This window comes from Orcinus orca, chromosome 4 (genome assembly GCF_937001465.1).
Source record: "Orcinus orca chromosome 4, mOrcOrc1.1, whole genome shotgun sequence".
Taxonomy (NCBI): Eukaryota; Metazoa; Chordata; class Mammalia; order Artiodactyla; family Delphinidae; genus Orcinus; species Orcinus orca.
Genome location: NC_064562.1, coordinates 151,681,024 through 151,750,629, shown reverse-complemented (window position 1 = coordinate 151,750,629; position 69,606 = coordinate 151,681,024). Strand labels below are relative to the sequence as shown.

The 69,606-nt window shown below is 58.1% G+C and overlaps 1 protein-coding gene across 3 annotated transcripts; it reads right to left on the bottom strand.

Annotated features, from left to right (window-relative positions):
- Positions 1-22,800: 22,800 nt before the first annotated feature.
- HTRA3 (HtrA serine peptidase 3) lies at positions 22,801-53,312 on the bottom strand. Of its 3 annotated transcripts, XM_004265154.4 has the most exons (9): positions 52,639-53,308; positions 41,911-42,010; positions 38,861-39,083; positions 35,682-35,876; positions 34,937-34,969; positions 33,101-33,215; positions 27,628-27,676; positions 25,963-26,058; positions 22,801-24,314 (listed from the first exon to the last, which is right to left on the bottom strand). In XM_004265154.4, exons 1-9 carry the CDS (start codon positions 53,021-53,023, stop codon positions 24,149-24,151), a joined length of 1,362 nt encoding a protein of 453 aa, XP_004265202.1. In that variant the 5' UTR covers positions 53,024-53,308; the 3' UTR covers positions 22,801-24,148. The 3 variants fall into 3 exon arrangements, with proteins under 3 accessions (XP_004265202.1, XP_049565241.1, XP_033275399.1); XM_049709284.1 differs by lacking the exons at positions 22,801-24,314; positions 25,963-26,058; positions 27,628-27,676 and adding an exon at positions 27,683-31,282 and having other exon boundaries at positions 52,639-53,312; XM_033419508.2 differs by lacking the exons at positions 22,801-24,314; positions 25,963-26,058; positions 27,628-27,676 and adding an exon at positions 31,142-31,802 and having other exon boundaries at positions 52,639-53,309.
- Positions 53,313-69,606: the final 16,294 nt, after the last annotated feature.

Sequence of the window (69,606 nt, the reverse complement as noted above, 5' to 3'; positions counted from 1 at the left end):
CCTGGAAATGGTCAATTTTAATTTTTTAAAAAATAGAATAAAAAGTGAAAATAATAATAAATACATAATAATGAATCTGGCCTGGATCACATTCATACTTGTACCAACACAGTTGTAAAATATAATGTTAATTTTTTTAATGAAGGAAGGAATCCACGAAAGCAAAAGTACTGAGCTGAGCACCCATGGAGGTCGTCGTACAGCCCTGGGCAAAGTAGGCACGTGGGCTAAGTGGGGTGCACGTGGGGTGCACCCCTGTGCTTCCTCGGGACACAGGCCTTCAAATGATGACTTTCCGCTTCAGAAGACATTTACTGGGTTCATCTGGACCCTCTTGGTCACAAGGTGCAGAAACACAGCTCAAACCAGCTTCAGCCACAGGGTGACTGATTGACTCAGTGACTGATACGTCTAGGTGCAGGTCAGGATTCAGGCACTGCTGGATCCAGGGCTCAGACTGTGTTGTCAGGGCCCAGGCCCCACCGTGCCTCTCAGACGGGCTCTCTTTTCTCTCAGCAGTCCCACAGTGCCAGCTCGGCTGCCCCGGTGGTGGAGACCAGTCCTGGGAGCCCCTGGTTAGCAGTGAGTCATAGTTTCTGTCTCGTGGGACAGGCGCTGGGCCTGGTGCATAAATGGTGCTCAAGCAGTGCTGCAGGGGCTGCAATGCGTTGATCTTACCTGTGGGCGGGCCAACCTGCTCCCTTCCTTCTATCTCCTCCTGCCAACCGCAGGCAAGGGGTCGTCTGAGGGCAATCTCCTTGGTTCCGGCAGCTTCTGGGTGGGAGGTGGCTGTGCGTGTCCTGAGCGGTGAGGACAGGTCCCAACGCCAGGCTGAAGTGGACGTGGTGTCCTCACTGGGCGGCGGAGGCTCAGATGTTGCGTGGGGGATACGGTGCCTGCTGGTGAGCTGAGAGGAGGGCCGCCCATGTCTTCCTGGGGCTTGGACTGCACGGGGTGTGCGTGTGTGTGAGCGTGAGTTCAGTGGGTGGGAACCTGTGAGTCCGCCTAGTGTGGTTGTGAGCTCAGTAGGGGTGTGTGTACTTGCTGGCTGGTGACCTCCTGGCTGCCCACCACTGCAGCCCCCAGACCTGGCCGCCTCCCACTCTCCCAGGGCTGCAGGGGAGGCCAGGCCACCTGGCACACTCCTGGTCACCCCTCACTACCGTTTAACATGCCTTAGTGGCTCCTGCTTTAAAACAGGAGGGGTTGGGAGTTCCCTGGCGTCCAGTGCTTAGGCCTCTGCGCTTCCACTGCTGGGGCGCAGGTTCAATCCCTGGTCGGGGAGCTAAGATCCTACGAGCTGCGCGGTGTGGCCAAAAAAACCAAAAACCAAAAACAACAACAACAAAAACAAAACAAAACAAAAAAAAACCCAGGAGTGGTTGATACGGCTGTGATCTGGTCCCCTAGGTGCCCTAGGGAGACCGAGGCCTGTGGTCCCTCTGAGGCCTTCGGGGTCTCTCTGTGTGTGGGTCCGAGGCCACCCAGGTTCGCCCTTGGGCCCCTTCCCCGTGCAAGTCTCCTGGCCGTGCCTGGGCCCCTCGGGTGGAGCCCAGCAGGGAGCCTTGTGCACGGCTCCTACTGGGCCACGTGGCTGAAGCCCTGACAGCCCGCTGCTTGCACGTGTCACCTCCTTGCTGTCCAGACATGCCAGCCGGCTGACGACGGAGGCCCCACCTGCCCAACCCTCTCCGTGCAGGGCTGTCTGTCCACAGGACTGCGTGTGTGTCTGCGTGGTGTCTCTGGCTATGGGTGTTTGACTGTAAACAAGTGACGCCCTCTGTCCCTGTGACCTCATCTTTCTGCCCACCTCCCTCAGTCCCCCGGGCAGGAGGCCAGCTCAGTTCTCTCTCCTGCCGCACAGGTGGGGGGTGGTCCCACGAGGGGAGGGGGGTGGTCCCACGAGGGGAAGGGGCTGGGGGGTGGCCCAGTGCCCTCCACCTGGGCCCCTGCCTGGGGGAGCCAGCTTGCTGTGCCCCGAGTCTCCCCAAAGGCCTGCGCTCTGCACCGCCAGCCCCCCACTCCTGCACCCTCATCGTGCGGGCACCAGAGCCGGGCCCGGCACAGACACTACCTCACCCGCCCAGGGCTGCCAGCCGCAGGACCACTGCCACAGCCAGCCGGCCAGCCTAAGAGAGGGGACAGAAGTTCCTGAGTCTGCTTCGAGCTGGGTGTGGGATCTGGGTGCGGTGGGTGTGTGTGTGGTTCATGCCTCAGACTCACCCTGCTGCTCACGTCACGAGGATGGGGGGGGCTCGCCCATGGGTGCTCTCGGAGACTCTTCATAGTGACACTGTGGGGCAGAGCCCATACCCATTTAACAGACGAGAAAACTGAGGTCTGAGAAGTAAACTGACCAATTCAGGGTCTCAGAGCCGTGGGTGGAGGGGCCGGGATGCGCTTCCCTGCCTTCTGATGACAGCAGGCCTAGTGACCTCCTGAAATGCCACCAACGGGCCTCAGGCTGAGTGTGGAGCCTGCTGGAGCCTTTCACTTGGTGAGGAGGTGACAGGTCGCTGTCTTCTGTGGTCCCGAAGTCAAGGTTGAGGCCTGAGCCCAGGGTGGGGCAGGCGAGGGGAGAGAGGCACCAGGGGCAACATTTAAGGAGGCCGGGCTCTCTCTCTCTCGGGTGTCGGCCTGGGAGCGGCACCTCCTCCAGGGCTGCTCTGGGTTCCTCGCTTTCCTTGCTGGTCCCCCCCAGGTAGGGGGTGGGCTGGGGGCTGGGAGGCATGGTTTGGGCAGCAAGGACCTGTTTAGAATGCGAGGACAGGGGACTCCCCTGGCGGTCCGGTGGTTAAGACTCTGCGCTTCCAGTGCAGGGGGCGCGGGTTCGATCCCTGGTCGGGGAACTAAGATCCCACATGCCGCACGGCACGGCCAAAAAATAAAAAGAATGCGAGGGCCAGCCGAGGCGTCCAGGACTCCAGGCCTTGATGTTCTGGAGTTGGTCTAATCTCACGCTGGGGAGTCTGATCTCTGGTTCCAGGAGCAGTTCTCCCCAGAGGGCTGTAGTGCTTAAACATTCTCAGACTTTAATTTTTGGTTAGATACAATTTGTTTCCTTCTGGTTTGAAGAATAACATAGTCTCATCAAATGTGCCACCTCCAGCGCCCTGAGAAGCAGCCTGCGGTCTGCACAGCAGCCCGGCTGACGGGAACAGGGGCCTGAAACCTGCCCTCCTCCAAACCCTCACCCCCCCCTTCTGCCCCCTGCCGGCTTCTGGGGAGACGCTGACACCCCGGAAGGTCCTGGGTGTCTCCACCACACGGCTCCCTCACGTGCCGGCTCCGTGCAGGGTGCCGTCCTCCTGGGTCTGGCGCTCAGGAGGTGAAGGGTGAGGCCCTACCCTTGTTCCCAGTGGCTCACGCAGGGCTGGACTAGGGTGGGTGCCCAGGGCACAGGTTAACGAGATGCCCGCTCTCGGGGATGTGCAAGTGCAGAGGCGTGATTTGGGCATCTTAGGTGCAGCCTGACTGGGGGGGGGGGTCCGGCTGCTCAGCTGCACCTGGGCTCGGGCAGCCTCCAGGCTCCCTTGTCCCCCACACCCTGTGTGCCTGCCCGCCCCCTGTTCCCAGCATCCAGATCCTGGGCCTGGCTTGTCCCCTCCCCCAGGACCATCGTCTAGCCTCCTGCTTTCCCGAGACCTCACGGCACCCCATCTCTCCTGGTCTCCCCAGTTCTCGCCTCCTCCCAGGTTGACACTCCTCCCGCTTCTCCATCTGCCTCTGCTGCTCCGCAGCCACTGGCCAGAGTCACTATCTTGCAGGTCTCCTGACTGCTTCCTGGTCGGGCTCGGCGCAGGGGCTCCTGGGGGGCACGGGCCTCCTGGGTCCATGTCTGGGTGCCCAGCGTGGGAGAGTCCCTGACCACCCCTCCTCCCTTGGGGTATCGCTGTTCCTCCCAGGGGCCTGGGGGCCTGCCTGGCGCTGGGGTCCTGCTCAGAGGTGGGACCCTGGTGCTCTGTCCCAGCCCTGGGGAGTATTCGCTTGATGGGACAGGCATCGTTCCTCCATTCACTCACTCCTGACCTCTAAGTCAGGCACCACTCCGAGTCTGGGCTGGGGAGACTTGACTCTCACTCAGGCAGGAGAGTCTGGACTCAGAGATCGGGGAGGATGGGAAGGAATGGATACCTGTGAACTGATTCTGGAAAGACCAAATTGAACCAGGTTTGGTTGTTGAATTAAGTGACAGACAGAACTAGTCTATGCAGTTAGAAGTCAGCATAGATGAGAGCAGCGTTTCCCAAACTCAGGGTTGTGGACACCTGGGGCTGAAAAGTCCTCCATTTGGGGATCAACCTGTGCAGAACAGAGTTTTGAGCAGCGTCCCTGGCCCCTGCCCACTCGATGCCAGCAGCGCCCTCTCAGTTGTGACAATCAAAAGCGTCTGCGTGGGGCTTCCCTGGTGGCGCAGTGGTTGAGAGTCCGCCTGCCGGTGCAGGGGACACGGGTTCGTGCCCCGGTCCGGGAAGATCCCACATGCCACGGAGCGGCTGGGCCCGTGAGCCACAACTGCTGAGCCTGCGTGTCCGGAGCCTGTGCTCTGCGACGGGAGAGGCCACAGAAGTGAGAGGCCCGCGTACTGCAAAAAAAAAAAAAAGTGTCTGCATTCCTTGCCAGACGTGCCCCGGGGTCAACACTGCCCCAGCCGAGAGCCCCTGGACTAGAGGTTACCCCTAGGCATTCCTGGTACTGTTCTCTTTCAGATCCGGGGCTGGGTGCATGGCATGGTCACCTTGTGAAAAGTCACCAGCTGTCCCCTTATGATTAGAGCTTCTCTGTATGTACGTTATAGCCGGGAAAAGGTTCATTAACAAAGGAATCACAGGAAAGTAGGATGAAGGACGTGTCGTAACGTTTCAGGGTCTTCGTCAACAGCGAGCTCTGAGGATGCCCATGGTGTGCAGAGTCTCAAAGAGCCCCCAAGGGAATCAATCTGAGGTGCTTTGGAAACAGAAAGATCTATACCCAGGGGGAGTTGAGTCCCGTGCCCTCAGGCTGGTCGAGCATCGTGAAGGGGTCTCCTGTCCTGACCCCATGCTTTTAGGACTTTTCTGTGCTCTGAGTGCCCCTGCTCACAGCAGGTCTCAGTGATCACACAGGGTGGGTGCAGGTTGCATGGTGAGAAGGACAGCTGACTGAGCGCGCGTGAGCTGTTTTCAGTGAACAGAAGACAAGCATTTCTTCATTATTGTTACTATAGTTCAAAACAAGTCTGGAAACAACCTAGAGGTACAATAATGGGGGATGATTAGTGCATTCTGGTGTCTCCACATATCGGAAAATTAGGCAGGAATTAGCATCTGTGCTTGAAGAAAGGCTTAACGTTACATAATATGAAGTGGGAAAGCAGGACTGAAATTTACCTACAGGGTGATCTCAATGCAACAAGATTCGGACATAGGAAAAAGATGAACATCAGAGAATAAACGGAGAGATATTTCAGGTTCGTGGACAGGAAGCCTCTATATCGTCAAGATGTCAGCTTCCCAACTTGATCTATAGATTCATAGCAAGCCAATTAAAATCTCAGCCTGTTCTTTTGTGGACGTCGATAAAAGACTTAGAAGGACATACCAAAGTCGGCAGATACTGCCGCTGCACCCTGACATTACGAGTGATTTAATTTTTTTACTTGTGCTTTTCTGATTTTTCTGCCATGAGCATATGCTGCTTTTAACATTAGAAAAGAGCAATGAAGTTATATATTTTTTAAAAGAAATAAATGCAGAAAGAAAGAAAGTAAGCAGAGAGGGGCCGGGCAGAAGAGTTTAGCAGCAGAGCCTTTTGGAGTTGGCTGGACGGGACCCAGGAGTGTCACTGGGGCCAGCTGTCATACGTCTCCTTCCCGGTGTCTGGGCACCCCGCCCCCAGCCTGCCCCATCCAAGGGCTTTGCTGGAGAGATAGTCCCACAGTGAAATTCAACTCAGACTGGCCTGGGGTCTGGGCCTCTCTGCATTTTACATCTGCGGAGATGGAACACCTGGGAAGCATCCATTTTCTATGGTCTGGATGGGCCGAGAGGGGATTATTTCTCCAGCTGGGGTCCTTTCTCTTAAAAGGCTTTTGAAATAGATGATGGAACAGATACTGTCGAAAAGCCCAACTGCAATTCCTCACGGTCAAGTCCCCTGTTCACAGAGCCTGCAGCGGAAAGGCCCCAAGGAGGCCCAAGGACTGTGAGGGCATTGCTCCTTGGACTCTGCTCTGGCTTTAAGGCCTTTCTCCGGTGCCACCTCCTCCAGGAAGCCCCCTCTGGTTTCCTGGGCCCACAGTGCTCACCCCTTTGCCTGGTATCCTAATGTGCTTGACCTGCCCTGTCTTGGGTCACTGAGCTTTTTCTCCTTGTGGAGGAAACTAGGGAAGGGGATGAGGCTGACCCCAGTGACCCCTGACAGGGGAGTGAGGAAGTGAGTGGGGGACGGAGGGTGCATCATGAATCATGGCTGCAGGCTCCTGGGGCTCAATCCCAGTGCGGCCCCCTGGGAGACTGTGGAGCACACCTTGAGTGGTCCCACCCAGGCATGAGGAAGCTGGCATCACCTGCAGGCGGCCATCCCTCACTGGCTGCGGGCCACTCCTGGGCATAGCCTCCCAGGCATGTCCGTCCTGCCTGGGCACCTGCTGGCACATTCGCAGGCTGGTCCTTTGGCCTGAAATGGCAGACAGAGGCAGCCTTTGGCTGGAGTGACGGGACCGTCAGCAGGTGGGCTGGCCTAGGGGTGGGGATGGGGCATCACCACGCCTCCTCCCGTGTCCTGGGGCGACCACGGGACCCCAGAGGCTGCGCCCCCCCATGCTAGTCCAGAGCAACATTTGATGAAGGCAGGCTGAGGACCCAGGTAGGCCACCTGCCACTTCCCCGAGCCCCTCTCTCCTTGGGCCCAGAGCAGGTATCCGGAGGTTTGGTGAAGAAAACACAGCTGGGAGAGTCCGTGCCAGCTCTGACCCATCCCGGGGAGGCGACCAGCTTTCATTCATCCAACAAATATTTATCCGCAGCCCCAGATCTGCCAGGGCCTGAACCTGAGGCTGTCACAGGGGCTGGTAGCAGCTCCAAGACTCTGAGTCAAAGCAGGACCCTTGGTGCCTGTAAAACAGGCTCGGGCCCGGGAGGGGTGCTGGCCCCGCAGGCAGTGCGCGCGGAGCTCGCGGCTTGACTTAGGAATCCCATTCCAGCTCCACCCACTCTGTGCTGTGTGGCCTGGGCACACCCTTAACCTCTCTGATCACGTCTCTCATCTGCAAAAGTGGGAAACAAACTCAGTTACAGGGTCATCAGAGGATTCCATGCCACCCAGACATCAAGTGCTCAGAGCACAGCCTTCCACCTGGTGAGTGGTCGCACAGCATCACAATGGTAACGGGCCATGAGCTGGGGCTCTCCCCACCCAGAATTGGTTTCTGAGAGCAAAGCAGGCTAATGCCCACCCTCTCTAAAGAAGGAGCCAGAACCTCTCTGAAAAGGTGACTAGGGGGTGACTAAGGGGTGCTGGGCATACCGACCCGGGCCGTCACTCGCTTCTGGTGATCGTGACTGGGAGGGACCTGAGGGAGGATGTTTGGGGCGAGCTGCCCGGGAGCCATGCGTCTCCATCCCCAGGTGAGAGGAGAGGCACCTGCAGGCCCCAAGCCGGGTGCAGGGCTTGGAGAGAACCCCTTGCCGGCAGAAAGATGTCTCTCCGAGCCGCACAGAGCTGGGCGCGGCCGTGGAAAATCCGAGGGTACCAGGCGAGCAGGGAGACGGCGGGAGCAGCAGCCCTTGCAGAGCGGAGGGGTTGAAGCCACGTTCCAGAGTGGCCTGCCCGGGAGTCCTCCTGTCAGGGCAAGTGGCCCCAGGGAGAGCAGCGGGGGGGTGGGGGGTGGCCTGTGGGAAGCAGGAGCCAGGGAAGTGACCACGGTTTTCCCGAGGGCAGCCCTGCGAGGCTCTCGTTAGCCGTGGAATAAGTGGACCAGCCAGGAGTGCACATACTTTTGCACAGACGTGTATTTTTCTGGTATGGATTTCTGGGTTGGAGCGATGAGCATTTAACCCTCTAATAGACACATGGGCCAAACTGCCTTGCAGGAAGGTCTCCTGCCCGCGGTGGGTGTGTGGCCTGTCTCTGCACCTGGGCCCGGATGGACCTAAGCGCCTCCAAGCTCCGCTGGTGATGGTAGGATGGCATCTCGTGGTGGCTGTCACTTCCCGTCCCCCATTCTTGGTGACACTGGCCCCTTCCCTTGTGCTTGCTGACATTCGTTTGTCCTCTGTGTGACGTGCCTGGCCCTGTCCTTGTGCAAGCAGGCAGGGGACACGTCCCCTCTCTGGGGCTGTGCTGGCACTCACAGGGGCTCTGGTGGCGGAGACCTTGTCCCCAGGAGCAGGGAGCCGGGATCGCAGCCTGCGGGACCGATGCTGAGGATGAGACAGACCAGCCCAGTACCTGAATGGTTGGCTTCCCAGAGGGTCAGAAGCCTGCAGGCAGGAGGGTGGAAGGTAACTCAGGCGCCCTGAGTCTACGGTAATTATTTAAGAACAGCGCTAGGAGAACTGAGGCAGAAAAACTGTCCCAGGTTTAGAAAGACTTCATTTTCTAGACTCCAGAAGTCTGAGCCCAGATGCCTCATTTCACAGATGGGGAAACTGAGGCTTTGGGGGGGGGGTGCTGGGGTCATCCGGCTGACTCTCCAGGGTGGCTGGGAAGAGGCACACTTGGATCCCGTGTAAATGCAGGAGGTAGGTGCAGAGGGAGGGCCGGGTGCTGGTACCTGTTTAACCATTGGTTCTGTGGGTAAAACAAAGACATAGCCCTGCTTGGTGGGCTCTGCCACTTGTCACGTGTAAGTTCTCCCACAGTGGCTGATTTTGAGCCACCAACATGATGCTGGTGAGCACTGGAGCTGGGAGGGGCACACAGTCCAGCCTGGTGGGGACAACCCAGGAAGGCTTTCCCCGCCGCAGCCTCCCGGGCCCAGCTGTTCCTGCTTCAAGGGGGATCAGAGAAGCAGCTGGGCAGGCGGCACCTTAATCCACAGGTGGGCTCCTCTGGGGCCAGAGCATTTGTCCCCCCAAACGAGGGGCTCTGCCTGTGTCAGGCACCCCTCTCTGTGTGTGGCAGCTCCCCCAATGGGCAGAGTTTGTCTCGGACACTTCTGGGCCTGCCCACTGCACTGTGTGACTGAGACCAGCCGTGACCACCCTTGGAGTTTCACAGAAAAACTTGCTGGGCCCACCTTCCTCAGAGGAGCCTCGTGGATGCCTTCTCCACCTGCCTGTGTCCGTCCTTCCAAAACCACAAGGACAGGTATTATTATCCCCATTTTACAGGTGAGGAAACTGAGGCCCACTCAGCCAGTTCCAGGCCCCACATTAGTTCCACTGAACTAATGGCACAGATGACATAACAGCTGACCCTGCTGGGCAGTGCTCCTGTGGGAACCACCACCTACAGCTGTGCCCTGAGTGTGCGTCCTCTGGCATCTCTGAGCTGTAGTTTCTTCTGGAAAGACTGGATGAGATGCTGCGCCCTGAATACTTAGCACGGGGCTGGGTGCATGTTCACTAACACCATGGAACGAGTGTGTGGAAGCCACCATGGATGTGCTTGAGTCAGGGAATGCCTCGTGGCGAGCCTGCCTGCTGGGAGGATACGCTGCAAACCAGGGCAGGGGACTTGCTGCTCCTTGGGAAGACCAGGGAGGGGAAGGGGGAGCGTGCAGAGAGCAGGTGGAGCGGGGTCAGAGCGGAAGGCGGTCCTTCAGTGAGGACTGGGGTTCCAGGGGAAGCAACCCTATAGTAGTTTGCAGGCATTTTTAAGTTGTTTGCTGTTAGGCTGTGATGTACCTTCCCTCCCTTGTTCCCCACGAAATCTTCAGTAGTCAATATTTCTCTCATATAGTTTGCAAGAGGATTCTTCTTGAGAAATACTGAAGAAGATGGTGATCACAATAGTGATGCTGCTGCTGCTGCTGATGATGATGGTGATGGTGATGATGATGGTGATGATGGTGATGATGGTGATGATGATGGTGATGATGGTGATGGTGATGATGATGGTGATGATGGTGATGATGGTGATGATGATGGTGATGATGGTGATGGTGATGATGATGGTGATGATGGTGACGATGATGATGGTGATGATGGTGATGGTGGTGATGATGATGATGGTGATGATGGTGATGGTGGTGATGGTGATGATGGTGATGGTGGTGATGATGGTGGTGATGATAGTGTTGATGATGGTGATCATGGTGATCATGGTGATGGTGATGATGGTGATGGTGGTGATGATGGTGATGATGATGGTGATGGTGATGATGATGATGGTGATGGTGATGATGGTGATGGTGATGATGATGATGGTGGTGATGATGATGGTGATGGTGATGATGATGGTGATGATGATGGTGATGATGGTGATGGTGATGATGGTGATGATGGTGATGATGATGGTGATGATGGTGATGGTGATGATGGTGGTGATGGTGATGATGGTGATGGTGATGATGATGGTGATGATGGTGATGGTGGTGATGGTGATGGTGATGGTGGTGATGATGGTGATGATGATAGTGTTGATGATGGTGATGATGGTGATAATGGTGATGGTGATCATGGTGATGGTGATGATGGTGATGATGATGGTGATGATGGTGATGATGATTATGGTGATGGTAATGATGGCGGTAATGATGGTGATGATGATGGTTATGATGGTGAAGGTGATGGTGATGGCAGTCATGATGGTGATGATGATGGTGATGATGATGGTGATGGTGATGATGATGGTGATGATGGTGATGATGATGGTGATGGTGATGATGATGGTGATGATGGTGATGATGATGGTGATGATGATGGTGATGGTGATGATGATGGTGATGATGATTATGATGGTGATGATGATGATGGTGATGATGATGGTGATGGTGATGGTTATGATGGTGAAGGTGATGGTGATGGTGATGGCGGTCATGATGGTGATGATGATGATGATGGTGATGATTATGATGGTGATGGTGATGATAGTGATGATGGTGATTGTGATGATGGCTCCTAATACTTGGGGACACCTACTAAGTCTCAGGCACAGTTTGTTTTTTTTTTAGTTGTGGCACATGGGCTCAGTAGTTGTGAGGCTACTCAGTAGTTGTGAGGCTCACAGGTCCAGAGCACAGGCTCAGCGGCCACGGCTCACGGGCTCAGTTGCTCCGCGGCATGTGGGATCTTCCCGGACCAGGGCACGAACCCGTGTCCCCTGCATTGGCAGGCGGACTCCCAACCACTGCACCACGAGGAAAGCCCTCAGGCACAGTTTTAATTTTATTTTACCTGATTTATCCCATTTATTCCTAATGAACCGTCTCTAAGTGTACACCATTATTGTGCCCAGCATGAGTTGCATGTCCCCATTGCTCCAGGTGAAAGAGCTTCTCCTGCAGGCGTAAGAGTCCACGGGCACCAAGGAAGGGGGTGCCTGGATATTCTGAGCCTCACAACCACCCCTATGAGGAGGGGTTGCTGTTCTGCCTCCTAGGTGCAGGAACCAAGGTCCAGAGAGGGAGAGCCTGTGCCTCAGGTCACAGAGCTGGGGACTCAGAGGCAAGATGAAAATTCATGTGGGCTTGACTCAGAGCTTTCACTAAGCATCTAGGCCAAGTGATAGAAAGGCAAAGAAGAAGCAGCCCTGCCTCAGGGAGCTCACAGTCTCATGGAGGAGACAGGCAGGTAAACTGACCACAGGGGAGGAACAAGAAGGGGTCGGGAAGGCTTCCTGGAAGAGGTGGCCTTTGGCCCTGGAGAGAAGGGGAGGCATGCTCAGATGGTGGCTTGGGGAGGCCAGCAGGCAGGGTCTTGTATTTGCTCTGCTCACATTCTCAGCCGGGGCTCCATCCTGAGCCCCCAAACCTGCCACTGGGCACTCAGAATGCCGGCCTCAGCAGCCATCTCTCCCAGACCTACTCTTAGACCCATTTCAGCTCTAAACGCAAACACATTGTCAAGATAGTGGCCAAATTGGATCCTGTCCACGAGCAGCCCACTCTGCGACACCAAAATAGAAAATGGCTCTATCTGTGGATGTCATGGCCTGCTGGCCAAGGCTTCGCCTTCAGCGGACAGATCCAGACAGCCCCGCCCTTGGATGACCCGGACACATCGATGCTTCCTGCCCAAATACAGTATAAAAATGCTTTGCAGAAGCATGTGGCAGTTAACCTCATTAAAAGGCACTTCTTCCTGGGGCAGATCTCCGTGTCAGGCATGTGGGAACAGGCAGACCTCAGGGAGACAGTGGGTCCTACTTGCTAAAGGAGTGTGCTCGATGTAGTTTATCGTTATCATGGCCTCCCTGAGTTAGAAAGCCACCGGATGTGGGAACTGGGAGCTTTGGACAATCTCAGGAACACAGAAATCATAATAGCCCCTAATTTTTCATTGCATTATCACTACGGGCTGGTGCTGTACTAATACTTCACCTGAATTCTCTCTCAAGCCACATAACGACCCCATGAGTTGGATACATTGCTATCCCATTTCATAAATGAGAAAATGGAGGCCAGACAGGAGCCTCTGAGCCCTACCCCTTCTCCCCCAGCAGGATCACACCCCAGGTGCCTCTGAAGTCACCAGCTTCTTGGCTTCCTTTCCCTCCCTGTCCCAACTCCCCACTCCCTGCAGTGCTTCCGGGGGTCACCTACGCCTGAATCCGTGGCTCAGGGTCAACATCTGGGGGACCTGGCCTCAGACACCTCGTGTGTAAATACTTCGACCTTGGTGTGCCTCCAGCCCTCACCTCCTGCCAACTCTTCTTTTCAGAGAATTCCGGGATATGGTGTTTTTTCCTGCACACCTGCCCCTCAGCGACAATGACTTCTGTTATCTGACAAGTCTGCCGTTACTATTTAGAAGAAGCAGAAAAAGAGGCCCCAGGTGGGGATAGAAGATAAAGGTAGAGACGATGGCTGGGAAGAGTAGAGGGTTTGCAAAGAAGTCCTGGGGCCTCGAAGAGGCTGAGAACACGCAGGTGAGCCTGGACTTGGAACCATGGAAGGGAGCCAGGTGCAGGAGGAGGAACCGATGCAGGAAGCAGCACAGTCCAGCGGGGATGCCGCGCCCCTGGCTGCCTGTGGGATGGGTTAACCCTCAGCATGTCAGGCAGTGGAGTTGCTCAGTGTCTCAGGAATGCAGGTGGGCCTGAAGACAGGAGTGAGGATGCTGGGTCAGGAGGTCGGGAGGAGTGAACACAGAGAGGGATGCTTCTTGCTCTCTGTGGGACCAGCAGAGCAGGTCTGCATGGAGGGAAAGCAGGCGCCCAGGACTCCCTGCCCCTCAGTACACTGCTTTGCAGACTCCCTGCCTCTCAGTACACTGTGATCTGGGTCATGACAGATCATCTAACAGATTGGTGGTCTTCATAGTTTCACTTCAGTGAACGTAGGCATATACACAGGGCCTTGTTGGCCCCTGGCTGGTGCGGCCCTGGGTCCCTGAGCTCTTCACATACACAGTCTTTTGTCAGAAGATTTGCTCAAAGCTCAGCCCTGGCTGATGGAGAGGGGGGCCTGGGTGGCAGACAGGAGGGCGGGATGACACGCTGTCCACGTGTGTGAGCAGGTTGCAGGTGGCGGGGAAACAGCTGCGCCTAAGCTTGACCCCCAGAGACTCAGACATATCCATCCCAGCCCAAAGGCATGCCAGCTTTGGGGCAGGAGCCCTGGGAAAGCTGTGAGCCAAGGGGAGTTGAGAACAGAGCTGGGTCTGTTTGGAAGTGGTTCATCTTCTGAACAAGGAGTTGGGGCACAGCAGGTCTGGGTGTCCACTCTGGGCTGGACACTGAGACACGTCTGTGCATCAATGAAATAGAAAACAATTATACAATGGAAAGGGTCGACAAAGTCAAATCTTCTTTAAAGAGTAATAAAATGTATTACCCCCTGGTAAGACTAATCAGGATAAAAAGAGGGAAAGCACAAATGGTGATGTCAAGAATGAAAATGGGACATAATGGGAGAAACAGAGGCCATTAAAGAAATAAAAAGAGGAAATTATGAACAATTTGGTCAATACTTGCAAAATTTAGATGAAATAAACACATTCCCAGAGAAACACAACTTGCCTAAGCTGACATAAGAAGAAATGGAAAACTCGAATTGTCCCTAATACAATAAAGAGGTTGAATCCATAGTTCCGACTTTCCCAAGAAGGTTCTTGGAGAAAACTCCAAGAATAGATGTCATGACCAGAAAATTCTACCACCATTTAAGAGAGAAATAATGTCAATCTTATACAAATTTTTGTAGAGAACAGAAAAAGATTAAACACTGCCCAAGTCACTTTATGAGGTCAGAATAATCGTGATAGAAAACTCCAAAGTGAACACCCGGAAAAAGGAAAATTATAGACCAACTACTAATGAACACAGAAAACTCAAACAAAATCCAGCAAAATATTAAAAAAAGATATTACACCATAATAAGATTTTGTCCAGTAGTGCAAGGTTGGTATAGCATTTTAAAATCAAGGTATTTCAGTACAGTAACAGAGCAAAGGAGGAAATCATTTAATCATTTTAGTAGAAGCAGAAAAGACTTTTGTTAAAATTCAATATTCATAGTTTTTATTATTATTGCAAACTAGCAATAAAAGGAAACTTTCTTAAGCTGATAAAGATTAGTATAAAAAACTTACAGGAAACATTATTTTTAATGGTGAAGTGTGGAAATCTCTTCTTTTGAGAACAGAAACAAGATTAAGATGTCCATTATCAGTTTTTCTACATAACATTGAACTAGCGGTTTTAGCCAGTGCAACAAGGCAAGAAAAACAAGTAAAATGTATTAAGATTGAAAAGGAAGAAACAAAACTCATTATTTATAGATGATGTTATTGAGTATGTAGAAAAATGCTCTCTCTCTATATATTGTTAGAATTGACAAGGTTGCTGGATATAAGAGCAGTATACAAAATTATTGAAAAATAAGAAAAAAACCATAAAAACAAGGCTATATATCAGCAATAGTCAGAAAATTTAAAAAAATTTTTGAAGGATACTATTTACAACATCAAATGTAAGCTATCCACACAGAAAACTATATGACATTTTTGGAGAAATTAATGGAAATTGAAATAAATGGAGGAATAGCCATGTTCATGTAGAAGAAGCCTGGATGTTATAAACGTCACCTCTCTCAAAGCTGATCTGTAGATCCAGTGCCATACTAATGAAATTCACAAGAGGTGGAACTTGACAAACTTATTCTAGAATATATGCAGAAAAGCAAAGAGTCAAGGTCAGCTAAGCACCCTTGAAGGAAAAGAACAATGTGGATGCTTTTACTGTACTCGCTAATAAAATATATCTTAAAACTAAAGTGATTTTGACTGGAGGGTGTTGGGACGAGGATAGAGGGGAAGAGCCATAGGACAGAAGAGTCCAAAAACAGACCAGGCATATATGGGGGCTTGGGCTCTGACAAAGGGAGAAATAATTGCATTTTATGGGACAATGATATCTCCACATGTCCAGATGGAAAAGGATGGGACTTGACCTCTCCTTTGCACCACACATAAAAGTCAGTTCCAGCTGGGTTATGGATCTAAGTGTAAAATGTAAAATAATAAAGCTTCAGGAAGCTATCAGGAAGGTAGGGATCCTGAGGTAGGAAGATACTTTCTAAGCCAGATATAAAAAACCATTGGCTAGGAAGGAAAAGATGGGTAAATTGGGCTATTGAAACAAACCCTTCTGCTCATCAAAAGATACCGTTTGGAGAGTGGCAAGGCAAGCTACAGAGACAGAGAAGGTATTTTCAGCACAAAAATCCTGAAAAGAGCTCATTTCTACAGTGTATAAAAGAACCACCAAGCGATAAGAAACAGGCTGTTCTAGAGAGTAACGGGCAAGACGTGAAACGTCCTGCACCAGAGAGCACAGCTAAATGACCAGCAAGCGTTTGCAAAGCTGCCCAGGCTCCCAGGGGTCACAGATTTGCAAACTGAAATCAAGAGCTACTGCTTCTTGGCCACAGAATGCCTCACATTCAAAGCTGTGGCTGCGTCAGGCGCTGGCGAGGGTGTGGAGCAGTGCGAAATCTCATCCACGCGGGGGGCGGGGGGGTGCAAGTTAGTAAAACCACTTGTTTTTGTTTTTGTTTTTGCGGTACGCGGGCCTCTCACTGTTGTGGCCTCTCCCGTTGCGGAGCACAGGCTCCGGACGCGCAGGCTCAGCGGCCATGGCTCAGGGGCCCAGCCGCTCTGCGGCATGTGGGATCCTCCCGGACCGGGGCACGAACCCGCGTCCCCTGCATCGGCAGGCGGACTCTCAACTACTGCGCCACCAGGGAAGCCCAGTAAAAGCACTTTGAAAAGCTTATATTTCTACCCAAATGGGATATGGGATATACATATACAAATGGGATATACATGCACCCAACGACCCAGCCATTTCGCTCCTAGAAAGGCACCCAGCAGAAATGCTTGCCCAGTCGCTGGAAACATACACACATGCTCACGGCTGCTTGGAGGAGATGGGGCACAGCCCCGAGCTGGAAACAGCCCCAGTGTCTGTCACCAGGAGACAGGTACTCGTGGACCGGACGCTCTCCAGTGACAATGAGCATCAGTGACTAAAGCCACACATCACTGTGGATGAGACAAGCAGCATATTTGGTAAAACACACGAATGAGGACACATCGTGGGATCCCTTTTTTTTTTAAGAAGATGTTGAGGGTAGGAGTTTATTTATTTATTTATTTTTGCTGTGTTGGGTCTTCGTTTCTGTGCGAGGGCTTTCTCTAGTTGCGGCGAGCGGGGGCCACTCTTCATCGTGGTGCGCGGGCCTCTCACTATCGCGGCCTCTTCCGTTGTGGAGCACAGGCTCCAGATGCGCAGGCTCAGCGGCCATGGCTCATGGGCCTAGTTGCTCCGCGGCATGTGGGATCCTCCCGGACTGGGGCTCGAACCTGTGTCCCCTGCATTAGCAGGCAGATTCTCAACCACTGCACCACCAGGGAAGCCCGGGATCCCATTTGTAACAGTGAAAGATGCACGTGAAACTCAACTTGTGTTTAGCAATGCAGGCGTAGGTGATAAAACTTTAAAGCAAAGGGAGGAAATGATGACCCTAAAGTGAGGAAAGGAGGCGGCGGCGTGGGAGGGACTGCAGGTGCTGTGGGGGCTGTCAGGCTGCTGCTCTTGACAGGCGGTGGTGGTGTGTGCGTTTGTTTTCAGATGATACACTCCACCGTAGGCGAGGGCCCTTTTCTCTATGTGTCACACTTCACAGGAAAAATGATTCTGAAAAAATAAAAACGTTTCAAGCACGTCCTCTCTCCATTTACCCACTGCGCCGTTTTTAGAAAACATTTACTTGAGGAAACATTTCAACCAAAACGAAAAAGACGTTGATAGAAGAAGACGACATGGAATTCAAGAAAAGTGGGTATCCTGACATGTGGAATGAAAAGAGATGTGCACAAGGACACGGCACACCGACAGAGGTGCGATGGGAGCGGGGCGATCGCGTGCGTGTGTGCACGCACATGTCTGTGTGTATATTCACGTGTGTGCCCTGTGCACACTCATGTGTGCTGTGTGTGTGCACACGTGCCTGCGTGTGTATATTTACATGTGGCCGTGTGCATAGTCACGTGTGCAGTGTGTGCGCGTGTGCTGTCACATCTTGTTCTGTTTACCTGGGTTTGGAGGGGCCGGGGCTGTGAGTCTGGGTGTGTCTGCAGAGGTGGATCAGGGCCAGACTCTGCCCTCGCCTCTGGACCTGAGAAGACAGAGGGCAGCCGTTTGTGGGACAGCGTGTGGCTTGTGACCACCGTGTGTAGAGATGACGGACGTCAGAGAGGACTTGGGCAGCCGGAGGGAGGAGGGCCCCTCTCAGTGGGTGAGGGGTGAGGGGTGAGGTGAGTGGCTCACCACCTCTGAGGAGCCCTGGAGGGGTGGCCCCAGAGTGCGGGGGTCTCCTTTGAAGTGAGGCGAGGGAACAGGATGGAGGCCAAATTGAGGAGGACGGTCCATTTCCCCGGGAGGCTCTCCTGGCCGGAGGTGTCCCCAGAGCCTGGAGCGGGTCCCGGGTGGAGATTGGTGACTCTGGGTGTGTAAAGGGACAGCACGTGGTCTGCTCCATCAGAGAGGACACCTGAGGGTGTAGGGAGGCTTGTTCCCAGGGCTCAGAGAAATCCGTGGCAATGAGGAAATTGGGGCCATTCTCTGCCCCCCCCATCGCCCTTCCCCTCCCCTCCCCAAGTCCCCATGCCCCTGGGTATCTGGCCTTCCCTGATATGGAACCTGGGGACCTGGCTTGCAATGACGTGGCAGGCACGGGCCCCCGACTGTTAGAGCTCAAAGGACCTCGGTTTCACGAGCCCCACCTGAGTGGAGTGTTTTCCCTGAGCACCTGCTCTGCTGCGGACCCCGGGCTGGCTCTGGGGACGTGGCTGGGACTTCAGAGAAATTCACAAACTCCTGGAGCCGGCCTTCTGGGAAAGGAAGCGGTCAGTATACAACTGAACAGTGGGGCAGACTGGATGCGGGAAGCAGGGGCTTCCCTGGGGGCCTGGTGTGGCCAGGCTTCCTGGAGAGAGAGGATGAATGGGCTTTAGAGAGGGTTCAGGTTCCTGCTGTCACGAATCACCATAAATGCAGTGACTTCAAACAATGCAACTTACTGTCACAGTTCTCCGGGTCAGTGTCACTGCTGAATTCCAGGTGTGGGCAGGGCTAGTTCCTCTGGGGGCACCGGGGAGAACCCATTTCCCCATCTCTTCCAGCGTCCAGAGGCTCCCACAGTCTTCAGCCCCTTCATGTCACCCCAACCTCGCATCCATTGTCTGCCCCGCCTGCCTCACTCTGTAAGGATGCTGTGGTCATGTGAATCCCCGCCGGAGAATCCAGGGTGACCTCCTATCTCAGGATCTGCACCTGATCACAGCTGCAGGGTCCCTCTGGCCACGCGAGGTGACATGACGGGTCCCGGGGGGTATGACGTGGACACCTGGGGGACCATTTTTCAGCCTACCGTGGAGGGGATGGTCAGTAGAAAGAAGCAGGCACAGGGCAGCCTGGGAGAGCGTCCAGGGAGAGCGAGCGGCTCGCACAGAGGCGGGACGGGGGAAAGTGAACGGAGGGAGATGAGAGCAGAGCCAGATCCCGAAAGACCTGATAAACATGCGGGAACAGCGGGGCAGCCATGGGGGCTGCGGGGAGGCGGGGAGGCGGGGGTCCACACCTGTGGTGGAGGGCAGGGGGTGACTGGAGGCGGGACCCGCCCTACGGAGACACAGAGCTGGGCAGTGTTGGCAGGTGGGCCCCAGCCGGGTCGCCCCCAGGCACGGCTCAAGGCGGGGGTATCAGGGCCCGGTCCTCTGCCGTTTCCCTCGTACCTGTGACCCCTTCCAGAATTTCCGTCTTTGGTCACTGTGTCTGGACCCACTAATCCCGGAGGGGCCCACGGAGGAACTCTGGGAGGAAGATGTCATGAACTGCAGGTCTGTTGCTCACAGAGATCCTACCCCGGAACGCTGGCTCTGGGAGCTCCTGGCCCGGTCCCACGTGCTCGGGCACATGGATGTCTGTCCTGCTGTAGCTGTGGCCACAGCTGTCTGCTCCGGCCCAGCCCTGTCCCCTGCAGGCCAGCCCCCAGCTCACGTATGACCCCAGGTCCTTTGCCTCTCTGGGCCTGAGTTTCAGCCTCTGTGCGATGGGTTGTTTGGTAAGCTGTGATGCCCCTTCCGGTCCCCTCCTTCTAGAACTCCAGGTGTTTAGGGAGGGACCCCGAGGCTGGAAGTGGGGGTCCCCCTCCCCACGGGGCTCTGACCTTCTCAGCATCTTGTTTACAGCTCCTGGGACGCAGAGCAGGGGGTGGGCTGTGAGCTCAGCCACCAGGGGTTGCGTCAGGAGCCTGGGGCTTGCACACGGCTTGGGCGGCAGCTGGCAGGCTCTGAGAAAGCTCTACTTCTCCAGGAGCAGCTGGAGCAGCCGCGGAGAGGCCAGCTGTGCCCAGCGGGGGCGGTCAGGGCTGAGTGGCTGGTGGAGGGCAGAGGCCTTGACTGCCACAGAGCCCACCACCGCAGGGCCAGCTGGGGTGGGCAAGCAGGCAGTGCTCAGCGTCAGGCGAGGTGTCCCTCCTCCCGGAGGTGGCATCCACAGGCCTCCCTGGTGCAGAAGCGTGGAGTCAAGGGCCCCGACAGAGGTCAGCCAGGGAGGGGCTGAGCCGAGCCCACGGCTGCGCTGCGAGCCCTACCTCCTGCCTCCCGTTTCACACGTGGACAAGCTGAGGTCACAGAGGGAGGGGAGCCCTGTCACCCAGGGAGCTGGTGGCGGGGAGCAAGCGGATGTGAAGTGACATTTTGGGCACTTCGGGGCCAGACCGTGCGTCAGGAGCCTCCCGTGTGACAGTTGTTTTCGGCGGTGCCACGCCGCTTGCAGGATCTCAGTTCCCGGGTCAGGGGTTGAACCAGGCCACCTAAGGGAACGCGCCGAGTCTGCCCTATGTGACATTTAATCCAGCGCTTACTGCAGCAAAGCCGCTGTAAGGACAGATGGGTCTCACCCCGCCCTCTCTGGGCAGCGGGGCTGCGTCCCACGTCTGCCCCCTTCCTCCCTCCCCTCCAAACCCGAGGGTCTCTGGGTGGCGGTGGAGAAGGAGGGTTGCTGATGAATTGGTCACCGTTGCTGCCCGCAGACGCCACGCCCAGGGAGCCCAGTCCACCCCAGCTCCACACCTCAGGGGAAGACGACTCCATGAAATGCCCAGAGGGGGCCGGCGACCCGTCTGGGGCACTGCAAGCATGTTATCCGACTGGATCTACTGGGCAAGTGCTGGGCACGCCCGACGTCTGTCTCTCAAAGTCTCAGGCAGGAGGGGCTGTCGGTTTCCCCCACGTTGCCCCACCTCTGAGGTCACCTGCAGCTGCGAGGGGCAGTTCTGGGCTTGCTGTCAGCGTTACCTCCAGGGCCTGCGTCCCTCCGCCTTTGGCCTGGGGGCTCCCCTTGGGCATAGCCCCCTGGAACGAGGGAGGGTGGGGTCTGTGGACGACCACCCCGCTTTCCATTTTGCACAGCTCTTCGGAGGGTCTCGGCCGGGTCCGCCCCGTCGCCCGAGCCCACCAGCTCAACACCGCAGGCCTCCGTCGGCTTCTCTCCCTTCCCCACCCCCGCTGCTGTGCTAAGGGCTGGATTGCGTCCCCCAGATTCATACGCTGAAGCCCTACCCGCAGCGTGATGGGAGGTAGAGTTGGGGCCTTGGGGCTGAGCAGGGCTCGGTGAGGGTGAGGACTCCATGGTGGGATTGCCGGCCCTGTGGGCAGCCCCCCGCCCCGTGTGTGCACAGAGAGCAGCAGCCTCGCCAGCTGGGAAGCCGCTCCCGCCAGGAACCGAATGGATCCCCTTGATCTCGGACCCTAGATCCCTCTCGGATGCCTGGCCCTGGTCAAGTCTGAGGCTCTACTCTCAGCGCCCTGCTTCCAGCTCACCCTCTGCCCAAGTCCAGGCCCACGCGCCAGCTGGCCACACTCAGCATCTCCAGTGCCCGGCCATGTCCTGGACTGCCGCTTCCACAGCCTTCCTCCTTACTCTCAGGGGGGACCAAGTGGCCGCTGGGCACGTGCTCAGGACGGCTGAAGACGGAGAGCAAGGACCACGCTGCGCGGGCCGTTGCGAGTGTGCAAAGCAGGGGGCCTGCCCGGTGGGAGCGAGAGCAGAGACCCCAGAGGGTGGACAGACTTCGGACGTTCGGGCTGTTCTCGGTTGAGGGGTGGGGTGGCACGGGGCCTGCTCTGTGGGGACGCTGTGGCCCACCCACTCTGAATGGGAGGGAGGGATGGGGGCTGGCTGGGAGGCGGGCAGCCCCGCGGCGTGGGCTGAACCAGGCTCTGGGGCCGTGCTCTGACGTTTTCGGAGGATGCTGGCACTGGGATGGGCTGTAACTGTGGAGTCCAGCTCAGGGTGGACGGGAGGGGGCGGGCGGACCGGCGGGCAGTGGGGACCACGGCTCATTAGGGGTTGGGAGGTGCCTTGCAGGGCTGCTTCTATGCCTGGCCCCCTCCTTCCCCAGCAGGGCCTGGGTACAGCCCAGGGGTGGGGACTGAGAAGGGTGCTTAGTTCACATCATCTGAGCCCTGGGATTGCAAAACTGGGATGGTGAACCAGATCCCAGAGCCCTCATTAAAAAGCCGCCTGTGACAGTTTCTGGTTCTCTTCTGAGTGTGGGTGCTGAGTGATTCTTGGTCCGATTTCCCTTCCCCCAGCCAGCCAGCTGGCCACACTGAGCATCTCCAGCGCCCGGCGTGCCTGTCTCCACGCACCTCCCGTGAGCCCTTCTAGGTACTGAGCGTGATTCCGGCTGCCGCCATGGCCGTCTGAGACCACCTCCTGAAATTCGCCCCGTGGCGGGTCATTTAAGTCTGGACCTACTGAACCCCAGGCTCTCGGAGCTCGGAAAAGCTTGCAGTCTGCAGTCTGAGGTCACTCCCCCGCCCCACCCCCGAGGCAGAAGGTGGTGGCGGTCACACAGAGGCCAGCTGGCGGCAGACCCTGCCGCGCTGTAAGGTTTGGAACCAAGGGAACTTGATCCTTCCGGGCCGGTGGTCCAGAACACAGGGCTGGGCCCCTCCCTCTCAGCCCTGATGGGCGCCCCTCACCCTCACAACCCCACTTGTGACCCTGGGAGCTGGCCCTGGGCAAGTTCACAGCTCCCGCCATCCCTGGGCAGCCCCTGCGGTGTCCCTGGGCAGCGAGCTTTGTCTCTCCTGTTCTGCCTCATTCCCTGTTGCTGGGTGGTCTCTGCAGTGAGGATGACACAGCACAGATGCAGGGAAGCCTTTATCACACGGCCTGGCCGGGCACACACTGCACACTCAGCGGACTCGCCGCTGCCAGCCAGGCGCCTCTCCAAGGGCTCTGCCCGACTGCCAGGAGTTCGGAGGTCTCAGGACCCTGCTGCCTGGGGGCAGAGGCCACGACACGGGGAAGGGAGGGGTCTTGCCGGGGACCGGGGGGCTGGGAGCAAGTGGGGAGCCAGGGCTGAGCGGTGGGGCGGCTGGGGCGTGGCGATGCCTGGGTGCTCCAGGCGGTTAGGCCCGGGTCTCTGTGCCCACTGATGTGTCAGCTCTGGGTCAGGAGAAGCGGCACAGCGGCGGGTGGGCTGCCCCAGACGCCCCTGCTGGCACAGGACCATGTGCTTGTAAACTTTAATTCCCATACAGTAGAGAAACATACAGTACAAGCAACATGGGGGACCGGCTGCACCTGGAAACAGGCTCCCCGCGGAGAGGGGGGCACCTCGCCTGCTCCTGGGCGATGCCGTGAGTCCCGCTGCACAGAACAGCCAGGGGAGGTGTAGCCGGCTCAGCCCTCCCCTCCCCTCCCCCCCGCAGGTCCCAGCTTCCTCTGCCCTCCGCCCTCCACCCCAGGGGCCCCTCCCGGAGGACGGGCGGTCTTCCAGGGGTCAGACACGCTCTGCTCCCTGCCAGCTTCTCTTGCGCCTGGGAAGGCGGACCTCATCGCCAAGCCCTGGGGCTTGGCTGGATGGCCAGGGGACATCCCGCGGTGCCAACTCCGGGCCAGAACCGCCACACCTGACTCCTCAAGGGGAGCAGATTGGCCGGGCAGACAGCCCTGGTCATTCAACATGGTGGGCGCTGTGCTATTGGGTGTGGGAGGCCAGGGAGGCGCACCTGGGAGAGAAGGAGGCTGGGGGGCTGAGACCTGAACAGGTGAGAGTCAGTGAGGGGAGGGGTGGGGCAGCGGGCATTCCAGAGAGAGGTATCCTATCAACAGGTGCAAAGGCAGGAAGGCGGGAGAGAGGATGGGACTTCCTCCGGGCAAATAGAAGAGTTTTCTAGATCTGGGAACTTGGAAGGGCCCTCAGGAGCATTTGGTGGGCGGGGGGGGACATTGGGCTGCCCCCAGGAGCACCGTGATGCTGGGGCCAGTCCTCCCAGAAGGCTGAGATGCGGACCCCTGGCCAAGCCCAGCCCGTGGCTCTGGCCCTGGACGGCCGGGAGGAGGCCTCTGGCTCTGCTGAGGACCGACCTCGGTCCTTTGTCCTGACCCCAAGGGAGGCAGCGGCTCCGGGCGGAGCCCGTCTGCTGGCCCCTGTCCCGGCTGCAGGCTCCGGCGGTGATGGAGGGAGGGGGCCCCACCCTCACAGGACGACCTCGGGCACAATGCTGAAGAGCAGGTCGTCGTTCCCCCGCCGCACCTGCAGCAGCAGCGGCGACTCGGTCAGGACGGCTTCCTGCAGCTCGCTCGAGTCGGCCAGAGGGCGCCCGTTGACCTTGACGATGATGTCGCCATCTTGGATGCCCCCTCTGCCAACAGGAGAGACACGTGGTCACAGCACCGCCCCGAGAGGCCCGGGCCCGGGTCTGGGCACAGTGGGCTTTAACAGCAGCACATTAGGAAAATTCATTTCAACAGGGAAGGACACGGCCCTGACCGCAAGGCTCTCACAGCAGACGGAAAGCACTGTCCTGCAACGGACTAGCGCCTTCTCGGTCTACTTCTGTACATCAGAAGGGCTGGGGTCACGTTCTGGCTGCAGCCTCCCTCGCTGGGCTGCCTTGGGCCAGGTGCTCTGCCCCTTCGAGCCTCGGTTTCCACATCTACAGCCCTACGTGGGAACATGATTTGCAAATTACGAGGTCCAGGGGGTTGATTCTAACGTAAGATTTTCCCATCAGAGACAGAGCGAGCTGGGCTGGCCCCCACTTTCTGCACCTGACTCGCTGTGACCTTCCCCTCCACCCAGAGGGCGGGCAGGGTGGCACCGTGGTTAGATTCATGGGTGATAGCGCCCAGATCCACACACGTGGGCCGTGTGACCTCGGAGGAGTGACTTTGCCAAGCCTTAGCCTTCCCATCTGAGCAATGGGGCGAGAGCAGCAGCCTGCGTGTCCCAGGCTGCAGTGAGGATTGACTGAGATGATGCACGTGGAACGCACAGCTCACGTGCAGCCTTGGCCGGCGGCAGCCACCATCGCCACAGAGCTCCCGTCTGGCTCTGGGGTGCCCTGCGTGCGGCCGCTCTCGGTGACCGCTGTCTGCTGAATCGCGGGGTGCGGCAACTCGGAATAAAGAGCTTGAGCTGCGGTGGTTACTCTTTGGCTTTCATGGATTCACGGATCGGTATTGCAACAATTCTTACTGCAGGTCGGCTGTGGGCTGAGCACGTGTACTGTGTTCACGGCGGAAGGACACAAGGGGTCCGCGTCTTCCAGCCCAGCACACAAAACAGAAAGGAGGCGTCCTGTTGGGTTGCAGGGGCCACGGGGGCTGGGGGGCCCACCTGCCCGGCTCCAGTCCGCACTCTGCCCTCACCCTTTCCAGCAGCCCGAGATCTCAGCGTGGACCATCTCCAGCTCCCGGGGTTACAGTTAAAAGCGGGATCTGCTGCAGCCCGCCCACTGCACAGATGCAGCCCTGAGGCAGAGGAGGGGTAGGCCTTGCTCAGAGCTGCTCCAGGGCACAGATCAGCCGTGCAAGTGCGTCAGACCCCACCCACCGCACTGCCTGCCTCAGCCCACAGTGCTGCAACAATTGACCTTTCTCTAGTAGTTGGTGGTTTCCAAGAAAACAAGGCTTTATCTCATTTGATCTTGACAATGTCTCACGGGACAGGAAGACTAGGTTGAATCATGCCCATTTTGTAGATGAGAACACTGGCCCAGAGAGACCCAGGCTGGCCCACGGGGCTGGTGAGAGCCAGGCTGACGCAGCTCGGGGTGACCTCTGCTACTCTGTCTCCCCAGACCCAAGGAAAGGACATTCTGGGCCAAGGAAGGGCATGGCCTTCACCTCTCCAGCCTGCCTCTGGCTTAGAGGACTGGCCGGAGTCCCACCTGCCACTCCACATTGCGTCATGCTGCCAGGAAGCTGAAGGTCGTGCGTATCAGTGAGGCCCAGCCCAGGCCCTGCCCCCACCTGCCCAGTCTCCCTGCTTCCTCCGGTGAAGCCTACCTCTGAGAAGGTGAATTTGGGACAACCTCTTGCACGTAAATCCCACTGCTGACCGCCGGGAAGTCTGGGTTGCTGGCCTTCAGTTCCTCCACCAAACTGAAAAGGCAGTTCCACGGTTAAGGCACTCCTTCTGAGCCTCCAAACGGACTCTTCCTTCTCTCCACCACCCGGGCCAGACCAGGCGTCTCCTCTGGGCTCCCACCTTGCCCTGTCCTGCCACTGACCACTCTGGGTTGTCACTGATCCTTGCCTGTGTCGCCTACTCAACGTGGGCTCCTCAAGAGAAACCTTGGTGAAGGTGGATGGTCAGAAGTGTAGAGAGGGGAGGGTGATGGACAGACGGATGGGAGGACGGGGGGGAGGAGGGATGAGGAAGGAAGGAAAGGTAGAGGAGGATGAACAGACACTGGGTGAATGATGCTGTGGAGAGACAGACGACTGGACGGACGGTGTGACGGATGAGCGGGTGGGTGATAGGGAGACGGAAAGAACACCTTTAGAAGACAAATCGGCATATCGGTCTTGATTCCGAATTGCTTTCAGACCTATTCCCTAGGTGAACAGTTGCTGAAACAGGAAGAAGGTCATTTTAGGGACTGAGTGGGCAGGAGGGTGAGTCAGGTGAGCTTACCTCTTCCCAGAGCTCCCCAGTGCAGAGACCTCTTCCTTCTTCAAACCTTGGACCTGATGTTGCATTTTCCTCCCTTCAGCTTCCTTTCCTTCCTCTCTCTCCCTCCTCTTCCCCACCCCCTTCTCTATTTCACTCACTTAGTATTTCCAGGCACCCACTCTGCTGTAGACCGGGTCCTGGGAGGGGTGGGGGGAGCAGACAGATGAGCAGGACCCAGTCCCTGCTCCCAAGGAGCTCATGGTCAAGGTTGAGGATGGGCGATTCTGACACCACGGGACCAAGGCGATGCTGGCGAGGGAAGCACAGCTTTGCAAGAGAAGAGGAGGCACCTGGGGAGGTAGAATAGTGTCCCCCCCGCCCCCGAAACTGATGCCCACCTAGGGCCTCAGAACGTGACGTTGTTTGGAAATAGGGTCTTTGCAGACATGGTTGGTTAAGAATCTCTAGATGAGATCAGCCTGACTTAGAGTGGGCCCTTAATCCAATGGCTGGTGTTTTAATAAGAGAAATAAGAGGGAGACTGGACACAGACACACAGGAAGAAGACGCCATGCGATGAGAATGGTAGAGCCTGCAGAGATGCAACTACAGTCCAAGAAACACCTGGAACCACCGGAAGCTGGGAGGTGCAAGGAAGATCCTCCCCTGGAGCGGCCGGGGGGAGCGCAGCCCTGCTGCCACCTTGATTTGGGACTGTGGGCTTCCAGAACTGTGAGAGAATGAACTTCTATTGTTTTGAGCCTCCGAGTTTGTGGTAATTTGTTATGGAAGCCACAGGAAGCTCATCTGGGAGGCTTCCTGGAGGAGGGGCACCTGAATGGAGTCCTACGGAAGCCAAAGGAACCTATCAGGCAAAGGGGGAAAGGCATTCCAGGCAGAGGGACCGGCCTGAAAAAGGCTCAGAAGCCTGAGTGTGTCTGGCCTGCTGGAGCACCTGCGGGTGGCCGGGCATGTTGGGGCCAGGGTCTGGGAGGAAGCTCGAGGTGAGGGATGAGAACGGAGGGGTGGCGGGGGCAGCGTCCTTCGGCACTCACCTGGGTGTGATGGTCCGCATTCGTATGCCAATGAAGCGCTTCTTCCAGTCTAGAAACCGAGCACGTCGGGACTTGGTTAGAGCCTCCGTGGAAGTCTCTGTCCCCGCCAAGGAGCCGGGCAGGGGCAGAAGTCCCCCACCCGCTACACCAGTAGTAGAAGGCAGCGGGAGCCGCCTTGCTTGGACCAGCCCAGCCCCCTTGTGATCACCTAGAGTTTCCTCTCTCCACTTGGCTGTTCTTGAGGGGCTGGGAGACGTCCTGGCTCTAATCTTGTGGCTTCGTGCCCACCCTCACCCTCTCAGGCACCATCCAACCACCTCAGCTCTGACACCGGCTCTCCTGCTAAGCCCCACATCCAAACCCCAGCAGACAGTGGGGCTCTTCTCTCCAGCCTCCAGCCCACAGGTTCCCCAAAGTCACCTTCCTCTGGTCTGAACTAGTCACCTTCGCCAGCCTTCTCCATAAATAATATATTAATCGATAATACCCAGTGAGCTCTGACCATGCGGCAGGCCCTCTGGTTGGAGCACTGTACGCCTAATAGGCTAAGATGGTACCTCTATGCTCCCAGCTGCCCCAGCCTATGACTTAGACCCAGAAATAGAATTTACATATTTTAAACCATAAACAAGTTTCAGTACATTTTTAAAATGTCGTATCATAAAAATATGCTCTCTGGCCACAATGGAATTAAACTAGAAATCACTAATAGAAAGGTATCTACAAGATTCCCAATAACTTAGAAACCAAATATATATTTCTAAATAACCCATCTTTGTTTTTTTTTTTTTCTGTACGCGGGCCTCTCACTGCTGTGGCCTCTCCCGTTGCGGAGCACAGGCTCCGGACGCGCAGGCTCAGCGGCCATGGCTCACGGGCCCAGCCGCTCCGCGGCATGTGGGATCCTCCCGGACCGGGGCACGAACCCGTGTCCCCTGCATCGGCAGGCGGACTCTCAACCACTGCGCCACCAGGGAAGCCCCTTTGGCACTATTTTTAAAAATTAATTCCAAGCACATAATAGGCCTAAGTCTAAAACCTCACAAAGTAAAACTTTTGGAAGAAAATGTAAGAGAAAACCTTCCTGGACCTTCGGTTAGCAAAGATTTCTTTCATATAACACTAGACTCACAACCCATTTACAAAAATTGGTAAATCAGACTTCGTCAAAATTCACAAAACTTCTGCTCTTAAGAGAATGAAAAGACAAGCCAGCAGGAGAAAATATTTGCAGTTCATTTATCTGACAAAGGGATCCTGTCCAGAATATATAAGGAATTCTCAAAACTTAAGAACACGAACAACTCCAATTTTAAAAATGGGCAAATGATGTAAACAGACATTTCACCAAGGAAGATGGATGGATGTTCCAGATGGTGGAACCCTGGAACACGGGAGATGTTGGGAGATGTGGGAGTTGAGGTCAGAGCACATGGGAGCCCTGACCCCATCGATCTGCTGGGCTTTGCGTTTTGGGTTTTACTCCCAGTGCGGTGGAGCCTGAGGAGGGTTTGCACAGAGACACGCCACGGTCTGCCTTAAATTCTGCAAGAACCTCCTCTGGCAGTGGGAAGAGTCTGTGGGGGGCAAGGGCATGGACAGAGGAGCAGAGAGGAGGTGAGTGTCCCTGGTGGCTGGCTTGGGGGGTGGAGCTGGAGATGGCAAGAGAGCAGTAGGGGACGGACTGATCCCCAAGATAGGGCCAGCGGGGCTGGCTGATGGATTGGATGCAGGTGGAAAATCTGGAAGGATGGAGCTGCCGTAACTGAGAAGGGGAATGGCGATGGGGACGCACAGCTTGTGTGTGTGGGGGTGACAAGCAGTTGTACATCTGAGACTAGGGTTTGGGGAGGGGGTCAGGCTGGAGATGTAAATTTGGGGGAGTCACTCTAGGTGGCACTTAAATCCACAAGACTGGATGAGGTCCCCAGAGGAAAGCGGTGGGACCCGGCACTGAGGCCTCAGCCCTCCAACCTGCTCCCGGCATGAGGACCGGCCACTGGTCAGCTTCGCTCACAGCCCCAAGGTCACGCTTACCAAAGAGGAAGAAACCCGCGGCTTCGAGAAGCATAGCCCAGGGTCACCTGAGGCCAGTGGCTGTCCTGTTAGATCTCCTGGGGCAGGAGATTCCTCACCCTCCACCGACCCCGGAGCAGCGGGCCACGCCCACTCGCGGGCTCTCCAGAAACAGAATCATAACTGCAACCCTTCGTCTTCCCGTCCTTATTGGAAAATCACCTAAGTGATGCGTGTCGCGTGCTGGAAACAAGGCTTGGAGGGAGGCTGGGTGCCTGTTTCTTTCTAAACATATCACGGAACCACGCTGACCCAAAGTGAGGCAAGTACATCAAAGACGGTAACAAAACAACAATGCGGGCGGGGAGGGGAAGTGATGACCTGAAGGGGGCGGATGCTCTCGGGGAAGGAGAAATGCACCCAAGGGTACATTTTCCACGGTCAACCGTAGGCCCCATGAACTGACTCTCACTTCAACAAACAAACAGACACGAGAGCGATGCTCACACCTGGGCTTCTCGGCATCAAGACTAATCTCTGATTTGCCCAAGGGCCCCCATCCCAGGAAATGCCCCTCACTCACCCCAGCGTCCAGCGGGTCCTATTGGCTCCAAGTTCAAAATAGATCCCGGACCCAACCAGCCCTCACCCCACAGCTGCCACCCCCCGAGCCTGGCCACCAGAAAGGCTGCTGTGGGCCCCTCACTGGTCTCCGGCATCGACTCTTGTCTCCCCAAAATGGACTCTGTAGATTACTTTGTATCCTGCAACTTAACTGAGTTTTCTGACGGGATCTATTTGTTTTGGGGTGTTGCCTTCAGCATTTGCTATATAGAGTATCATGTCATCTACAGAGTGACAGTTTTCCTTTTTCCTCCGCCACGAGATTCCTCTTATTTCTTTCTTTTTTTTCTTTTTTTCATTTAATTATTATGGCTAGGACTTCCTAGACCATGGTGAACGACAGTGGCGAGTGTGGTCAGGGTTAGACTTATGTGTAAGCATAACTGGCCCTCTTCCCCTTCCTCCCTCTCCAACTCTCTGAGGCTTCCAGGAAGGACAGGACAAGTCCAGGGTCACACATGACTCAGGGAGTCCAGCTGAACCATTGTTTTTCTGCCCCTCAGTCCTGGGCGTAAGTTTGTGTACTATCTGCGTACCTTCCGGGCGGACACACCTAGGATGGCCCAGCCCACTAACTCAATCACCCGCTGTGGGTACACGTTAGTCCTAAGGCTGGCTGAACCCCCAGACACTCCTGGGGCCACTCTTACCTTGAAAGTCCCCCAGAGGCCTCTGCCCCCCAACCCCTAGATGGAAACAAGAAGTGCACCTTAACTAACATCCCCTCACTGTAATAAAAAGATGTCAGTCTTAAAGAAATTTAGATTAACTGGGTTTGGATGATTTGGTATTTTTATTTAAAAAAAATACCTAAAAGTGAACATCAGTCAATTTCAGAAGGCTTTAAAATTATAAATTCAGTCAATCAGCTAAAACTTCTTGGGCTCTTTCATTAGTCCACATGTCCTCAGGGAGGTGACAGCTCTGGGGACAGGGGACGAGTGTTCCCTGTGGCCTGGGGTGAGGTCAGTGCTGATGGGGACAGTCCCCGTACAACAAAGGATGGGGACAGTCCCTGTACAACAACAGAGGAAGAGAGAAAAAAGAAGAGGATGTTATCACCCCACTTCCAACAAATCAGTCACCTCACAGCTCAATCTGTGCCAAGTACAGCCCCACTGATTTCCAGGAAGGTGGCCAAAGTCAAAGGCACCCCTGGAGCAGAGGAAAATTAAACTGGAAAACTTGGTTATTAGAGAAAAAACCAAGTGTGGTACGAAGGTGCAGCCCTGGATCAAGTTCTGAGCTTCCTAGCAGCCAAGGAGAAAAGGGCTCAAGAGGTGAGATGATCCCCTGGCCAACAGAAGCCTTCAGCTTCTTTAAGGAAGACTGGCTGTGCCCTGGCTTCAGGCCATCTTCACATAAGGGACACGGATGAACCAAACGGGGTCCTCAACTGCGGTTCTTCATGGGACCAGTCCTCTTAGCCCTGGTCTGGGCTGTACTGGAGTCTGTACACTTGGCTGGTGGGGGCGTGCAGGATGGGGCAAGCATGAAGAAATCCCCCTGCCCTCAGTGGACTGCTGGCGAAGGGGCTGGGAGGAGACAGGGAGCAACGTGAAGGTGTGAGCAGTAGGGCTGAGTCAGGTCTGGGCGCTGGCCACGAGGGGTCATGGGAGACAAATTGGGTGGAAGGAGAAGTTGCTCAGGTGAAGAGAATGGTGGGAAGGTGGAGGCCACCAGGAAAGGTCCTGAGATCAGAAACGCGGCCCTCCTCTGGAGAGTGGCTGTGACCACCGACTTTGGGAAGGCGGCTGGCCTGTCCTTACTAGGGACAGGGGACAGTCACCTGGCCTTGTCAAGGCCTCTCCCAGATGGATGCTCGTGGCCATCTGGGAGCAGGCAGGGTGGGCGGGACGTGCCCGTGTGGATGGGGGGAGGAGATGGAGGATGAGAAGAGGGTAATGGCCAAGGATCAGGACCTCGGGCTCTGCTCCCCCGGAGTAGAGGCTATGCTGCCCAGCAGTCTGCATGGCCAGAGGGCTGAAAGAGGGAGGACTCGTGGATGGGCAGGTGGATGGGTGGAAGGAAGGAAGGGTGAATAGGTGGATGGGTGAACAGAAGGAAGGAGGGATGGAGGGAAAGAAAGAAGGAAAAGGAAGGAAGAAAGGAAGGATAGATGGATGAATGGATGTATGAGTGGGTGCACGGATGGGTGGGTGGGTAGAAGAATGGATGGTTGGATGGGGGGTGGGTGGGTGAAGGGATGGGTGTGTTGGTGGGTGAAGGGATGGGTGTGTTGGTGGGTGAAGGGATGGGTGTGTTGGTGGGTGAAGGGATGGGTGTGTTGGTGGGTGAAGGGATGGGTGTGTTGGTGGGTGAAGGGATGGGTGTGTTGGTGGGTGAAGGGATGGGTGTGTTGGTGGGGAAGGGATGGGTGTGTTGGTGGGTGAAGGGATAGGTGTGTTGGTGGGTGAATGGATGGGTGTGTTGGTGGGTGAAGGGATGGGTGTGTTGGTGGGTGAAGGGATGGGTGGGTGGGTGGGCAGATGGGTGGGTGGGTGGGTGAGTTGATGGAAGGAAGGAAGCACTGGGTTCTGACAACTACAGAGCAGCCCAGACAAGCGAAGCCCAGGTGCCAAACCCCTGGAGGAGGGAGGTGAGGTTGATGCCCCCCAGCCAGAGGGCCCAGTCTGGAGGGGTAGGGGTGAACGCGGCCATGAATTGGAAGTCCTGAAAGAGGCTGAGGTATCCCGGGGCGGGGGTCTCGGGACATCAGGACGGGGTCAGGAGTGAGCGTGGGCACACAGCACCGCAGGATCTCCTGGCCCGGCGGGAGGCTGTGGGCTCAGCCCTGGGACAGCCTCCCTGCCTCCACGTGGGAGCCGCGTACCTTTGCCGTGCTTGTCCTGGAACTCCGTGAGGAAGCGCGTGATGCGGTCTGAGGGGATGGCGAAGGAGATGCCGGCCGCAACCTTGAGCGTGTTGATGCCAATGACCTCGCCGTCCTGGGCAGGTGATCAGAGCGGGTGGTCACTCGGGGAGCCCAGGCGACCTCTGCCCTCAGCGGCAGAGCGGCGTGTCCGCGGCTCGGCTCCCAGAGGGGACCCTGGCCATCAGCACCCTCCCTGAGAAGCTCCGAAAAGGTGCTCTGGGGTTCACACCTGGGTCAGGGACCCCCACCTCTCCCGCCATTTGCCTCCAGAGCTGACCCCGCCCCCATCGCTGGAGAGTGTCGGCCGGGGAAGCTTGCAGTCTGCCCCTGAGAAGCAGAGCCCACTGACCGAGGACACCCCCAGGCAGCATTCCAAGGGGCTGAGGCCAAGAGGGACGTGATGAGGACTGTGGGACCCCCCATCCCCGCCTTCTAGAAGCAGGGTGGGGCAAGTGGGCCCAGGGCCGCCCCAGCATCCCCCCCTCCTTTCTGTCCCTTTGGAGCTGGGCTCCCACCCCGCCCTGCCCTGCCCGCCACGAGGCTGGCGTAGCTTGGCCGGATCTGCAGCCTGAGGCCTCTCTCCTGGACCTAGCCCCTCCCTCAGCCCGGCAGGCACCCCTGCCCTGGCTCTCCTGTTCACCTCGGGGGTGACGTCTGCACACGACACCCAGGCCACGGCCTGGCCTGGTCACCAGGGGTCCCCTCTGGGGCCTGCCGCAGAGCTTTGGACAAAGGCATACTTCGCCTGCCTGGTCCCCCAAGTGCCCGTCCCCACCTGTTCCCTAGGAGCCGTGAGGTGGGAGGACCAGGCCAGGAGAGGATCCAGGGACGGAGAGTCTCTCATGGGCCCTGTATGCCCATCCCCCTCCGCCTGGACCACAGGGCGTGGCCTCCTGAACTCTGGCCTAAGGTCCTCCCACACGAGCTTTCCTGAACACCAGCGCTATGGCCTCAGCACTGCTGGAAGAGCCTAGGGCTTGTCAGGGCGCGGGGAGACGCAGCCTCCGCGTCAGGACGTGGCGCACCAGCCTCCTTGCACTGTTTCCCACCTGTTGCTCCAGCAGCGACGCCTGCCTGTACGCCTCCACCCCATGCCCGTGCTCTGCCCTCGCCCTGGAATATCTTTCTCCTGCACGTCCCCATCCACCCACAGCCCAGACGAGATGCTCCCGCCTCCAGGAAGCCCTCCCTGATCCCATGTCAGCTGCCAGGTCCCCCGGCCCGGTGTCCCTCTGGAGCCCTCCCTACTCCTCACACCGTGCTTGGGTGTGTCCCTGCCTGACCCCGTCCTTGGATGGGTCCCCTCCCGAGTACTGCCTGAATGGCAAGGCTAAGGCGTTCCCCTGAGATCTGGCACTGGGGGGACAGGCATCTGTGTCTTAGAGAGGGCTGGACCTCAGCTGGTCTGGTCTATCCTTACACGGCCCAGACGCAGGGACCAAACCCAGGGAGCCTGGGTGCCGAGGTGCATGGCACGCCCATCTCGTCTCCTGTCAACACAACAGGGGGACCCAGAGGGGGTGACTCGTCCCCAACCTGTGTCCCCTGCCCCAGGTCCACCACAGGCACACAGCCCCGGCCTGGGCTGCTGTTCTGGGGGCGTCCCTCACTCCTCTGACAGCACCAGCTCCCCTGGGGGTACGGGGCAGCACATGCTCGGGGTCACATCCTCCTCCTGGGCCTCCAGGCTGTTGGCCGTGTTCTGGGTCCCACGCCTGCCTCGAGGCTGTGCCCCACCCGCCATGTGAGCAGAGCCCCCGAGAACCCGAGGCCCCTGCTCTAGGGGACACTTACCAGGTTCACCAGCGGTCCCCCGGAGTTCCCGTACTGCAGGGGGAAGCAATTCGACATGAGCTGTGCCCTGAGCCCCCCGACCCCGAGGGCTCCTGGAGCTTTTTCTTCCAACTACCATTCCAACCAGCACAGAAACATGTAATCGAATGTCATCCCCGGACAACGTTGAAAGGCCTCATCACTGTCTCCCATTTCATAGATAAGAAAACTGAGGCCCACACAGGCCAAGTGCACGGCAGTCTGATCATCAGGGTCTGACCTGCCCAGGGCTGTCTGCACAGACCTCATGGGCTCCCTGCAGCCTCACATCCACAGGGGGAGCAGCAGCTGGCAGACGCAGGATGGGGCACCATTTCTCACCCCGCCAGCCTCGAGGAGTCTCTCAAAGACTAACGCTTCCAGAAGAGGGTCTGAACCACGGCAAAGCCAGAGAGGCAGGCGCCGGGCATCAAAGTGCTTTGTGAATGCAAAAGCTGCCATCCAACATGATAGTAATAATAACAATAATAGTAATAATCAATGTTGGCCGGGCTGTGTATTTGGGCAAAGGTATTCCAGGGGCCTTGGCTACGCCTCTATATCCCTGAAGGGCTGTCCCGGGCCAGGGCAGCAGCCTCTAACTCCCAGGGCCAGCCTGGCACCCATGGGTAGAAGTCACAGGGAGTCAGAGCTCCAGAGCCCGTGGGTGCGTCCGGGGATGGAGAGGGCTCTGGGACAGGGCCCCGTGGCTATGGTGGACGCTCACGTTGATGATGGCATCCGTCTGGATGTAGTCCATGTCTGAGTCCCGGAGGCCCAGCTCCCGGCCGTCCCGCTGGGCCGTGCTGACGATGCCCGTGGTCACAGTGTTCTGCAGGGCGAAGGGGCTACCAATGGCCACTACAAACTCGCCGGGCCGCAGGTCTGCCGAGTGGCCCAGCAACAGCGCCGGGAGCTTTTTCTGGGGGGAGGGGGGAAGGACACGGGGAGGGGGGGCTCAGCTGTCGGCCTTTGGTGGGACCAGAGCCAGATCACGTCCAGGCCCCCGGCAGGGTGGTCCCTGGAGCAGCTGGACAGAGCCATCAGTCAGGGCTGCAGACCAAGGAAAGTCTGGCTGCCCCGTGGTGGCCACGAGACCCAGGGCTGGCGTTCACAGAGCAGGGGCTCAGCCCCCCAGTAACCACAGGTCTCCCTAGGGCGGGCCTCAGGGGTCTGTCATAGGGAGACTGCACAGAGGGTCGAGTGGGGTACGGCCTCCAGGGTCACTGAGCCCAGTGGTTCAATGGTCCCAGATCCCTCTGAAAATCCGACAAAAGCCATGGACAGCAGCGCCCGGAAAATGCACACACTGACGTGTGGAATGGGGTCTGCGCGAGCCCTGGAGCCCAGTGGGGACCCGCGAAACTGGTTTTGGAATCTGATGCAGCTCAACCTGACCTCCCAATACAGACACACGGGGAAGCTGAGGCCAGACAGATAAAGCGACTTAACCACGCTCTGCAGCCCCGTCCCGCCTCTGCACGCCGAGGACACCCACACTCTCCTCTCCTGTTTTCTCCTGGAGCCAGCGGGGCCTGTCTGTCTGTCTGTCTGTCTGACTCTGCAGCTGGACTGGGAGCTCTGAGAGGGGCCGTGCCTTATTTGTCTCCATGTTCTGGAAGCTGCAGGGGGCAAGCTCAGAGGAGGAGATGCCCGTGAGCTTGGAGGGTTTCCTGGTTTTGATGCTGCACCCCTCATGTCAGACGTCACCCCAGGGGGAGGGGCGGCACGTGGGACCCCTCAGCACCACTTCTGCAGCTTCCTGTGGGTCTGTCCTTATTTCCAGATAAAAGTCTTCTCTACAAGGTGCTGGAGTTTCCCCACCAATGGTGCGTCAGTGACAAAGGCAACTGCAGGAAGCAAACTTCCAGGTGAACTAAATAACATGAAATCCATGTGCTGATTGTGCAGGGGAGTAAAGCTTCTAAACTACACAATTGAAAAAGGAAGAGAAGCCCCGGAGATGGCCGCGCTCAGATCCCAGGGCCCTCGGCTAACTCTGGAAGTCGGGGGGCAGGCTCCCGCACCGTGGACCCTCGGCACTGTGGGTTCCATCTGGCCTCTGCTCCCTGCTCCCATGTCAGGAGTCTCCCCTTTTTATGCAGTGCCACCACGTCAAGTAAGAATTTTCCCCTGTTTTTCATAGCAGCTCTCGACAAAGGTGGAAAGGTAAACGCCTGTAAACGGAGCGAGGGGACCTCCGGGCGGGTTAAGGTGACCCCAAGCGGCTGTGCCCACGTGGGAGACGGGGGGTCTCAACGCGCCACCTTCTGTGCTGCTGGACGGCGAAGCCTCAGTGAGTGGCACGAAGGGTCCCAGGTGGAGGAACGGGGCGCTGCAGTCGGGGTGAGGACCCAGAGGGACAACGCGGGTCGGCAGCTTTCCCCAGAGCTTGGTGTGATGCCACGTGCAGGGCTCGGAGGCTAAGAGGCAGACCTGCCGTCATGAGAACCGCTGCAGGCGCTGGGCATCTCTGGGCACCGGGGCACCTGGGTCTTACTGACTCTGCTGGCATCTTTGGCCCCAGGTGGCCGCTGGGGTGCGCCCCTGCCCCCCCTGGGATTGCAGTGCCTGGAAGGGGAGAGACCCAGAGACAGCCAGACCTAGGGTCTCATCCAGCTCTACCTCTCCCCACAGGGGTCCTTGGGCAGGGGTCGCAAACTGTGGCCCTTGGGCAAATCCAGCCCAATCCAGCAGCCTCTTCTGTAAATAATCTTTTCTTGGACCACAGCCCAGCCAGCTGGCCTGTGGCTATTTTCCCAGTCCAGTGCAGAGCAGTTGCTACAGAGACCACAGGGCCCGTGAAGACTAAATCATTTACTACCTGGTGCTTCACAGAAGTGTGCCAGCCTCTGTCCTTGAGCACATCCCTCCTCCCCCAGCCCCAGTTTTCTCATCTTTGAAATGGACATGGTGTTCCCAGACTCAATAACTACTGGGAAAGGGCTCAAAAGTGGGCAGGGGTCTCCGTTAGGATAGCGGCGTGGAGCCGCTAAACCTCCTCTCCCGTGATCGGGTAAGAGGACACCTCCGTGCAAAAGACCGATCATCTCAAGTGCTGGCAGCTTTATTCAGAGAGAGCAGAAACCAGGTTCAGACTCAGGCAAGCTGGACTCGCCAGCCCAGACGGACCGCCCCTCAGGGGCCTCACGGCGTAGGTAGGGCACAGGTCACCGTCGGTGAGCCCGCAGTGGCCCACAGAGTCGTGACCACAGCGCTGGACGACAAGAAACTCGCTGGAGGGAGTCTAGGACTTAGCTGAGTGGGCCCCTTGGTTAGACTGACCTCGGGCAATCACCTGACTCCCCAGGCCTCAGTTTCCCCTCTGAAATAGCCGGACACTGGCTCCCCTCCCGCCAAGGGCTATGGTGGGGATTGGGGGCTGTACACAGGCTGGCCTCCCAGAAATGGCCAGTGGGAGTCACGGAGGAGCACTGTGGCCCCAGGGTGGGTCTGCCTGCTCAGCTGGGGTGCCGATGTGGAAGTGGGGGGATGGAGGGGGACAAGTATCCCAAGTGCTCCCCACTGGCCTCTGTCACCCCCACGGGGACAGTGGCATCCCCAGGAATGGGCCCGGGAGGGACAACGGAAGTGTCCTGGGCCTCGGAGACCCTCCGTGTGGGAGTGGCTACGGGCGGCACAGAGCCAGCTCTGCCCTGCACGGGCGGCTCAGGGGAAGCGCAGGGCGATGTCCGGACGCCCGGGTTCTAGTCTGACTAGACCCAAGACTGGGGACACATCGCCGGTCCCCGGGGGTCTCAGTTCCTCCGAGCGTCCGACGGGAGGGCTGGGCCAGCGCGTCTCAGAGCCCTGGGGTCCAGGAAGGGCTCCCCTCCCCCGCCGCCCAGGAAGGGCCCCCCTCCCCCACCGCCCAGGAAGGGCCCCCCTCCCCCGCCACCCAGTCACCTTGGGGTGGATCTTGATGGTGGCGATGTCCGACTTCTTGTCGATGTCTTTGATGGTGGCCTCGTAGGTGTCACCGTTCTGCAGCTGCACCTTGAGCTGCTGCCGGCCCGAGACGGTGTTGGTGCTGGATACCACGTGGGCGTTGGTGACGATCAAACCAGCCTCTGACATGATGAAGCCTGAGCCGCTGGACAGGGGCACGTTGCGGCCGAACAGAGGGTGTCTGCAGGGAGGCGAGCGGCAGGCGCTCAGGACTGGGGCGGGGGTCGGCCGCAGCAGCGGGCATTCAGGACTGGGGCGGGGGTCGGCCGCAGCGGTGGGCCGGGGTCGAATCCCAGCTGTGCCACCTCCTGGCTGTGGCCTCGGCCAGGTCATAAAGTCTAGACCCGTTTCACGGCCACAAAGAGGGGCCCACGATCTGCGACTCGCCATCCGCGAGGATGAGTCAGGAGGCCTGTGAACGTCAGACCCGTGACGACACACCAGGCGCTTCCTGCCCTGGAGCCAGACAGACCATGATTCTAACCTCAAGTCCAGCCCCCACGCACATCTGCCTGACTGTGGGCAGGAGGCCGGCCCCTCTGAGCCTCAGTCTCCCCATCTAGGCAATGGGCTAACAACACCGGCTCCACTGAGCCGGGGGCCTGCAGGCAGTTGGTCAACAAGCAGGGCTGCTCCTGGCATAGGGAAGATGCAGGATGTGCACCGGGCCTCCGTGGACTGTCACACAGCAGGTCCCCAGGGAATGTCAGTGTCCCAGATCTCTGGCTGCGCAGAGAGAGGGTCTAAACACTGAGGGGAGCGTGCTCCCACCTCCCTCGGGCGCCTCCCCACTGCTGCCTACCCTGAAGCCCCAGCTGGCGCGAGGAGCAGAGCTGGCGAGGCTCCGTTCCGTGAATTCCACGCCACGTGCCTACAGGGGGAGCCCTGGACGTGGCAGGGCAGGGACACCGGCCTTAGCATCTGCCTCCGTGAGATGGGATGGAACGGGTGATGCAGCTGGCATGGAGCCCGAGTCAGCATCCTCTGGTGGGGGACAGCACCCCGCCGCGGCTGGAGCCCTCAGAGTAGCAACCTCAGCTCCCAGGATGCCCGACACAGCTCGGGACGCCCCCCGGGAAGGGGGTCGGTCGCCTCTGGGACCCCAGGGCAGGGACTGCGTGGAGCAGATCATCGGGGCCTGAGGCTGCTTGGCAGAGACAACGGGAGGGAAGGAGCAGGGATGGCAGGGACGTCTCCGGGGAGTGGGTCTCTAGGAGGTGCAGAAACACCACCTCAGCATCAGCAGGACCGGGGACAGCTAATGTCACCAAGAGCTCCCTCTGAGCCACGGACCAAGTCATTTCGCGCTCACAGCCGCCCTACAAGGTAGGCAGGTGGGGAAACAGGACCAGTGACATGAACCAGCTGCCCGGGGCAGGCAGGGAAAGGGCACAGCAGGGGTCTGAACCAGGCAGCCTGGTCCCTTGGCCCCTCTGCAGGGTGACCAGAGCATCTGTCCGCTCACGCCAGCAACCAGCTTCTGCCCCCGCCTCGTTCCATGTGGGCCCGTGAGTGGCAGCCGCACCTGAGCCCCACGGGGCTGCCACGTGTAGGATTTGTCGAGTGTCTGCAGAAGGGCCCCAGGCAGCCCAGGGCCTCCTCTCCGGCTCCAGGGTCACAGCCAGAGGCGCATGATTTTCTGGTGTCTGGGATCTCGGCCGCCTTGGCCTCACCACGTGGACATCAGCCTCCAAGGCTGACATGGAAATGGCATCACCGCCTGCCCTGCTGGTTTGGGGGTCTGCTGCCTGGGGCTTTCTGGAAAGACGCTGCCCCCTCCAAGCCACCTGCAAGGCCAGGGACGTGCCACTCACATGTCCAGTTGTCATATCCTTAATGACACGACTCAGGGTCTGGGGCCCGTGGAAAGGACAGTGAGGGGTCAGCGTATCGCAGGGGGATGGGCTCAGCTCTGAGGTCCAAGAGACTTGGGGCAGCTCTGCAGCTCTGAGCCTGGGGCAGTTCCCCGGGCCTCTGTTTCCACGTCCAGAAAATGCGAACGCGGGAGCCCGCCTTACGGATTCATGGGAAGGTGCATAGGCTGTCAGCGCTAAGGGACAGGCTGCCTGGTCTCTGCCTCTCCTTTAGGAGGTGGGCACACGGCAGGGCTGTTTGGAGCAGCATAGGAACTATAGGAAAGGCAGCCCGCGCGGCGATGGGCACACAGCAGGCGTCTGACGACATTGCTGAGCTCACACCATTAGTCTCCCCCGCCCCACCCCGCATGGAGCATTCAGCGGTGAGCACGGTCCCTGCCCTCCAGAGATGGGGGGCAGTCCTGCCCAGTGACGAGGGCTCCCACTACCCAAGCTCCAGAGCCGGCGAGCAGGGGGCCCTGTGCTGGGGCCAGGAGTCAGGGCACGAGCAATTCTGCCCACTCCTGGGAACCCCCAGGGCCACCTGGTCCTCTGTGCCTCAGGTGGGCATAATGACACTGGCCGGCCTCCACCACTTGGGGAGAGTGCTGTGAAGACAAGCAAGGCCCTGGGGTCGTGGTCGAGGCCTCAGTGACCGTCCCCTCGGGCAGCGTGGCACACGCTGCCTCCGACCCCAACAGGATGGAGTGGGGTTCTGACCCTGTGTGTCTCATCTGGGCTGCTACTGGCCAAAAGGTTAGGAAACCCGATGGAAGAAACACTTTAAATTTGACAAAAGTCACGCTTTTCGTGTCTTCTCTTTGGGGGGTATAAGTCAATTTGGGACTAGACCCCAGGATTCCACAGGAGCCAGCGGTTTGCAGTACCCCTGTGACACCTGAGCAACCCCCGACCTCGCACCTGCTCGTTCCGCAGCCCGGTCACCTGAGAGGTGCTCTCTGTCTCCTCAGGTGAGGGGGTCAGGGAGGGGGCATCCCCCGCAAGGGCACCAGCAGCTCGGCAGTCTGAGCGAGGCCCGCCGGACCCCACGCCCGCTCTGGTTTCTGCTGCCCCCCAATGCTAGAACTGAGTCTACATTGGGCCCAGCAGATGTGGGGGAGACCTTGGAGGGGCGAGAGGGGCTCCACGTACCTCAGGAAGAGTTCTATGTGGACCACGGCCGGCGCGATCTTCTCCACCACGTCAGCGATGAAGTTGAATTTGTACCGCGCGCTGGTCAGCTGGTGGAGACCTGCACTGGCAGGAAGAACCAGGTGCTTAATGAGGCCCAGACATCTGGGAAGCGGGGCTCACTTGCCCCACGGATGGTTAATGCTGAGCTACCCCATCTCACATCGCCAGGCCGGCCAGGAGGCTCAGAGAGGTCAGAACACTTGCCCCGGGCCACACAGCACTGACGTGACACTCAGGCTGGATCTGGGCTAGTCCCCCTGGGCCGTTGCCCTTTCTCTCAGATACAGCAAGTCCTGGCGTGAGGAAATCGACCCTTCCCTTTGCCAGCTCTGGCCTGTCCCTCCAGGCCTTGGGCTACTGCAGTGGCTGGACAAGGTTACAGCAGAAGCCCCTGGGTGGTCCCTTCTGAGCTGCACGCTCCTGGCCATGGCGTGGCCCCCATCTGGGCCAGGTCAGCTGCCGCTGTCTGAGTCGCCAGGGCCCCGACCCTGACCTGTGTCTAACTTAGCCAGGCCCCAGGCTGGTTACCATGCAGCTCACGACCTTCCCTGGAACATTCGCCGGCTCAGATTTCTGCTGCCGTCAGCAGTGGAGCTGCTGCTCGTCAGGACCACAGGCCCGAGACGTGTGGGTGGCACAAGGCCCACACCCCTCTGGTCTCCCTGTTCGGGCATGTGCTGGGGTCTCCCAGGTCCCCGCCAGAGACCGGCGCTGTCTGGAACCCACGCTGCCCAGCCCTGCTTGTAAGGGCTCCCAGGGCCTGAAATGAGTACTGGGCTGAGCACCACTGAGCTCCAGCTGTGTGGCTTTGGGCAAATCACTTACCCTCTCTGGGCCTCGACACCTCACCTGAACTGTGAGACCAAAGGTGCCTCTCCGCCCCCATCCCCCAGGGAGCTGTGGGAACAGGCTGTGCCTTGCCAACTGTAATGCTCCCTGCCTCGGCAGGGGTGGGAGGGGCTGGGGGGAGCCCACCACCCACCGCTCCCTGACGTTGGCGAACAAAGTGGGCTCGGCCCGTAAGGTCCAGCTTCGCAGCTGGTGTCTCTTGATGGTCTCTGGGAAGTGACTGAGCATCAGGATCTAGAGAAAATCTGGTTTTCCTGGTTCTCCAAAGGGACGGGAGGGAGCAGGCTGGGTGCAGCACAGGCGCAGGGGGCAAGGCCACAGTAGGTGCCGCATAAACATCGTGGACAAATGCGGTCCCCATCCGCAGCCTGACTCATCTCCCCAGCTGTCCAGGGGGGCAGCCTGGCAGGGGTCATCAGCTCCATCCTAAAGGTGGGGAAACCTGAGGCTCAGCTCGAGAACCAGGCTCCTGACAGGGGCTGCAGGGCTCCCTTCCTTAGGGCCCTCCCCTCCCCACTGTGGCCCCCCAAGGCCCTGACTGTGAATTAAGCCTGAGCTGGGACTCGGGGCCCAGAGGAGAGCTTGCCTTGGGCTCCTCAGTCCGGGGAGGTGAGCAGGGCCCACCCCACGGATCCTGTGATGTCTGCCTCTCAACCAGCCTGTGGGCGCCGGTCACGGCGGGCCCAGCCCCCCGCGGTCAGCCTGAATCAAAGGCCGCCTATCCGGGGTGGCTGGAGACTGGCTGGGAGACGTGGCCCACTGCCGGCCACCTCGTGGCTCCCTGATGATCAAACTGCGGCCGCCAGGGACCACCGTGCCCAGAGCCCTCCTCCCAGAGGCAAAGCCCAGTGGAGGGATGGTGTCTAAGATTCAGAGGTTGTGTTTGTGGGCAAGGCCCATGCCGGGCCACGGCTCTGCCTCTCCCAGCACACGTGGGTGTCAGGCACGTTTATTTCCACGTGGATAGCCAACAGTCCCTGAAACTCTGGAGGAGAAGCTACCTGTCAGCTAGCCCGTGGGGCCCGAGCCTAGCTCTGCCTGCCCAATCCCAAGGGCACTGGGAACCTGCATTCATGCTCTATCTTAAAGGCACAGGGAAGGAAGCCAGCCACCAACCTTGTTGCCCCTTCCATCCCCGGCAGGGCCCTGGTGATTTCCAGGTTCTGCTCTCTGACAAGAAGCTCCCCTGCTAGGCAATCCCCACATCACCGAGGTCCCGGAGGACCCCAGGCAGTGGGGAGGACTCGGCACCAGGCCTGGATCTACTCTGGCCAAGGCTTGTGCCCACCATGCCGTGCTGGAACGGGCAAGCCCAGGTGGGTGAGGCCAGGTGTCGCCCCTCCCTGCTCTGTAAGCCGTGGGGGCCACTTACCCCCAGTCTCTGCTCCATCATCCACCATTCCCACGTGGACCACTCCCCAGTTTTCCCTACCACGATGCTCTGGCCTGTCCTGGATGCAGCTCAAATCTCACCTCCTCCAGGCAGCCCCCCTGGCAGTCTTCTTCCAGCCCTCCTTGGGGCTCCCAGCATAACGCCTCACCCACCACACTCACTCTCACAGGGATGCTGAGTGCCTTCCGTGTGTGTGCTCAGTGCTGGGGACAGGACAGTGACCAGCCAGGCACAGCACTGCGTCACCAGTGACGGGACAAGGGGAGGCCCAGGGTGAGATGGGGGAGTCCAGTGGCACCCCTAATTCAGGCCTGGAAGAGCACACCAGGAGGGGAACAGAGATGCAAAGACACAGCCTCACGCACGAGGGCAGCTATGGGTGGATTCGGCTGACTCCAAGCTGGGCCCAGTGTGAATAAGACAGAGGAGGGGTGAAAACATCAGATCAGAAGAGGCTGCGTTGCCACGCGACTCCGTCCCAGATCTCAGGGACTCCAAAGCTCTAGGCGCGACTGTCCAGCCCCTGGCTGAACCAGCGCAGGTCCCGCAGGCTGAGCGCCCCGAGCTGCCCAAGCGGCCGAGGAGCCGACCTGGCCCCCCGCAGATATGGATGGCACGGCGGCCTCCCACCAGATGCTTTTCTTTCCAATGTGGCCTCTCCAGAGATCACTTAAAATAGGTGACCCTCAATTTCATGATTTAAAAATGAAAACCCTCTGGAAAGTATTCACAGGCCAAAGGCTGGCGGGAAACACATCAGAATATTTCACGGTGGGTATTCGGGGCCAGAGGTGAAGTCACGAGTGGTTTTGTTTTCTTTTGTGGATTCTCCAAATGTCCTCCCGTGAGCAAGTTAGCTATAGAAAGAAACAGAAGAGAGAGAGGAAGGCCTGGACGGGCTGTGAGCTGGGCTGGGGTGTGAGATGGCGAGAGGCCGGGCTGTGTTTCCCAGCATCCCCGGCAGGGCCCTGGTGACTGGCGGGCTGTGGAAGCTCCGAGGGGAAGCCGGGCTGGGCTCACCTCCCACCCAGGCACCAGCTCCTCCGGGACACACACATGTCCGGATTCCCCGATAGCCCAGCTGTAACCAGCATACGTGAGCCCCCGAGGCAGCCCTTGAGAGGGGGCACGGGAGGGAGGGCCTGACCCTAACCCAGGGACGAGGATGCTCCGCTTGACCCCATCCGGCCCAGCACACAGTAGGTCTGCAAACACCACCACAGAGAACACTGTTCAGCCTGTTAACCAGGTTTTGCGGGGAGCAGCCTCACAAGAGCAGCGTCAGTGTGTCCCAGGAAACAGGCCAGAGACAAAGATGGTTTAGGGTGGAGACAGGCCTGGAGCTAGAGCCCCAGGTCCCATGGACTTCAGAGCGCGCGCCCGCCCTGACCCCACGGCCTGGGGCTCCCCTGCGGAGCTCCTGGGTCAGCCGGCGGGTGACACAGGCCCTGCCAGGCCCTGTCTCTTTAAGCTGGCGAGGTGGGTGGTAGGGAGGAGGTGGGAGGCGGGCAGGGCCTGCTCCCTGGTCCTCTTCCCCACACACAGATGAATCATCCCATGAATCAGTGGGAAGGGAAGACGTGGTTCCCACTGCCTCTTTCCACATGAAAACCTTGGGCCCCACGGCTGGGAGGCAGACGCTGTTTATTTGGGGGTTTTGACAACCCCCATCCCCGCCCTCACACTGTCCTGGAGCCAAAGTTCTGAAGTCAACAGTCAGTCTTGACCAGACTCAGCTGTTAGCATTTCTTTTGTTTGTTTTAAAAAATGAGCTGCAATCCACAGGCTTTGGAAGTTCTAGTCAGGAAGGACTAGACACAGAGCAAAGCAAACAAGGCCAGGTGTCCAGCGGTGGCGCCCTCCCGCAAGAGGAAGGGGCACAGCCAGGGCGGAAAGGGACGGGGAGAAGGGCTGGCAGGGAGCCAGGCGGGGCCCGGGGCTCCACCTCCCACATGTCTGCGTGTCAGGGCTTCCGGCACAGCGGCAGACTCTGAAAGAGGACCCATGATGTGTCAGCTCTGGACAGTCACAACTGCCATGGCACGGATGGGGAAATCGAGGCCCAGGGTGGGACAGTGACTGGCCCACCGTGGCACAGATGGGGAAATCGAGGCCCAGGGTGGGACAGTGACTGGCCCAGACACCCCACAGGGCCACTGATCCTGCTGCACGGGTTGTGTACTGCACAACTCCAGAACCATTCTTAACAAACATCACAGCGTGACTACCTCCCTTGGAATTGTGCAGTGCGCAACCTGCACAACCGTGTGCATCACCCGTCCAGCACACGACGGGCAGAGCCAGGACCGAGACCCAGTTCTTTCCTCTAACTCTGAGGTCACTGCCCCTTCTTCTATTGCCTCCTGCAATCAGAAGACACCGCCCCCCCATCACCCAGTAGTTAGGTAAGAGCTGGGAAAGGAGGGGCCATCCGCAGGTGCCCACAAGGTCCCAGGCTGCACCCATCTGTCCATAACACTGACTACAGCCTGTAGGCCAGATGGCAACCTCTCAGCAGGGCTGTGTCCAGGTCCCATTTACATCTGCAGCCTTGCTACTGCCACACGCCCCCGACCCGGTACCCTCGGCTCTGGTTCCCCAAGCATGTGTGCTCTGAGTGTCCCCCCAAACCTTTGTAATCAGTCCCTCCCTCAGCACTGCCAGGCCCAGGCCAACTCACCTCCCCTGGGGAGCCTGACCAGACTCAGTGGGCTCAGTGACCGAGCTCACTCGTCTGGGGCCCAAGGCACCTGGTGACCCCTCCCAGACCTGTCCTTCAAGACTGTCCCCATGGGCTGGGCGCCCCTGACCCACAGTGGTGAGCGGAGAGCAGCAGGGGAGCAGGGGAATTACCAGGGGCTCCCCCACGGCCTCTCGCCCTCACCCCAGGCCCCACCCACCACCCACAAGGGGCAGGCTTCAAAGCCCCAAGAGCTGTCTTCCGGGTCTGATTAGTTCCCAGGACGGCTCCCTGCCTGTGTTTTTCTTTTTCTTGAAAACATGCCTGTCCCCGAGTGAACTGTCTCCCCCCAGCCAAAGACAGCGGTTACAGCTCCCGGGGGGCAATGCTGCTGTCCGCGACCCCCAGGCTCCCGTCTCTGGAACCCAGGGCTGAGGGCTGCAGCCGGAACTCCCTCTCCGTGAGCCACGCCAGCCGGGGTTCTGGGCACTGATGATAGCGGGGAGTTCTCACAGCAGTTCTGCAGGGCAGGAATCTTCACCCATTTTACAGGTGAGGAAAAAGGCTCCGAGAGGTCAGGAGACCCGCCAAGGCCTGCAGCCAGGTCCCAGACCCCCGACCCCCAGCACGGCTCTCTCCCCGTGCTGGTCCTCAGCCAGGGGGACTGGCTGTCCCACCCCCAGAAGAGCCCAGCCCTGGCCGGTCCTCAGCTTAGGGGCCAGCCTGGCTTTTCTGGCTGTGAATCCCACTGGGGCTGCAGCCAACCCTGTGGAGGAGAGGGCTCAGCTATCAGCTCGTTTGGGCTTTGTCAAAGGGGCCCCACAGGCCAGGCAGGACTCCGGGATGCCCACAGGGCCGCCCAAGCCACGGAAGCCAAGGTGGGGTCAGCCCCTGGTTCTCCTCTTACAGGAAGCCCTCCCTGCCCTGACTGGTCCGTCAGCTGACTCCTCTGGGTTCAGGCTCCTCAGCTGTGACGTGGGTACTGAACGAGGCCAGTGGAACCCCCGTGGGCAGGGCCTGGCACGTGGCAGCCGCTCCACAAACACTGCCCTCCAGATCCTTCCCGTCCTCCACCGCCCCACCTTCCTCTCACAAACTCCACTTATGTCAGATACGTCCATTTGTCAACATTTAGGTTTATTCCCACTAACGCCTATCAATTAACGCTTACATCGTGCAAAGCACTTGAAAATCATTATCTCGTTGATTGTCAATGACCCAGTGAGGAGGATCTGTTGTCCCCATTTCACAGATGAAGAAACCGAGGCGTGGAGAGCTTAGACTTGCAGCGTCTCTCCACGGGAAGTGGTAGAGCTGGGACTCACCCCTGAGCAGCCGGGAACAGAACTGGGTCTCAGTTGTGGTTCTGCCCATTATTTGCTAGAGGGGCTAGAGAATACAGTTGGGCAGGCTGTGCACTGCTACCCTCTGCACCAGACTGGGCGTTCAGTTTGGGATGCGCACACACCCACACGTCCTGGCCACATCTTTGCTACACTGAGGACAAGGGGTCTGTGATTCTATTCTCTTTCCAACCTGTTTATTCAACACCCTTATCAAAACCAAGCAGGGAGGCCACTTCCTCAAGGTGCTGGAGGCCTGCCCGGGGTACAGGACACCAGATGCACAGGCAGGAGGACCCGGGTTCAGCACAGCTGTCCCTCCCCACCTGGTGACCTCGGGTAGCCCGCTACACCTTGATGAGCCTTTTCTTCTAAAGGGCCGTGACAAAAACACCCAGACACGATGCGTGTTTAGCCCAGAGCACAAGGTCTCGCCCTTGACCCTGGTAAAAGCTGGTGGCTTCTCACCCTCAGAGCAGGCCCAGGAGGAGGCCGCTTTCAGACCCTCTGGCAGGACACACCGGCTCACTTGGTCAGCCGCTGGCTACTCCGTCATCCAGTTTGCATGAACCCCAGGCTTCCAAGGAGGCCAAGTGAATCTCTGCTTGGCCTCATTTCCCCAGAGCTCCCGGCAGCTGAGAGGTACGTACGTGTCAGGCCAGGTGGACGCAGCCAGTGGGTTGAGTCTGCCACACCCTTGCTCCAGCTCACCCAGCACAGTGCTCGCAGTGTGACCAAGTCAGGGCAGTTCATCCCCAGAGCGGCTGGGCGTCTCTGCTGGGTCCCCTCGGACGTGGACTTGAAGGCAAGGACGGACCTGGATTTGGGCTGGGTGGGGGTGGAGCTCCACAGGCCCCACAGGTCATGGCGGGGCCCCCAAAGCCTGGAGAGGTGATGAGCCTGCTACCCTGTCCCAAACCTAGGCCACCCCTTCTCAACGACACAAACGGAGCAATACTGCCGCCAACACACGGACAGGGCCACCCACCAGCCAGGCTCTTGTCACGGAACCCCGTGCCCCACTAGACACCCTCCATGCCAGAGTCCCCCGCCAGAACCTGACCACAGCTCTCCGAACCCGCTGCTCCAGGAGAGGCCCCGCCACCCATCCTGACCCCCTACCCCCCTCAGTCATGAGATACTAATGCTTCTGGAGCCTGTCCCCCTCGGCTGTCCCCCTAGCTCAGGCCTCATCAGTTCTTCCTCCTCAGGGCACCAGACTCGCACTAGCTGGGCCCCTGTACCCACTCTGTAAACCTGTTACCCATAAGCCTTCAGGGGTCCCTCACCTCCTAAAGATGGGTCACCCTCACAGCTCCTCCATCTGGCACCAGCTTGCTCAGCATTTCCTGCTGTCCTCCTCAGCACAGGCTCTCTTTGCATCAACCTCTCCATGGCTGTTTAGATGCCACCTCCTCCAGGAAGCCTTCCCTGATCTATGTCTTTCCCCATCCCGGCGATGGGTTCTCCCTCCCCTGAGTTCCACACATTGTCATCTGTCCCTCACAACACAGATGATCAGGGATTTCACAAGGACTCAGCTGGTGGGGGTGATGGTGGGCAGGCTGCAGAGGCCAGGACGTACTGAGCCTGCAGGCTGCATCAGAAGTCCTGCTTGGTCCCAGAGCCAGTGGTCCCAGAGTCACAGCAGGGCTTTGGGCTGGGGAGACGTGCGTCTCATACCCGCCCCCTCGGGCCACCGTGTGGAGGTGCATGGGAAGGGGAGAGGCCTGGGAAGACAGACTGGACGGGGTGCTGTGGGATCCCAGTGCACCTCCAGACCAGCTCAGTGAGCGTGGAGGGCGAGGGTGCTTCCCAGGCCAAGCCCTGGAGGGAAAAGCACAGCTGCACAGCACCCCGGGCCTTAAGCTTCTCTTGGCCGGACGCCTCGCTCTTCACGAGTCCCCAGGAGCTACCAGATGCTGCAGTTCAGCCCTGCTGTCTGGGCAGGGGGAGTGAGAGGAGTGGGGATGCCTGATGAGTCCTGAATGCAGAATTCTGAGACCCACAAGGCCCCAGGAAGCTGCTAAGAGGATTAAAAATCGAAAGCCAACAAAGCGCTTAAGTAAATAGAGCTGAGAGCCTCTGTTGGCACCTGCACTGGGGCTGAACGATGAAAGCTGATGATTAAATGCCACATTGTGAACCGCCCAGGGCTTGAGATTCTGATTTAACTGCACGCTTGAAGGCCTATTTGTCTGCAGCTGTAGGCAGAGAGCCTGTGTAAAGGGACACCTCTGCTCTCCGCAGACCCTCTGCACACAGTTCTCTGGGTTTTACTGTTCCATTGATAGCTATTCACCCACACCGTGTGGTATCTGCCTAGCACAGACATGGGAGTACACAAGAGCTCCACGGATAGGTAGTGAACCCATCATCACTGGAGGTATCCAAGGAGGGACGCCCACCACGTGGGCCAGCCTTTCATTCCACAGCACCTACTGAGCCCAGGTGCTGGACAGACGTCTGTCTGTGGCCACTGAGCTACTGTCCTCTTCTCACCCTCCTATTTCCCCCACTGTCAGTTTCTCCAGGACACAGATGGGGTCTGCCTCATTACAGGGGCCTTGTTACCAGCCCACGGCCAGCGGGACACACAGAGAAGGTGCTTCACAGACGTGGACTCCCTCAGTCAAGAATAAAGGTTTCAAAATGCCTAGAGCACCTCCAACCTCCCTGCTGATCCCCGGCACCCTGGAGCCTGATTCTAACAGCACCCACTACTTGGGAGAGCTGGCACTGGGAAGGGGACCACAGACACCACCGAGCTGCAGTGGGCAGGCGCCAGGCCCACCCTGAGCCCTCTGCCTCCCAGACCCACCAGGCGGCTGGTTCCGAGCCCCACGTCAGAAGGTGCAATGGGTGCTCAAGAAATGATAACGCCCATCTCCATGGCATCGAGTGGCACCGTGCTCCCGGTCTCCTGGGCACGATCCAAACACAAGACTGACCTCATCGTCCTCACTTCTCTTAAAACCTTTCAATGGCTCTCCCGTGTAATCATGGCTAAGCCCACATAACGCTTCCCAACCCGGGCTCCCCGGAACCCCGGTGTGCCAGGAGGTCACGCGTGTTCTGCCAGGAAAGGGCTCTGTTGAAGTTCTCTTGGGAAACCCTGGGTTTTATCGTTTGGTGGGTTTTTTCTTCCTTGCTGTAGGTTTTCTCAGAAGCTCTGATGGACTCACGCGGAGTGCGAACCCCCACTGCAGGGCCGGCGTTTACTTTCCCAGACTTCTGGGGCCGCAGGACACTTATTTTCAGAATCCCAGACATGACTCGGGAAGCCTGGCCTACAGGATGAAGCCGAAAACACGTTTATGGGCCACTTGTGGTCCTGTCCCAGCCAAGCCGCCCAGCCCTGGGTGTCTCTCACAAGCCTACACGTGCACGCGCGCACACACGCCTCCCCTGCACAACATCTGCTCTGGGCTACGTGGCTCACCATAGGCACATGGCCCCACGTGGTGGTTCACGCTGTCTTCTCTTCCCCGAAAGCCTAACCCTCCCGCTACCTGGAAGGCGTGTCCCCATCCTTGGGGATTCAGCTTAGAGGCCCCTCACCCCTGAAGGTTTCCCGGCACTCCAGGCAGCCGTGCTCCCCACGGCAGAGCCTGTTCTGGCGGTCAGCATCTCCTGGTGGGCAGCTGCGGGCTGAGGGCACACACCGCGGCCTGACAACTCCATCGCCGTGAGCTCCGGGCCCAGCGCAGGCTGCTGCACTCAGAGCACCTGCGGAACCGACGCCGGAGCCTGCGTTCCTGAGAGGTGCCCCAAACAAATAAGGGCACAGTAGGGTTTGCCAGCATTTTCTTCCACAGGGTCAACCTGTGTGGCAAGAAGCAACCCAGAGCCAAGTCCAGGTTAGGGGAGGCTGTTCTAAGGTGTGACGGGACTGAGAAATTTCCTACCCCGACGGCAGGTCCCCACGGAGCTCCAAGCAGCCCAGAGGCTCCACAAGCCCGCTCCCCATTCCTAAACAGCCCTCAGGTGACATGCGTTTTAAGCGCAGGGCAAGACAAGAAAGGAAACACCCCCTGTCACTCAAGTGGTGTCTCTCGAATATCAAGACTGGATATTTAAGGCCAGGAAGGATCGCTTTGCATCCGACACCCAGGCAGGCAGGGAGATGGGGACCAGGGGAAATGAGACACAACATAGGTAAGTTGTGATGAGGCCAGAGGCTGGAGAGATGTAGAGCTAGACCAGGCCCCTCGGGGTGGTTAGGAGAGCACCAGGTTTCACTGTTGACTACTTCTGTGACCTTGGGGACAGCACTTTACCTCTCCCAGCCTCAGTTTCTCCCCGGGGAGTGTGGACAATGAGGCTCCGCCCCGGCTCTGAGCCTGTTTCCCCAGGAGACCGCTTCATTCCACCCCCCACCCCCGCAGTGCCAGCGGAGCAGCCCGACCGAGAGCGCTTACCCGATGGGCAGGCGCCTTTCTGCAGCTGGCGCACGGGCGTCCCGGAGAGCTGCAGCGCGCGGCGGCTGGCCGCCTGCAGCGCGCACACGTTGGCGTAGGTGTGCCCGTCGGTGCCGCACACGGCGTGCGCCCAGCGACACCGACACACGCCGCGCACACACTCCAGGCTCTCCCCGCACGGCGAGTCTACGGCGCGGCCGCACGGCTCGCCCTCGACGGCGGCGCACACCAGGCAGCAGTTGCAGAGGTCGGGCACGTAGCCGCCGGGACAGCGGGGACTCGGGCACCGCGACACGTCGCAGCGCGCGGGGCACGACGTGGCCAGGGGCTCCCGGGCCAGCGCCAGCGCGACCAGAGCGGCCAGGACCAGCGCCCGCGCCTGCATGGCGGACGGGCCCGCGGCGGGCGGCAGCGCGGGGGACCGGCCAGGGGCGCACCGAGGCCGCTGCTCCGGGCGCCGACGGAGGGAACGCGGGCGGGAGCGCGGCCACACGCGCCGGCGGCTCAGGCGGGCGGGCGACGGGACCGCAGAGACATGCCCGGGGCACGGAGAACGCGGGGCACTGGGGAGGCGCCCGCTCCCTCTGGGCAGACGGTGGCGGGTAGCCGGCCCCGCCGCGTTTAAAGGCGCCGGCCTCCCGCCCGCCCTCGCTGGAAGGGGGCGGCCCGGCCCCTCCGCCAGCTCCGCCCCGGCCCAACCGCCCCCGCCCGGCCTTCCGGGCCTGGACCCACCCGAGGCCGAAAGCGGGGCCTGCCTGGTCTGGGAAACCGGTGTGATGGATATTCTGCGACCCCGCCCCCCGGCTAGGGGCCTTGGGGAGGAGAAGCCACCAGTGTGCGGGCCTCCGGCACCCCTGGGGATCCCTGAGCTAGCCGAGTTCAAGGCTGAGTTCCAGTGACCTCAGCTACTCCTCCTCCCCCTCCCCCTCCTAGAAATGGGCCGTCCCGGCTCCTCCCCACCGCCTGCCTGCCCCCCCCCCCCCCCCCCCCCGGGCCTCCTCAGCCAGGAAGCCCTCAGGACAGGCCCCGACCAATCCACGTTGGCGAGAGGGATGGATGTCACGGCTCCCCACCTCCACTGGGGACAGACCTTCCGGAAGTGCCGCCCCCACCCCCTGTCCTCAGGCTTTAGGGTTTGGAGGATGTGCTCCCCCAGGCTCTGGACAGGGCCTGTCTGGGGGCAGACCCGCCCTCGGTGCTCTGTGGCCCTGGCAGTTGTCTTACAGCTCCGTGCCTCAGTTTCCTCTCCAGGAAAGGGGAAGGAATAGCACTTGCTGCCTCATAGGACGTAGGGAGAGTCCCACGCAGTGGATGGTGGAGGAATGTCCGCAAGCACTTTGCGCGTGGCGCGCAGTCGGCCCATGGGACCGGGAGGCTGCTCCACCCTCCTGATTATTCCGCACACGGTCTCTGAAAAGCCACTTCAGACCCAGGCCCTGCGCGAGGGCCCAGAGCCTGGTGACCACGATGTCATCAGCGTGACGAGGGCTGTGGGGATCCGAGGAGAGGGCAGGACCCTCCTTTGGAGGTGAGCTTCAAGAGGGTGTAGGGTCTGGGACTGCCCTGGTGGTCCAGTGGTTAAGACTCCGCGTTCCCAATGCAGGGGGCCCGGGTTCGATCCCTGGTCAGGGAACCAGATCCCATATGCCGCAACTAAAGGTCCTGCATGCCGCAACTAAAGATCCTGCATGCCGTAGCTAAGACCCGGTGCAGCTAAATAAATAAATAAGAGGGTGCAGGGTCTGGATGCGGTCCTGGGCCTGGGGGCTGGCGGGGTCCAGCCGGGAGCTCTGCCCCACCTGGGCCAAGGGTCCACAAGCAAAGGCAAGTCAGAGTGGCGACCCATGCGGCAGAGAAAGCCCTCGGGTGCAGACCCTGGAGTTGGGGGTCTGTACCCTCTCTGGCAGGCCCTTCAGCCGCCTGGTGAAGTCTGGAGAGCCCTGCTCGGAATGATGTCTTTTAAATGCATAAAACAAGCGGCACAGCATCACTAGGGGGAGCAATGCTCTGATTAATCCAGGTAGTTAAACATATAAATCCACGGTGTGTACGTGGCTTCTCTGTGAACCGCTTGAATAAGATCTGGCCAGCAGTGGGACCCCCGGCCAGATTTCAGAGCACAAGGGGGTCTAGAGGTGCCTGCAGCCACTGCAGCATGGGGGGAAATACCTGTGTTCCTCTCGGTGACAGGGTCACAGGGGCCCTGTGGCTTGGGCCTGCTTCACCATGGAAGGATATGCTGGGCTTCAGGGGAGGGGATGGTGAAAATAAAGATTTTTTTTTTCATCCGAGTTTTCAGACACCCAGGTTAGGAACCTCTGGCTCAGAGGAGGGAGAGGGAGCTGGGGTGGGGGGGGAGGGACTGTGTCTGTTCCCTGAGGGCCTTGGCGTCCTTGAAGGACTGGGCACTGCTGAGAGGTTAGACTGGATGTGGCCCGTCTGACAGGTACGCTGGAGGAAGTGGCTCAGGCTGGGGTACAGAAGGGGAGCTGGGGACCCTGAGAGGCAGTGGCCGTGAGCGTAGGGTTGAAGGTCAGCAGGAGAACGGGCCGCAGGAGCCTGGGTCTTCCCTTTCTAAAAGGCCCTTTGACAAAGGGCAATGGGATATGCACTTCTGCCTCGAAAAACTGGAAATGCATTTTGCTTTGAAGATGTGGAGAATTTCAGGCCTTTCTTGGAATAACCCAGAATGCCAGGGGTGGGGGACCACAGGGCTGGTCTGGGCCTCCCCCAACCCTGGCCAGGGCTCCTGGCTTGTCTCTCCTCTAGGGAGGGTGCAGGTCTGAGGGGCAGAGGGAGTGGCCCACGGGCCCAGGACATCCTGGGGGACCCAGAGTAGGCTCCTTGGGGGGCCTCGGCATGCCAGACACCCAACCCTGCCGGGATGCTGCAGTGCACAGAAAAGCAGAGACCTGGGTAGGACCGGGAGCTCATTTCTTCTAAACCTTTTGTCTACAGGTGGGGAAACTGAGGCTCAGAGAGGTCCTGGGCTGGCCACAGCTGCAGACCAGAGCTCTCACGGCCCTCTACAGTTTACACAGGACAAAGCCTGCTGTCCTTGTGCCCTGAGGCTGTTCGGGTGCTCTGCTTACATGATTTGATGCCATATTCACGGCTGCCCTGGGAGGTGGGTATCGTGATCCTTGAAGGAAGCTCTGGGATGCACGGGTCACAGTGTGTGGCAGCCTGGGACTCAGTCCATGCCCTTCCCTCAAGACCACACTGCCCCCAACGGTCACCTGATTTGACCTTTACAACCGTCTTGCAAAGGGGATATTTATTCCCCTTGTACGGATGGGGAAACTGAGGCCCAAAGTGAAAGGGCCCATCCGTGGCTTCCGTTCTCCCCTCTGAAACTGGGGTGCAGTCCCTGGGTTTGCCTTTGTTTTTGCCTGAAATAGGCAGGCCCTTCTCACAGAGGCTGCAGTGAGCATGGCTGGCCCCGGGCCCAGAGTGCTCTGTCGGTGAAAAGGGAATCTGTTTCCAGATGTTCCTGCAGCTGCCAGGGAGACGGAGGGAGCAGCGCCCCCTGCTGCTCCGACTCCATCCTGCCTCTGGGTGCGAACCAGGGCACCTTCAGTGGCTTCCCCGCCTGCTGCGGGAGCCCCTCCCGCTGGATCTGAGTCTCCCCCTCCACCCCACCGTGGGTGGACGTCCTCGGAGGCCTGGGATGCTCCCAGGTGCTGCTTCAAGGAAGGTGGAGGTTCTCCCTATTTATTATTCATTCATTTATATTTACTCCCCCTTACCCCCCACCGTTGGTACTTAAGGCCTTTTACAAACAAGAACAAGATAAAAAGGAAGGAAGAGAAATCAATTAAAGCAAAAAAGAGTGAGAGAAAAATAACGGGAAGCCAGAGGTGGAGCTAATATACAAATTCTTGTCACGAGATGCTAGTTCTTAGCGCATGCCCGTAAATTTGGCTCCCAGCTTCCCGGTAGCCAAGGCAAAGACGGAAATGTGATGTCCATGTTGATGGAAGAAGCCATTCTCCAAAGCAGCCTGACTTCTCACTACTAAGGGGAGAGAGGTGTCCCCAGGGAGCCTCAGGAAGGATTCTGCAGGAGGGCCTGACACCTGCCACAGCTGGTTCCCTGAGGCTCCCCAGAAAATAGCTCTCAGTGGGAATGAGGGGCAAGCCAGACTAGGGATCCTGCAAGAAGCTGCACTCCTCAGCAGGTGGGATTCAGACCGGCCCAGGGGGAGCAGGGGAGCTCTGCAGTAAGTGCCCAAGCTTGGTGGAACGTCCTAGAACCTCATTCAGGACCTGGAGCAGGTGCTACTGAACTTGATGAACTCACTCGTGAGAACGCCTTCCCCATGTAACACACTATACCGCAGGGAAAGAGCTCCACGAACCTCTCAGTGCACGGGTTGGGTCAGCCCATGTGACACAGCAGGGCGAGAAGGTTCCAGAAAAGGGGAGCGGCCCATGAGGACTGAAGGCCATCAGACCCATGTCAACGAGGGCCGCAGACACTCTGCCCTGGGACCCTCTAAGAAAACATAGCCCGGGGACCGAGACATTCTCCCCATAGCCTGGCGCCCAAGGGCCCTGGCGGGGAGACCGGTGGGGTTGCCTGGCGCATCCCTGAGCACCGGCAGAGCAGCGAGCGGTGGGCGGAGGGCAGTCGTGCTCCCTGCAGACTCTGCCTCACGGTCACCATCTGGGTATGGTCACCATGTGGGTCGTGCCTGACTCCGCTCCAGATATCAGCCCCTCGCAGAGAGGGGCAGTGTCTCATCTCCCCAGCGCTGGCCAGGCTGGGCGCTGGCCAAGGTTACTTACACTAATTGGAATGGAATTGAGTCTGTCCAGGCGGGAGCCCTGGGGGACCTCCAGACCAGGCCTCCATCTCTGCACAGAGTTGGACAGCCGGCCGGACCTTGGTCCTCGGGTCGAGCTCTCCAAGCTCTGGGAAGCCTCTGCCCTTTGACCTGAACTTTGTCTAAGGCTTCACGTTGGATGAGGTCATGACTTAAGTCACTTTGGGGACTTCGCATCCCGACCGCACCTCGGCCTGCAGTAAGACTCGTCAGCCCACGTTAGTGGGTGACTCAGAGGGTGGGCCCCTGCACAGGGTTAGGGTGGGGAGGGGGTCAGGGTGGGTGGGACCCACTCTGTCTTCAGCCCCCAGCCCCTTGGCCCTTGCCACACTTGGAGGAGGTGAGTCTCTCTGAAAGAGAGACTTCCCTCCTCACCCCTGTGTCCTCCCTGGCCCCTGGCCTCCAGGGACAGAGGGGGAGGGGCAGGCACCAGCTAGCACTCAGGACTGCTCTGGGGACCCTGGGGAATAGGTGCTACTATAATCCCCATTTTGCAGGTGGGGCAGCCAAGGCACAGACAGGTGGGGTAAGGTGGCCAAAGGCACAGAGCCTGCCCGACACGGCACAAGATATGGACCCAGGGTGTATGGCTCCAGAGCGCATGCCCGCGGCCAGTCCACTGCGTGATCTCGGGGCAACCACACCATGACAGCACGCACGGAGGATGCTGGGACAGAGGGAAGCCTGGGGGCTGGACGGGGTCCACTCTGGGGCCCAGGGGAAAGGAGGGCCTTCCCTGAGTGGACTCTGAATGCTGGGGAGGGGCCTGCTGGACAGAGCAGGAAAACAGGGAACCCCAGGAGAGGGTGCAGGGGTGCAAAGGGGGCCAGCAGGGTTAGGGAAGGCAGGCCTTCTCTCTAGGGCAGTGGGGACCCCTGGAGGAGGAAAAGTAGCAGCACAACATGGTCAGCTGTTCTGAGACAACTTGCTCTGGCTACATGAGGGCCTGGATTGGCCAGAACGGGGGGTGCAGAAAGTAAGCGACCTGGCGGGGGATTCTGCAGAGATCCAGGTGCAAGGTGACGCCTTGGCCCCAAGTTGTTTGCGGGTAAGCGACAGAAAGCCCCACTCCAACTGGCTTCAGCAAAAGAGGGCTTATCGGTGCACCTTCCTGGTAGGGGCAAGGTGATCTAACGTCAGGTGTGGCCTGATCCCAGTCCCAGGTGGCAGGAAGGTAAGTCTCAGAGACTGAGCTGAAGGAAGCTGCACAGTGACCGAGACCAGCAGGTCTGGGTATTCCCTTCACAGAGGTGGACACTCTGCTTGCACACCTCTAGTGACGGGGAGCTCACTACCCATCAAGGCAATCCTTCCCGTTATTAGAATGTTCTTCCTTCAATTGAGCTAAATGCTGCTCCTGTAATTCCCATCTCTGGACTTTGCTGGACTCCAGGAGACTGTGGAGAGAACATCAGTTCCCTTATCTACAAAAGAAAGCTGCAGGGACTTCCCTGGTGGTCCAGGGCTAAAGTGTCCGCCTTCCGATGCAGGGGTTGTGGGTTTGATCCCTGGTGGGGGAACTGAGATCCCACACGCCATGGGGTAACTAAGCCCATTCACCACAACTACTGAGCTCACGCGCTTCACTGAAGATCCTGTGTGCTGCAACTAAGACCCGACGCAGTCAAAAAACAAAAATAAGAGTAAAGAAAATTTAAAATAATAAAGAAAAAAAAGAAGGTTGCAAACATCAAAGGCTGGTCATCACGTTGCTTCTCTATTAGTTCCCTTGTGACCTTGGGCCTCAGTTTTCTATCTATCTAGAGAATGACAAGAAGGAAACTTCCTCCTGGGGTTCCTAAGGACCAACAGAGGCAGTCCGTAGGGATGTAAGATGGCCCCCAAGGTTCCTGCCCCTGGTGTACACACCCTTCCTATGCCCCTTGAGTGTGGGTGGGCCTGACCTAATCAGGTGGGCCCTTAAAGGGGCCTGGGCCCTTCCTGAAGGCAGAGGCTCAAAGTGTAGAGGGATTGGAAGTGTGAGAGACCCATGGAGGGGGCCACAAGGCAAGGACCTGGGGTGACCTCTAGGAGCTGAGTGGTCCCCAACCGACGCCCACAAGACAGTGGGGACCTCAGTCCTACAACCGCAAGGAAATGAATTCTGCCAATAGCCTGAAGGGCCTGAAGATGTCTTCCCCGCTGGGCCTCTAGTCGGGGGTTGCAGGCAGCCAACGCTGTGTGAGACCCTGAGCGAGGACCAAACAAGTCGTGCCGGAGTCTTGCCCCACAGATACCACGAGACAATACATGTGCGTTGTTTCCAGCCACTAGGTTTGTGGTGATTCGTTTTGCGGCACAGAAAATGAATACAGGAGGTGAAGGCTGAGTAAGTGTGTCGGTAACTCTGAGGGGTGGAGGGGTGGAGGGGTGGAGGCGTGGAGGACAGCAGCCTGGAGGAGGGGAGGCAGCCCTTGGGGCCAAGCCCCAGCCCCGGAGACAGCCCTCCTGGGCCCCGCCTACTGGCCCAGCTCTGCCCCGTCTCGGGGAGTTTCTTTAAGTACCACAAGGCGGGCGCTAGTTACACCCACCCCTTGGGAGCAGAAAACTAAGCTAGGAGAGGTTGAGTGGCTTTCCCAAGACCCCGCAGCCATTAGGCAATGGACCCAGGGTTAGAAAATAGTCGGGTCTGAACCCAAAGTTCATGCTCTTACCCCAGCACCACACTTCTGTTCCATGCCCATTTTATAGAAGGGAAAACTGAGGCCCAAGAAGGGGAGGTGGGTTGCAGAGATGCCGGGCTAATTGTTAACAAAAGGTCACATGATTGAGCCTCAAAGCATCTGTGTCTGGTCCTCACCACATCCTCCCACTGACATGCCCGTTTCACAGATGAAAAGAGCGGGGCACAGAGGTTCAATAACTCGCCCAAGGTCACACAGTGAGCAAGGGAGCTACAGAATCGGGATTGGAACCCAGGCAACGTGCGTCTCCTACAAAAGCTGGTTTGGAACCAGCAGGGCTGCGTGAGGGCCAGGCAAGGAAATCTGAGAGGAAGGAGTGGGTAGACGTCATAAAGGGATCCAGGCTGATTGAAATGATGAAATCAGAGCTGTCCGGCCAGCAGGCCTTGGTCCTTTTCCCTTCTTTCAAGACAACAATTCTCCGGTTTGACTGTCTGCAGCCCAAGCCCTTCTTGGAAATCACCCTGCCCCACCTCAACACTGACAGGAGTTGGACGTGAACCTCCCCCTGGACCAGAGCGGCCCACCCCACTCCTGGGAGGGCACATCCTGTCCGTCCTGTCCAGCAAGGCGGCCCTCACTGGACAGCCGGCTCACCCCCAGCCAACGGAGCAGCTGTCCTGGAGGCTGCTGGGCCTCTGTCCACCCTCTGAGGAGCCGCCAGCCTTTCTTTCAGCCCCGGAGGCTCTTCTCCATCCTCGCCGGAGCTGGCGGGCAAGTTGATGCCCAGAAACAGTCACTCTGCCCGTCCAGGGTGTCACGATGGGCAGGCTTGTTGGGAGTAATGGGCAGGGATCTGGCGCCCCTCTCCCCTCTCCCCTGGGCCACACTGCTCTCCGGGACCCCTGAGTTGTGTCCACACGGTCCCAGCGGGCTGCTAGACTGAAGGTGAGCCAGAGAGGAAGCACTTCAGAACTGAGGGCGAGGGGACCGCCTGCTGGCCCTCTGGGGCTCCTCTCCAAGCTTTCATGCTGCTAATGGGACACAGGTGCTCCCTAGGCCCCCGCCCCGTCAACGGTCCTAACGTGAAACCCGTTCCCACCATGCTCTGTGCCCAGGTGTGGTTTAACCCCCGGGGCGGGGGGTCCCTGTGCAGAAACTCTTACCATCCCCATGTTTCAGGCCTAGGGAGGTGAAGCGACTCACCCAGGGCTGCACAGCTGGGCCCTGGTTTGTGGGTGGCCAGCTGGAGACTGAGGTCACCCAGTCACAAAGATGAGCTGCTCCGGGCCAGAGGGAGTCCCACAAGAGTCTAGAGTCCCCACTGACCATCCTCATGGCTTGCACCCCCTCAGGGATGGGAGCCCCTCCCACACACCCTCCAGGGCAGCCCACCCCCCTTTGTTCCCTGACCTGGCAGAACCTCACACCCACGTGTGTCCTGCCAGGCCGGGCTCCCTCAGCCTCTCAGCCTGGACCCAGGGCAGACCTCCCGGCACCCACCCTGTGACAGTATGAGCCCTGGAGGCAGATCCTGGTGCTTTCTGAGAACCGCTTCCCATTTTCCCAATCGGCTGGAGCCTGGTTTCCTGTCCTCCTCATGAAACTCAGGTGGGTCTGAACCCAGGGCCATTCAAGGGTGAGCCCTGATCGGCTGAGCTCGTCAGTATATCCCATCCCCCTTCCATGGTGCTTGTTTCAGGGGTGGGTCCTTCACCCAACGAGAGCCAATCCATGTAAGGTACCGTTGGCTGACACTGTCAGGAGGAAACATTTCCTTCTGCACAGACACCTTCCCTCAGCGTGGGAACCAGGAAAAGTGCGACTGGCGGCCATCTGATGACCCTGAGGGGACAGTCTGCCTTGAAATGGAGCCAACTGATGAGTGGAACTGAGAAAAGGAGAGAAGGCAAGCTGGTCTTGAGCCTGGATCATGCCATGCCTGAAGCTGTTTTTTCTAAGCCATCAGTCGATTGAGCGAGTAAATCCTCTGTAACGTTGAGGTCAGCTTCATCTGAGTTTCCTACAGTTCCCCGCAGCTTAGATTGTCGTACAGGGGCTGTGCCCAGCCAGACCCTGACAATAAACAGAGATTCAAGAGGGGAGGTCAGCCAAGTGGCGGGGGTCGTGCACCTGTCACTTACAGAGTGCCTGCCACTGCTGGGCACTGTCTCGTTTATGCCCCCATGACAAGGTTCCCTTTGTGCAGGTGAGGACCTGAGGCCAAGAGATCGCCGAGTCTCACCCAAGGCTAGGATTTGAACTTGGGTCTGTCTGACTCCAGAGCCCATGCCCTCCTCTGCCCCTAGGCAATCCCCAGGCACTGCATGTGTGCTGGAGCCCAGAGCCTGGCCACACTGGACATCCAGAACCAGGGAGGCCGTGGGACTCCCCACCCTGTGGACCCCACCAAGCACAGCCAGCCCGCCAAGTCCACTGGCACTCTCTGGACCGCGCATGTCAGGGGAGCAGCGCTAGCTGGCTCTGAGTGTCCCTGCAGGAGGCACGGGCATGGCCTACGCCTGGCACTTTGGGAGGCAGCGTGTGGTATAGCCGTGAGCCAGCTCCAGGATGCAGGGGGCTCCAAGCTCAAGTTCTAGGCTCTGCCACGTCCTGCTGTGTGACTGCGTCAGTGCTCTTTCGTCTCTCTGACCCTCAGTTTCCTCCTCCTTAAAATGGGCACACTGAGCTTCCCTGGTGGTGCAGTGGTTAAGAATCCGCCTGCCCATGCAGGGGACACGGGTTCAATCCCTGGTCCGGGAAGATCCCACATGCCGTGGAGCAACGAAGCCCGTGTGCCACAACTACTGAGCCTGCGCTCTAGAGCCTGCGAGCCACGACTACTGAACCCACGCACCACAACTACTGAAGCCCGCGGGCCTAGAGCCTGTGCTCCTCGATAAGACAAGCCACCGCAATGAGAAGCCCGCGCACCGCGACAAAGAGTAGCCCCCGCTCGCCGCAACTAGAGAAAGCCCATGTGCAGCAACGAAGACCCAACGCAGCCAAAAATAAACAAAAATAAAAATAAGTAGATTTATTAAAAAAAAAAAAGGGCACACTTGGCTCTCACCCTCCTGTGCACTACATCGCTCTCAGCTGCCACCAGGTAACCAGCTGAACAGGCGGCAAAGAACCAGGGCCCCTGTCCCCACCTCTCAGCCTGGGTACCGCCTCCGCTAAGTACCTCAGGACTAAACGTACCCCACAACTCCCAGCCCTGTGGATGATGGTTTCCAGCCTAAACACACGCCCCTCACCCGCCCATCATCTCTTTGACTCTCATCCACTCCCCTGGCCCAAGCCCACCCCTCCCCTCTCTCCCAAACCCCGGACGTCTGTCCCCATCCCCACCGAGTGACTGTGTGACAGCACATCCAGTGACCTGTTCCCAGGACTCCTCACCGCAGGGAATTCCTCCTCTAGCCCTCCTTGGTCCCGGCTCTTATATCACCAGAAACCGCTCCACCTCCGAAATCTCAGTTTCTAACAATGGTTTTATTTTATTTATCTATTTATTCTGGCTGTGCCGTGGGGCTTGTGGGATCTTAGTTCCCCGACCAGGGACTGAACCTGGGCCACGGCAGTGAAAGCACTGAGTCCTAACCACTGGACTGCCATAGAATGTCCCCCCCTTGGTTTTAAAAACAAATATAACAACTTCATCGGGATATAATTCACATGCCGTACAATTCACCCTTTTATAGAGTACGATTCCGTGGTTTTTTGATATATTCACAAGTGTGTACAACCATCGCTACAATTAATTTTAGAACGTTTCCATCACCCTAAAAAGAAACCCTGTACCCGTCAGCTGTCACTCTGCGTTTCCCCTTCGCCCAGGCCCTGGTGACTGCTCATCTATTTTCTGTCTCTGGGGATTCGCCTGTTCTGGACATTTCATGGAAACGGGATCCTACAGCACGTGGTCCTGCTGTGATTGTCTTCTTTCACTGACCATCACGTTTTCAAGGTTCAACCACGTTGTTGCATGTATCGGCGCTTGATTCCTTTTCACGACTGAGTAATGTTCCATCCTGTGGATATACCACATACTGCATTTCCATTTGTAATCCATTGTTATCCATTAATGGATGTTTGGGTTGTTTCCATTATGGAAAACACTGTGAACCTTCATATGTAAATTTGTGTGGCCATAAGTTTACAGTTCTCTTGGGTACATACCTAGGAGCGGAATTGCTGAGTCATATGGTAATTCTATGTTTAACCATTTGAGGAACTGTTTTCCAAGGTGACTGCACCATTTCACGTTCCCATCGGCAGTGAGGCTCTGATTTCTCCACATCCTTGCCAATACCTTTTATTTTCTGTCTTTTAAAAAATTAACATAGTTATCGTACTAGGTATGAGGTGGTATCCCCTTGTGGTTTGGATTTGCATCTCCCTAATGGTGAGCATCTCTTCGTGTGCTTATTGGCCATTTGAATATTTTCTTTGGAGAAATGTCTATTCAGATTATTTGCCCATCTTTAAACTGGGTTACATGCCTTTTTATTATTGAGTTATAAGAGCTCTTTATACATTCTGGATAAAATCCCTTTATGAAATATATAATTTGCAAATATTTTCTCCCATTCTGTGAGTTGCCTTTTCACTGGTATCCTTCGAAGCACAAGAATTTAATTTTAACATGGAGTCCAACTTGTCTATTTTCTCTTTTGTTGCTTGTGCTTTCGGTGACCTATCTAAGAAGCCTCTGTAACCCAAGGTCACAACGATTTATTCCTGCATTTCCTTCTAAGAGTTTTATAGCTTTGGCTCTTCCATTTAGGGCTATGATCCATCTTGAGTTCATTTCCGTATGTGGTGTGAGGTAGGGACCCAACTTCATTCATGTGCATGTGGGATGCCGTGGTCCCAGCACCATTTGATTAAAAGACTATACTCTCCCCACTGAGCAGTCTTGACACCCTCTCCCCTCCCCCACTCTGATATGTAGCACTTTGTCCACCACCTGTCCTGCTCACGTGCCCCTCTGCAACGGTTCTGAGTCCCAGACCCCCTGGAGACGACCAGGCCTGACCTTTCCCGTTTTCTGGAGTCAGTCATCGTCCTGGGGATTTTCCTCTCCCTTCCTTGGGCAGCTCTGATCTTAGTGTCCATTCCTCAAGAAGTCCTCGCGAAGCCTGTTCTCTCCTCTTCGCTCTCTGTCTCTGTCTCTCTTTGTCTCTCTACCTCTGTCTCTCTCTATCTCTCTGTCTCTGTCTCTCGCACAGGTTTTCTCCTGGAATATTTGAGGGCGAGTGGCAGACATGAAATCTCTTTACCTTCAATTTCTCGGCGCACATGTCCTAAGCACAGGGCACCCCCTGCATATCCACAACCCAGTGAGCAAAGTCTCAGGTCTGCTTCTGGGGAACCCGGCCAAAGGCGGGCTGAGGTGAGAGGGCAGACCATCTGAGTGTCCAGCCTGAGGTGAGGCTGGGAACCCAGCCCAGAAAGGGGCAGAGTTGACATCTGAACCCAGGAAGACTCCACAGCATTTCGGCAGCGCCCTGGGGACGCTGCCCTCGAGGCTTGCAGCTTACGGGGTGGGACAGAGGTGCTGACCCCGGCACTGGGACCCAGGCAGCCTCTTCGCCCTCCCCGTGGCAGGCTCGTGTCACTGTCTGCAGCGTGTCTCCCCACCAGCTGGGCAGACAGGCAGGGACACCGCCCTGCCCCACCGCACACACCTGCCTTCCCACCTGGCGATGCTCTGCCTGTGAGACGCCAGGTGGTTGTTGGCTGTAAGTGTGTCCGGTGAGGGAGTCGAGGTGCAGAGAGACGGAGGTGCCGCTTATAGCACGGGGACGCCCGCTCCTTCCCAGGATCCAGACTCTGGGCGGAGTGCCCATGGCCAGGGCTGTGCTGCCCGGGACTGGACACAGTTCCTGCCTCCCAGGTCCAGCCAGAGGGCACTGATGGTGGCGCGGACGTCCCCACCGGGCAGCACTCAGCATAGCCGGAATGTCCCACCGCCTGGAGGAGCCTGAAGGAGGCTCTCTGTGGCCAGCGTGTGGGCAGGGATGGAGAGGTGGGCTCTGGCCGAAGATTCCAATCAGGGCTCCTGGGGGGCAGGGGCTGGAGGGTGAGCTGGGGTGTGTCCTTGAAGGGTGGCGTTGGCCGCTGTGTGGCCAGGAGGGGCGAGGCAGGGCTGAGCGGGGATCGTGCCCATCCAGGCTGCGTCCCAGTGGTGTCCAGCACTGAGCTCGGCACTTTTGTGGCACTTTGAGCTGCAGACACAATGCCCCTTCACCCTTAGCACCCTGTGTGGATACGGTCCGTGCAAAGCCTGCCAGGCTGTTCCCATGCTGCGCGCGGCCGGGGCCCCTATAATTTCCCTGAAGGCTGGGCCGGGAGCCTCAGCCTCAGGGCCCGAGGTTCCCTGTCCCCTGTGAGGCCCCAGCGCTAGGCCCCAGCGCTAGGCCAGCTCCCGTCACTCCCCAGCCCTCCCTGACTTTGTGCAGACACAGCACTTGGGCTCCTACTCTGGCCCAGCTGTCCTGGGTGACCTCACCTCCGAGGCATGCCCCCTGCCCGCACCCCTTCCCCCTCCCCTGCTCCGGGCCTGGCGCTCCAGTGCGTGGACTGGGCTCCAGGGCCTCCACAGGGTGTAGCTCAGGCCCCTCCTCTCCCTCTCCTGGGGCCCTGCAGCCCCCAGTTCTCTGCCTCCCAGCTTGGCCAGGCTCCCTGCAGTGACACATCTGTCTGCAGATGGATGCATTGCTTAATGCTACGGAACTGTACACCTAGAAATGATCTAAAAGGTGAGTTTTATGTTATAGCTATTTTACCAAGCCTAGTTTACTGGCAATAAAGGGCCTCACGCTGTGATGCAGTCAGCCCCCGCCATCCCACGTCTGTCACCTCTGCGCCACCTGGGGAGATTCCTGCTGGCAGTACTCACCCCCAGGCCGCTGCCCACACTGCTTTCCCTCCGAGCGGAGCGCCCGCTTCATCTGGGAGTGCCCTCTGTGTTCCGAACCCGTGCAGGGTGCCTTTGGGGGATGGGGACACCTGGACAGACGGAGGGACAGGGACAGATTCTTGTACAGGCGAAATGCTGCTCGCAGCAGGCTCCTAGGAATGTATCCCGAGGAGCTGAACAGTTAAGGCTTTGCACAAATTCTGAGCTGTGATACGTCCCATGGCGCTGTTTATGACATGGAAAACCAGGTGTGACTTAACGCCACGTGGCAGGGGGTCTGAGGGATGCTGTGTCGTGGGGCACGGCACTGGTATGCAGCCTTCCACTCAGAGCAAGTGGAAAGTGTCACTTTACCTCCTAGGGTGACAAAAGGGGTCACACCCCAGAGGGGCCCTATGATGCCATTTTGGTTAAACTTAGACGGGATGTATGCCTACACATCTTTCTATCAAAATCTGGAAGGAAGTTCTCTGACATGTGCACCGCGGTGGAGGGACCCTGGTGATTTTTTTTTTTTTTAATTGGGGTATAGTTGTTTTACCGTGTTGTGTTAGTTTCTACTGTACAGCGAAGTGAAGTGAGTTCCCTGTGCTCTACAGCGGGTTCTCATTAGTTACATACTTTATACACATTAGTTAGTGTATCCATGTCAATCCGAATCCCGCAATTCACCCCCCGATACCCCACAGCCCCGCTCCCCCCTTGGTGTCCATACGTTTGTTCTCTACATCTGTGTCTCTATTTCTGCCCTGCAAACCGGTTCATCTGTACCATTTTTCTAGATTCCACATACATGCGTGAACATACGATATTTATTTTTCTCTTTCTGACTTACTGCCTTTCTCTCCATTGATGCGTATGGAGGGTATAACTTCTAATAGTTGTTTCATAGAGATGTGTGTGTGCGCACACGTGGGCACATGCATATGTGTGTGCAATGTGTGTGCGTGCACGTGTGTGTATGTGTTGATGCGGTGTGTGTATTGCTTTGGGTGTGCAGGGGCCCACCTATGTGTGCTCACGCGTGCATATGTGTGTACGTGTGTGTGCGTGTGCAGGGTGTGTGTGCTGGGTGTGGTGTGTGTGGGCCTGCTGTGCCTGGGTGTGTGTCGGCGTCTGCACTCTAGCCACTGTCCCGCCCAGCAGACAGTCCTGGTCCCCGAGGTGCATTCCCAGGGCCAGGAAGAGAGTTCTTCCCAGACTTCCTGTCCTGGGACTCATTCCTGGAGGCCCATGGCCTCCAGCGGGGTCTGGGCAGGGGCCAGGGTGCTGAGAGCGCAGCGCTGGTCAGTTTCCCGGGGACAGAAACTTGCTTTTCCCTTTGCTGCCACAGACCAGAAGAGCAGAGCTTGGCAGGTCTCAGAAAGCACCCACCCGGAGTGTACAAGTGGGGAAACCGAGGCCCAGGGAGGGCACGAACTACGCCCAAATCAGAGCGCACGTGAGCAGCACAGTGGGGACGTGGACTCGCGGCTCAGAGCCCTGCAGCTCCTGCCCCTTCGGCCACCCCCCCAAGGGGTCCCTCCCCCGCAGGCCGGCCGCTGGCTGCGCAGGAACAAAATAGACATGAGCCCTGCCCTCGAGGAGGTAGGTCCAGGAGCATTTATTGAGCACCACTGCGTACACCGCCGGGACAGGCCAGGGGACAAGTTTCCAGTCTGCATTTGGCCAGAGTCCGCATTGGAAATTGTCCTTGAGACCACGTGCCCTGTGCAAGTCGCAGCTCTGCCACTCCCCAGCTCTCAGCTGTGAGCAACGACCCAACTGTCTGAGATGCTGTGTCCTCACCTGTAAAGCGGGGGTGACCATGCTGACCTGCCCCAGTGGGGTCAAGGGTGACCTCCCCAAAGTGCTGCCCGGACAGCGCTCAGTAAACACGCTCACGGCCTCCCATCTGCTGCTCCCCGACAGCCTGCATCACCCCCGCCATGTCCCCATCCTCTGTGCCTGCACACCGGGGAAACGCCTGTGTGATGATGTCACCTGGGCACGCCGACACAGCCACTCACTCAGGCAGTGTCCAGCCCTCTGCCAGGGGCGGGGAGGGCCGGGGGTAGTGGGGGACGGGCATGTCTGCGCACCCGGGAGGGTCTGGCCCTCTGTTATCCATCCTTCTCAACGTCTCTGTTTCTGTCTCTCTCTCAAGTTGGGAAAAGTAACTGTTATTATTGTGCAACTCATTTCTTACAGTATTGTGATTCCTACTGGTGCTTCTAATAATAGAATATTCTCGTGGATCATTTAGAAAGTAGGAAAGAATAGGCAGACCGTTTTTTAAAGTGTTTTTAAAAATTTATTTATTGATACACGTACATATGTATGTTTGGCTGCGTTGAGTCTTCATTGCTGCGTGCGGGCTTTATCTACTTGCGGCGAGAGGGGGCTACTCTTGGTTGTGGTGCGCGGGCTTCTCATTGCAGTGGTTTCTCTTGTTGCCGAGCAGGGGCTCTAGGCGCAAGGGCTTCAGTAGTTGTGGCTCGTGGGCTCTAGAGTGCAGGCTCAGCAGCTGTGGTACACGGGCTCAGTAGTTGTGACACATGCGCTTAGTTGCTCCAAGGCACGTGGGATCCCGCCGGACCAGGGAT

Bases quoted from the DNA above. Each gene is read 5' to 3' on its own strand.
- HTRA3 (XM_004265154.4), bottom strand. From the start codon at position 53,023: ATGCAGGCGCGGGCGCTGGTCCTGGCCGCTCTGGTCGCGCTGGCGCTG. The intron at 35,877-38,860 runs GTGACTGGGTGG...CCCTCCCCCCAG, and splicing joins CCATCAAGATCCACCCCAAG to AAAAAGCTCCCGGCGCTGTT. The intron at 33,216-34,936 runs GTAAGTGTCCCC...TCACCTGCCCAG, and splicing joins GGGGACCGCTGGTGAACCTG to GACGGCGAGGTCATTGGCAT.